General features: G+C 32.2%; 7 protein-coding genes, 1 non-coding gene and 2 pseudogenes across 10 annotated transcripts in view; 8 read left to right on the plus strand and 2 right to left on the minus strand.

The window, feature by feature from the left end:
- The first annotated feature begins 7128 nt into the window (after positions 1 to 7128).
- Positions 7129 to 11545, plus strand: LOC107912513 (serine carboxypeptidase-like 20). Its single transcript, XM_016840722.2, has 14 exons — positions 7129 to 7614; positions 7731 to 7876; positions 8153 to 8229; positions 8342 to 8464; positions 8550 to 8652; positions 8747 to 8784; positions 8873 to 8974; positions 9486 to 9566; positions 9671 to 9913; positions 10189 to 10254; positions 10325 to 10446; positions 10816 to 10929; positions 11116 to 11161; positions 11286 to 11545. Exons 1-14 carry the CDS (start codon positions 7484 to 7486, stop codon positions 11367 to 11369), a joined length of 1476 nt encoding a protein of 491 aa, XP_016696211.1. The 5' UTR covers positions 7129 to 7483; the 3' UTR covers positions 11370 to 11545.
- A 2036-nt stretch (positions 11546 to 13581) lies between these two features.
- Positions 13582 to 17035, plus strand: LOC107912511 (poly(A)-specific ribonuclease PARN-like). The gene is made up of 8 exons (XM_016840720.2): positions 13582 to 13996; positions 14288 to 14418; positions 14620 to 14814; positions 14901 to 15013; positions 15156 to 15272; positions 15355 to 15469; positions 15568 to 15783; positions 15939 to 17035. Exons 1-8 carry the CDS (start codon positions 13668 to 13670, stop codon positions 16577 to 16579), a joined length of 1857 nt encoding a protein of 618 aa, XP_016696209.2. The 5' UTR covers positions 13582 to 13667; the 3' UTR covers positions 16580 to 17035.
- Positions 17036 to 17230: 195 nt separating this feature from the next.
- Positions 17231 to 20750, plus strand: LOC107912512 (glycine oxidase). The gene is made up of 9 exons (XM_016840721.2): positions 17231 to 17701; positions 17787 to 17936; positions 18093 to 18307; positions 18407 to 18477; positions 18586 to 18745; positions 19298 to 19472; positions 19870 to 20028; positions 20161 to 20249; positions 20446 to 20750. The coding sequence occupies exons 1-9, from the start codon at positions 17341 to 17343 to the stop codon at positions 20539 to 20541; spliced, it is 1476 nt and encodes a 491-aa protein (XP_016696210.1). The 5' UTR covers positions 17231 to 17340; the 3' UTR covers positions 20542 to 20750.
- Positions 20751 to 23305: 2555 nt separating this feature from the next.
- Positions 23306 to 24160, plus strand: LOC107910960 (ferredoxin-2, mitochondrial). The gene has a single exon (XM_016838871.2). It carries the CDS (start codon positions 23494 to 23496, stop codon positions 23971 to 23973), a length of 480 nt encoding a protein of 159 aa, XP_016694360.2. The 5' UTR covers positions 23306 to 23493; the 3' UTR covers positions 23974 to 24160.
- A 3390-nt stretch (positions 24161 to 27550) lies between these two features.
- On the plus strand, positions 27551 to 27641 carry LOC121224016 (small nucleolar RNA U30). The gene has a single exon (XR_005921479.1). It is a non-coding gene; the product is annotated as a small nucleolar RNA U30 (small nucleolar RNA).
- A 5288-nt stretch (positions 27642 to 32929) lies between these two features.
- LOC107911442 (calmodulin-like protein 3) lies at positions 32930 to 33761 on the plus strand (annotated as a pseudogene).
- A 5779-nt stretch (positions 33762 to 39540) lies between these two features.
- On the plus strand, positions 39541 to 42887 carry LOC107912510 (uncharacterized CRM domain-containing protein At3g25440, chloroplastic-like; annotated as a pseudogene).
- A 6646-nt stretch (positions 42888 to 49533) lies between these two features.
- Positions 49534 to 50661, minus strand: LOC107912509 (uncharacterized). Its single transcript, XM_016840719.2, has 2 exons — positions 50375 to 50661; positions 49534 to 50273 (listed from the first exon to the last, which is right to left on the minus strand). Exons 1-2 carry the CDS (start codon positions 50380 to 50382, stop codon positions 49688 to 49690), a joined length of 594 nt encoding a protein of 197 aa, XP_016696208.1. The 5' UTR covers positions 50383 to 50661; the 3' UTR covers positions 49534 to 49687.
- A 1430-nt stretch (positions 50662 to 52091) lies between these two features.
- Positions 52092 to 59454, minus strand: LOC107912508 (putative pentatricopeptide repeat-containing protein At5g59200, chloroplastic). 3 transcript variants are annotated; one of them, XM_041106238.1, is made up of 4 exons: positions 58042 to 59454; positions 57764 to 57951; positions 55846 to 55888; positions 52092 to 55738 (listed from the first exon to the last, which is right to left on the minus strand). In XM_041106238.1, exon 4 carries the CDS (start codon positions 54796 to 54798, stop codon positions 52882 to 52884), a length of 1917 nt encoding a protein of 638 aa, XP_040962172.1. In that variant the 5' UTR covers positions 54799 to 55738; positions 55846 to 55888; positions 57764 to 57951; positions 58042 to 59454; the 3' UTR covers positions 52092 to 52881. The 3 variants fall into 3 exon arrangements, with proteins under 3 accessions (XP_040962172.1, XP_016696206.2, XP_016696207.2); XM_016840717.2 differs by having other exon boundaries at positions 55846 to 57951; positions 58042 to 59453; XM_016840718.2 differs by having other exon boundaries at positions 55846 to 57951; positions 59238 to 59452.
- An 8805-nt stretch (positions 59455 to 68259) lies between these two features.
- Positions 68260 to 71635, plus strand: part of LOC107912505 (uncharacterized) — a 6138-nt gene continuing 2762 nt past the window's right edge. Inside the window, exons 1-7 of the mRNA XM_016840714.2 lie at positions 68260 to 68601; positions 69685 to 69807; positions 70107 to 70166; positions 70272 to 70373; positions 71140 to 71220; positions 71345 to 71463; positions 71569 to 71635. The exon at positions 71569 to 71635 is cut by the window's right edge and continues 35 nt beyond it. Coding sequence (XP_016696203.1) covers positions 68578 to 68601; positions 69685 to 69807; positions 70107 to 70166; positions 70272 to 70373; positions 71140 to 71220; positions 71345 to 71463; positions 71569 to 71635 — 576 coding nt within the window. The 5' untranslated portion in view covers positions 68260 to 68577. The remainder of the gene's footprint in view (positions 68602 to 69684; positions 69808 to 70106; positions 70167 to 70271; positions 70374 to 71139; positions 71221 to 71344; positions 71464 to 71568) is intronic.

The following is a 71635-nucleotide window of genomic DNA, read 5'->3' on the forward strand; positions in this document are numbered from 1 at the left end:
TTGGACCAAATTTTAGGCCCATATTTCGGGCTGGGCCCAGTCCTAAGAGGTGGGCCAATTTTTTTTGGGCCCGACCCGAACCCGGCCCGGCCCATGGACAGGTCTACTCAATGGTAAAAAAAATAAATTGTGTGTGAGAAAAAAAAATCCAAAATAAGATAAATAAAGTTAAAATGAGAAATAGAGTCTAAAAAGAAGAAGTAAATGTGACCGTATTTGGGCTTAATGTACCTCCTACTCCACGTAAGTTTATTTTTATTCATTTCGTGAATTTATAATATCTTTTCTTAACAGAAAAGATAATTAACATAATTGAGCCTACATCGAGATGATATTATTGTTGTCGCAATAATAAATAAGATGTGGATTTAAGTGCGTGTGTTTTATCCTTTAATTTATAGATGTGGGGTAAAAAGATTGTCGATTGAACCTTAATTTTATTAAAATTATTGTTATTATAATAATTAGGAGGACATAAGTTTAAACACAATTAAGCATACTTTTTTTTATTTAGTGATTGATTATTAATAAAAGTAACCATTATATAAATATATAAGGAGAATGATATTTAAAAATTATCCACAAAAAATTAATTGTCATTTAACTAAAAACCCTAAAAAAATTTCTATTTTTTTTCTCTTGTTTTTTATTTTTTGTTTTGCTCAGCGGTAGTGTCAGCCTCTAGGCTGGCTATCGCTCGCCTTTTTCCTCTCCCATCAACCCTTTCTTTCTTTCTTTTTCTCATTCACTACACACGTCTTCTCTCTTTTCAGCTTATAGGTCTATTTGTGGGTATCTTTAGTGTCTTCACAAGTTGTGATGGACAGATGACGGTGCCAGTCGTTCGCTAAAACTCCACCAACCACTAGTAGTTTTTTTTGGAAAGTAGGTGGCTCTTCGTCAACTTTTTAATTTTTTCTGGTTTGAGAGTATTTCAGAATAATAAATGATTTCACGTGTCGATTTGGACCCGTGTTGTTTAAGTTTTATATATATTTTTGTTTGTTTTTCTATTTTTTAATAAGTCTTTAGTTTTAGAAGTTTTTGTCTACTCTTATAGCACGTTTTTTAGTTTTACTTATGCATGTAATCTTAGTTTTACAAGTGATTTTATAGATGATTTTGTTGTCATCCTCTCTAATTTGGTGAATGCTCGATTATTTTGTTGATTTTTGCTCGCCGCTTTGGACCATCCGGGCTGATTTCCTTATCGTATTAAGTGCTTGCAATCACTCCAAATATGTCGTGCTTGAATTGTGACAAAGTCAATTGTCAACGTATCATAATGTTCTAATGATGCTGAGGCTAAAGTCTTTTTTATGTTGATGGGCTTGTCCTTCACCATCTACGACAAGTCTTTGCTATTTTTTTCTCTCTGAATTGTATGGTTTCATTCATTGAATGAATTAATCAATTTACCTTTCAAAAAAAATTTATCCATAAAAATTAAAGACAACCACTTATATTTTAAAGTAGATGATAATTATTTCACCCGCAACTCATGCTCTCTCTCCCTCTTTTTTTATTTGGAAAAAATCAAAATGAGAGTTGTTCTGATGTATTCTTTTTATATTTGGTTATCAGTGCTATAGTTATTAGCTTCTATTGTGGTCCGCCCATTTTTTTTTTGAATCCTAAGCTTAAAAAACTCAACGAGTCGCACACTAAGCATAACAATTATATCAAATGATCAATCAAATTTTTATTTAATCTTATAGAATTTTCTATAGAATTTAGAATTGCTCATTTTTTTATGTTCAATCAAAGAATCAAAGAATTTGTTATTTTTTGTTCTATCCCAGAATAGAACGTAAAGACAAGTAAAGTCGTATTTTTATTATTCTTGGTCCATAAATATCCAAATTTTGGTTCCTAATGCCCCATAGATAGTTTGAACTCTGTAAGAGCAATACTCAATTTTCGTTCCAATGGTTTGTAGAGGAACCCTACCTTCTCGGATCCATTCGACATGTGAGATTTCTTTTCCGTCGATACGCCCTGCGATTTGTATTTGAATTCTTTTTGTATCCACTTACTCAGTTAATTCAATAGCCTTTTTCATTGCCTTTCGAAATGAAACTCGATTCTTTAATTGTCCGACTATAAATTCGGCAAAAATATTAAGGTGGCCATAAGGATTTCCAATTCTTATAATATCAATGTTGAATTTTCGGCTTTTTACATATAAATATATTTAGCCATTTAGATACAATCGGGAGACAATTAAACAAAATATAGTTGCTAAGAATCATGATTTCTTTTATTGTTGGTCATAATATAATAGTATAGTAGAGATTCACATATAAGTTTGGCACCAAAATGAAGTTCAATGGTAAAAGATAATAATTTTAATAAATTTTATGAGAGAAAAAAGCCCCCCAAAAAAATAAAATAAATAAAGCTTGAGAGATAAATAGAAGTGATAGTATGTAAACATAAAAATATTAGTATTTTTATAATAACAAAAAAAACTAATATAAATAATATCATCACAAATACATATATATATATATATATTTAAATGTAATCATTTGATATGTTTAAAATACCATATAAAATTGTCGATTGAGTCTTAACTTAATTGACATCGAAATTGTTGTCAGAAGCGCATTTTCCTCCTATCTAAGGGTTGGGAGGGGTTATGAATAGTTGTAGACATTATATAAAAAAAAGTATATATGAAAGAATTTATAATGAGATTAATGTTACAAAATTACACATAAAATACATATATATGGACAAAAGATTATATATAATGAATAATATTTGGAGTATTGTCGAGGCTTGAGATTCATGCTTCATCACAATTGAGTAAAAAAAAAATAGTGGAAGTCATAAATAAACAAAAATAATTTTATTCAAATGTAATTAAATATTAATTATAATTGTTATATTTTTTTAAATTTTAAATTTCGAGTTTAGGGTTTAGAATTTAATGTTTATATCATGTTTTAAATTTATGATTTATGATTTTGAGTCCATATTTAAATAAATTTATTACTATTTATTAATTATTATATTTTTGAGGTTTGAGTATATGGTTTATGATTGAAGGTTAGGACTTATGTCGAATTTGAGCTTTTGAATTTTGGTGTATATTTAAATAAAATTATTAATATTTATTTTTAAGTTTTCTATCATTTTTATATATCACCAATGATAAGGTGTGGTGCTGTTGCTGACAGGCAATGCATGAGAATCTGACAGTACAGCAAATATTTATCCTATATAAAAATACTAATAATTCTTTCCTTATACTTTCAGTTTGATTCTAGCATAATGCCAATAAGTGGTAGCGATTTGAAAAGCAAGTAAAACTTGGTCCCTTCGATGTTTCATTTTCCAACTTTTTAGGGTGAGTTTGGATGGGCGATGCGTTTACCTGCGATTAGTATAAAAACAGTGGTGGCGGTAAGATTAGATACTGTAGCGATACTGTAGCGTGAGACAAAAAGTAAGCTAAACGCACCGCACCGCACCCAATCGCCCATCCAAACTCACTCTTAGACAGGGGCAAATTTAGAACCCCATTTTTAGCGGGGGGCCAAAATTTAATTATAATTTTTCATAGATTAAAATATAAGTTTATTATGTATTAAATTATAATTTCATAATTTTAAAGAGACTAAACAAAAATTATTTCATTTTTATGGAGATTAAAGTGTAATTTTACTATACATATTAATTTATAAAAAGACTGAATTGAAAATTTTTCATTTACTATATATTAATTTATAAATTTTTTATTCATAAAAATACTAAATTGCAAAAAATTCATTTCTACCGCGTCTGAGATTAGAAAGAGGCCAATCAAAGACATTGTGTGGTTACTAATACAAGAAACGAAGTATCCAATGTGCAATTTGTAGTCCTTTTGCCACTTTAAAACAATTATCCCATGTGTACAATTTGGGGAACCGGATCAGACAAAATACACTTGCTAAGAATTGTGATTTCTTATTATCACAAATATGGGGCAAATTACACATAAAAGCCCTATTTTTTTAAAATTTATCGAAATAGGTCCGGTATTTTATTATTTATCAAAATGGGCCATTTTCCCCGAAATCGCGTCCACGTCAGCGCAATGTCAGGGGACGTGTCAGCAAATCGCGTCCTCATAGGCGCGATTTGTGTCCACGTAAGCAAATCGCGCTGACGTGGACGCGATTTGCTGACACGTCCCCTGACATCGCGCTGACGTGGACGCGATTTCGAGAAAAATGGCCCATTTCGGTAAATTTAAAAAAATAGGGCTTTTTTGGTATTTTGCCCAACATCTTAACCAACTAAGCTAAACTAATTAACTGACATATTATAAAAATACTGTTATTATCTTAATTATATTACTTACGTTCTAATAATTTATCGGACCTATTACATACACGTGTCAAATTAGAAAAAATAATACAACAATTCTGTAAAAAAAATCTGGTGTTTACTTCAAATAAATAAGGAAAATAATGATTTGTATGTTTCAAAATTCAATTTTAAACCGAAAAAATTAAAATTTAGAGGCAAAAAAGGATATTTTCGACGAAAACTGTGGCAAACCGCCTTCGGCTGTTTATCAGCGCGTAGATCTCGAAAAGTTATTCGAAATAAAAAAAATCGTCTCAATCGGACAACCGATCTAAAAGTTATGGCCTTTCAAAGTTTTCCAAGCTAAAAAACATAAACTGTTCATGAATTATTGCTTCCACGTCAGCAAATCGCGCTTACGTGGACGCGATTTGTTGCCATGTAAGTAATTGCGCTGATGTGAACGCGATTTGCTGACACATCCCCTGACATCGCGCTGACGTGGACGCGATTTCGGAAAAAATGGCCCATTCCGGTAAATAATAAAATATCGGGCCCATTTCGATAAATTTTAAAAAAATAGGGTTTTTTTTGTGTAATTTACCCACAAATATGACCCGGAAAAAGAAAAAAGAATAAAATGAATGATGAATGTTATAATTTGAGTCAATTAATTATAACAAAATTTTAATCATTACATTTTCATAACTTATTATCCCTTAAACATAGCAGGTTAATTAAAAGGATTTAATTAATTTGGCTAAACTATATTTAAAATATTATTTTGATATTTTTAAAAATTTTCTTAATAATAATTTTACAAAAATAAAAAAGTCAAATCTAAAAATATCATAAAATATTTAAAAAAAATCTTAAAATCCATAAATTATTATTTTTTAAATTATAAAAAATAATTTTGAAAATTTAAAAGAAATCATTAGATTTCAAAAGATAAGAATTGGTCATGTTACATTGTACGAATGAGCACGTGCTTTCTCTTAACACTCGTTGTTGATTGTTTTTAGACGCAGGGATGATTCACACGAGATGTGGGGGTGGTTGCCTCCTTTAGAATTTTCAGATTTTTGAATTTTATATATAAATTAGCATGTATTTTAGATTTGGTCTCCACGTTATATAACATTCGTCTCCTTGACCAAATAATAATAATAATCAAATATTAATGTATGATGGGTCTTGAAAGACTAAACTTCAATGTCCAATATAGACTTTAAAGCCAAATTTCAAAATTAATTGATTTGACCCATACCTATACATAGAAGTCCCCAATTTAAGTGCTTCGTACAAAGCTAGTCGAGGTTGGTCTTGCATCCAGAAAGATAACCTCACAATTGAGCATCACTATCGGTTTGTATGTTTATTGTTGGTATCGATTCATTGCTAACAGAAATGAATTCTCGCTTTAATGATGAGGTAGTAAAGTTACTTGTTCTTAGCTCCACTTTGGATCCACGCGATAATTACAAAGCTTTTCGAGTGGAAGATATTTGCAAGCTTATGAACGTTTTTTATCCGGACGATTTCACAGAGTAAGAAAAACTACACATGAAGATTCAATTGGAGCATTTTCAACTTGATGCTCATTAAAGCATTGAATTGTAAAAAGCTTCTATAGTTGTCGAGTTGTGTCAAGTATTAGTTAAGATAAATTAGTCAAATATTTATCATCTTCTTGATAGAATTATCTGTCTTGTGCTAACTCTTTGCGTGTCTACTGCAGCAATCAAATGATCATTTTTAGCCATGAAAATTGTGAAGACAAGGTTTCGCAACAGAACGGATGATGATTTTCTTTCAACTTACTTGGTGGCACACATTGAAAAATAGATAGCTCGAGAATTTTCAACATACTCTATCATTGATGATTTCAATCTTATAAAAAGCGAAAGATGCAATTTAGATGCCTAGTATTGAGAAATAGGACTACGCCCAAGTTTTTTAATTTAATTTTTAGAATTATAATGATATTTATGAAATTTTCAGTATAATATTAGTTATTCTTTTTTTTTGCATTTTGAAAAAAATATTTTATTTTATATAGTGTGATTTTTAAAAACATTAAATTAATTTGTTTGATAATAAAAAAAACGTACACAAAAAGAATTGACACTTTTTTATATTAAAAAAATATCGTTCGGATTTAAAAGTTTTGCCCCTCTTGGAGTAAAATCTTGGATCCGTCCCTGTTTAGACGATATTGATTTCATTTAAGAGATAAAGTTGGGATATTGTCAGGGACAACACAATTGATGTTAATTGTTTGTCTATTATCTAACAATAAGTCAATTATATTCTTGGAGGTTATCATGTTTTATTTAATATTATTATTTTTAAAAATTATTAAAAATCGTGTCTAAAATAAACTTGAATAAATGCAGATCCAAATTCATCTTAACTTAATCATAATATATTAAGTTTTTTATATTATTATTTTTGAATCTAAATGTAGACATCTATTTACCCTGATTCATTATACACCTGAAATTAAAAAAAATTATTTGTATTTAAAATAACTAATAAAACAATTATTTATCAAAATGATAAGGAATGATTTTTATATTCTTGGTTGGGTTAGTGTTAATAATAATTAAAAAAAAAAGAGTTTTGATGACTCCTTTATAAATATAGGTATTTGACAATGATAGTCATATTTTTATAAATAACAATTTCAAAGTCAATATAATAGAAGTTAATTAAATTGTACCATATTTGAAATAAAAAATTAATCTTAATATAAAATAATTTAATATATTTGATTAATAAATATTAAAAACTAATATATATTGCTTATTTCTCCATCTACAAGGGGGCCTATGATTTTTACCTTCGGTAATCGTACAGCAACCTCTATCTCAGAACTCGAGTGTGATTAGCAAGTGGTTTTCTGTTTCATTGAATCATTTGGATTACTTAAGTCGTCAGATCATTTATTTGTCTTTCCATGCCCTTTCGTCTGTTTTTCTTGCCTTGAAAGCATAAACAGATCAAACTTTTAACCAACTTGCAAAAAGAACAAAACCTCCCATCATTTTGTGTCATTATCTTAAACCAAAATCATAGTTTCTTGGGTACATTTCAGGGACAACAATCTCTTTAAATTCCACAAATATAGCATCAATCAATCCATAGTGAAAAACTTCCACTCCAAAATACTGTAGCTATGGCTGACAATTTCCTATATTTTTGCCTCTTCTGTAGCTTTGTTGTATTAACTCAGTCAGCTCCTGAGGAGGCTCTGGTCACTCAACTCCCTGGCTTTTCTGGCACTTTTCCTTCAAAGCACTACTCTGGGTATTCACTGATTTCAACATTTTCGTTATTAATTTCCATCTTTTTCTTGTTTCCTATAATTTGGGCACCATAAAAGTCTTGGTCAAACTCTTTTCTTTTTTTTTTTGTTCTTGAAGGTATGTGAATGTCGATCAAAATCATGGCAAGAACATGTTTTACTATTTTGTGGAATCTGAAAGGAATCCATCAGAGGATGCACTGGTTCTTTGGCTCAATGGTGGACCTGGATGTTCCAGCTTTGACGGCTTTGTTTACGAGCATGGTATATAGATATATAGTAATATACTGTAGAACATAGACCATAAGTCAATGCAAATACTTCATCTGTTTCACCAGATATTACAACATTTCAGATTTACCTTAGGGTTTACAATAATCTGCTTATTTGGGTTTCTAGACTTTGAAATTATTTACTTGAACAATGAGTGGAGGAAAGGTAAAAGTTCTGCAATTTATTTACTAGGGTATTAGGGATCCCCTGTAGTAACTCAGTTGTTCCTGTTTTGTCAAATTTATAATATTTGCTTTCAATTAACAGGGCCTTTCAATTTTGAAGCAGCAAAGGCAAATGAGAGTTTGCCCCAACTACATCTCAATCCCTATAGTTGGTCCAAGGTTGTAATTTTTCACTTTTGTTTTATAGGACAAAGGGAGATGTTTGATTTGTTTATGTTCGTTTCCCCATTGTGGTAAAGATATCATATTCACAGTTTTCTTTTTCTTTTAGGTCTCTAACATTATATATTTAGATTCTCCGGTCGGTGTTGGGTTTTCGTATTCGAAGAACAAAAGTGATTATGAGACTGGTGATGTACAGACTGCCATTGACACCCATGCATTTTTGCTCAAGGTTATACATCAAATTTATTCATTATTATTGCTCAAGTTCTTTATTAACTGAGATACTTATGCTTTAAGTATCTGTTGTGTATCAGTGGTTTGAACTATACTCTGAGTTCCTTCCAAACCCCTTTTTTATTGCCGGAGAGTCGTATGCTGGTGTATATGTGCCTACTCTATCTTCTGAAGTCGTGAAAGGTACGTACATATATATATTTATATACATCATCTTAGTTTAGACTTTAATAAGTTGAAAGGATAAATCTAAAGTGCAGATATGAATCGTTTACAGGAATTGTTGCTCAGAAAAAGCCTATTCCTAACTTCAAGGTACAAAATTTTCTGGAAACTATTTTGATTGAAGTTTAAGCTTTTAAGCACATGCATTCTAGCTGTAACTTGAATACATCATGCACAGGGATATTTGGTGGGAAATGGAGTTGCAGATGATGAATTCGATGGCAATGCTCTTGTTCCATTTGCCCATGGGATGGGCCTGATCTCAGATGAACTATATGAGGTGCGTGGAGCAGTCCCTGATTTCCATATATCTTATTCTAGTTCCAGTTTCATTTTCCTTCATAACATTATATTTTCCTTTCAATGACCCCTCATGGAAGGTGCCAGTACTAGTTGTAATTACTGGGTCTGAAAATTTGCTAAACTGAAAGTATTTGAACTTCCTGTTCTACTTTTGACCTGAATCTACATTTCCAGATAGTGGCTTTTCTTAGTTTCTGGCATGTTATCCTTTTTCCGGTCCATGGCCCGATATGCTATATACTTTTTACCTCTTTGAACTAGTAGATTTAAGTTTGGTACTAGTAACCAATGCTTGTTACAAATGCATGATGTGATTAAGCAACTGTAGGAACCTAAGTTTTTCATTTTTTTTTCTTTAAAGTTTCCAGATTTGTTATTGGAAGCCTATATATTCTAACTTGTTATAAGTGCTAGGTTGAAAAAAAGGCCATGGTTCTTTTTCCCCAAAAACATAGTTCTGATAGTTCAATCTTATTACATATTTTCAGGAGGTTAACAGTGAGTGCAAGGGTAATTTCTACATTCTACTCAGTGAAACTTGTGAAAGCAAACTGGAAAAGGTTGAGAAGGTAATTGTGCTTTAGTTGCTTATTTACATTGATTAAAGGGAAAGTCCAGATAATCAGCACTTGCATTCTCTTTGGTTTGCTTCTAAACTTTTGACTAATTGCAGAACATAAAGGATTTAAACATATATGACATCCTAGAACCTTGTTACCATGCACCGGAAACGCTTGAGAATACAGATATTAAGATTAGACTACCTTCAAGCTTCCGGAAGCTTGGTGAGACCAACAGGCCTCTTGCTGTAAGGACAAGGATGTTCGGTCGTGCCTGGCCGCTTAGAGCTCCTGTGAGAGATGGAATTGTTCCAACATGGCCACAACTTCTTGATGCCGAAAGTGTTCCATGCACCGTAAGTTCTAACTTATTGTATGTGATGATTGCTTGTTTTTATCTTGTTTCACATCTATTTTGTAGCTTTGCTCTTTTTCTGAGGTCAATAACCTTCAGTTTATAGTTTCGACTTTCATCTGCTTTTTTCTGTCAAGTTCTTAGCTCAGCTATTCCTTTTGTGCATACAACTCGTGTAACTGATTTGTTCTTATTTATTTTGTTATTCGTCTCAAACCATCTTATTGGAATTATATTGATAAATTACATACTCAAAACTTTATATTAATTGTGTAGGATGATACAGTAGCAACACAATGGCTGAATGATCCAGCAGTTAGGAAGGCAATTCATGCTGAAGAGGTAAGCACTCTCGAAGTCATTACTCCATTTTTTAAAATAATATTAATTTTATGATCCTTTGGCACCATAGGAGACTGCAATCGGGAAATGGGAGTTATGCACAGACAAGATCTTGTATGATCACGATGCTGGTAGCATGATCGTGTATCACAAGAATCTTACTTCTGGTGGGTATCGGGCACTCATATACAGGTAAATCTCCTTTTAATGTTGTATAGTATTACAGTTTCTTTCAGAATTTTTTTCTCATCATGGACCCGAAAAGAATTTAAGGACTTTTAGCCTTGGTGCAAGGCATGTTTCACTAATCTTTTCCTAAATGAAAAAAAGATTACCTAAAAGAATGATTCATTGGTCTTGATATGTCGAGTTTGTAACTTGTTATGGATTTGAACTAATCGTCCTGGACATGCTAAGCCAGTGTTAACTTTTTTTATCTGAAGCCGCACTGATCGATTGAATTTCATGATGTTTAATAATGAAATCCGGGTTTTAAGGCAAAATGAGTGCTCTACCAGGTAATGTTTTCTGATAAGTGTATGTATGTAACTTTTGTGGCAGTGGGGATCATGATATGTGTGTTCCATTCACTGGGAGCCAAGCCTGGACGAGATCCATTGGATACGAGATAGTAGATGAATGGAGGCCATGGATGTCCAATGGACAAGTTGCTGGGTAATTTTCAGCCCTTTCTTTCACTTAACATATGCAAAAAGTATTTTACAAACCGATAACCAGAACCGAATCTCATGCTGAATCTGTCACTGCCTAGATTTCCCGTTTTCCTTTCCGAACTAATGCTCGTAATGCTTTATTTTACTTTATAATTGACTTTGTATATATTTTGGAATGCATTTGCAGGTATTTACAAGGTTATGCGAACAACCTGACCTTTTTAACCATAAAGGTATCGACCGCATTGCGGACTTTCTGATAAAATAACAAGGATGAATCTGAATGTAAATGGTCTAAATCGTAAAATTTTCGAATTCCCAGTTTTAATTCAATTTTTTTTTTTGGTATAAATCCAGGGAGCAGGACATACTGTTCCAGAATACAAACCTGAAGAGGCATTAGATTTTTATAGCAGATTCCTTGCCGGGAAAGCTATATGATGCTTGTTTTAGTTCCTCCTAACTGTATGTTGATGATGGCTTATCCAAGGAATTAATTTAATGGAAGAGCAAATTCCTGGATTGCTTGTATCTCTATGAATGAGTTAGTAAGATTTTAATGTTATTTTCTCTTTTATTTAAAAAATAAATAAATTGAATGTTACTTTCTTTGGTCATATTAGGGTCTGTTTGATTGCCAGTAAAATATTTTCCGTAAAATGATTTCTGAAAAATGTTTTACTTTTCTGTAAAATGATTTATTGGAAAATATTTTCTGGTGTTTGATTAAATCTGTGTAAAATATTTTCTGCTGTTTGACAGATTTCCTGAAAATATTTTTCGGAAAAGTTGTTTTTACATATATTAATAAATTTTTATATTTTAAATTATTTTTACATATATTGCAATGATTTATTTATAATAATACTCAATTATTAAGCTACAATATTAATCGTTATAAATTGAAAAAAACTAATATCAAATAAATTATTTATAATTGTGTTAAAAAAACAAGTATTGAATAATTAAAAAATCAAGTTATTGGAAAATCGATGATAGAAGCAGTTTTCTACCGGAAATGAAGGAATGAATGAAGGAGGTGATAGAGAGGAGAACACGGAAAATGTCTTACGGAAATTGAAAGGGTAACACATTTTTCCTAGAATGTAACCCATTTTCCCTTGTTGTGGAGTTCATTTTTCAAATAGAAAATGTTTTCCGCCAATCAAACGCTGGAAAAGTTGGAAATGATTTTCCGGAAAATCAATTCCGTCAATCAAACAGACCCTTATTTTACGTAATATATTTTCTTGCCACTGTCAAAACGTCATCTGCTTCTGTATAAGCATCCTTCCTTGCCACGGGCAGACAAAAAATTCTTTTAAGTTCTAAACAATCCTTATATTATATCTCTTAGTGTAATTTGGTCCTTTTTCTTGAGGATTAAATTTACTATTATGCTTTACACATAAAACACTAAAATAAGTATTTAACAATATAGTTTTACCAGATGAATTATTTAATTCTGACGCGTAGGGATTAATTTATCTATTTTCAATAAAAAAATTAAAATGTGCAAAGTCTATTATAATATTTTTACCCTAGCAAGGCCATGTTGATAATTTGAGGGAATATATCATATTTGCTCATTTTCTTTTGAAAATTTAAATTAAAAAAAAGGTAAAGATATTAATATTTTTAGAAAAATTATTTGATACATCATTGAAAACTTTTAAATTTCACAATTAAATAATTAAATAATTTTTTTTAAAAAAGACATGTAGCAATTTTCTAAAATTACTTGTCGAATAAAAAAAGTATACTACCGAAATAGTAAATATTAACCCATATGTGTAATTTTTGGCCCATGATATTGACGTGTAGTTTCACTTCTATACATTTATTAACGTGCTAAAAAATATGTGTTATATTTTTTTAATTATCAAAGTAGACCATAAAAAGGAGTATAATATCAAAATAAACCTAGATATTAAATTTATGGGTTAAAAATTATATTAACCTTTCTAATAATTTTGCTTAAAATTTATTAAAATATTTTTCCAATTTTCAATTAAGTTAATGTTGAATAAAAAATATTTTAAGTTGATTGAAAGTTAACTTAATTCACATTATTGTATTGTAATAATTAAAACAACACCTGCTTAAATGCGTTTTTATTCTGATTTAGGCATTGGAGATAGAGGTTATCATGGGCCGGGTCGGGCCGGGACCAGACAAAATTTTAGGCCTATTTTCTTGGCCTGGGCCCGAATTCGGCCCAAAATATGAGCTTAAAAAATTGTCTAAGCCCGGCTCAAAAGAAATTTGCTAAGCCCGAGCCTGACCCATATTTGAATAAAAATAAATATATATATTTAATATATAATTTAAATTAAAAGTCTAAAAATATATATTTAATAAAAAACATATTTGATTAAAAATAAAAAATATATATATTTAATATAATTCAGGCCGGGCCCAGGCCAAAAAAGTCTTACTCGAGGCCCGGCCCGTTTTCTAAACTAGTCTCTTTTTCGAACCTATATTTTTAACTAAACTCTCCTATTTTTCGGGCGGGCCATCAGACCCGACTAGATAGCCCAACCCATGATCACCTCTAGGAGAGGAGTTCAATGTAAATACTCACTACTAGTGTCACGTGACACTAGTAGCTAAGCTTTAACCCGTTCCAATATATGGGCTGTGTTGCCGGTTACCCGATCCAACGGAAAGTTTATTTGACAACACCGAAGCTAAAACCACTTCAAAACCCCAGCGGATCAAAGCAAAAGACTGAGAATGGTGATTTTAATAAGGAGACGTTTTTTTGGCACCAAAATATCCCCAAACAGCCATCGGCATAAGCTCCAATGGAGCGTAAAGCAGGTTACCAAATCCAACTTCAGTGATTCACTCCAGGAGTTCAAGTCCCACCTTTCCGCTTCCGAGTTCGTCGCGGTTTCGCTCCAGAACACCGGTTCTTTCTCCGCTCCTTGGAACCGAGTCTCCTCCTTCGACTCGCCGGAAACCGCTTACCTCAAGGTCCGTCGCGCCGCCGAACGCTTCCAGCTCCTCCAGTTCGCCATCTGCCCCTTTACCATATCTGGCTCCAAAGTCACTGCCCACCCGTCAGTTCTCAACCTTTTATTTATATAATGATTCATTTTATCTTTGAAAAAATAATAATATTCAGTTTTAGGATGTAAATTTCTGTTCAAATTTGAAAAACATTCGGTTAATTTGAAATTTTTTCAGGATTATCATTTGTAAATTAAAGGTAATTTGGAAAATTAGAAGTTAAAATTTTAGTTCTGTGGAATTTCAGGATTACATTACGGGGTGAAATTTTAGGTTGAAAGAATTAGCCATTATTTGTAAGAATTAAGTTGCAGCTTTCTTTTTTTTAATTGTCATTGCAGGTATAATTTCCATTTGTTCCCAAGGGATGAATTAAACACTGGGATGCCTTCTTACAGTTTTTCATGCCAAACTTCTTATTTGACAGCTATGGCTCGACAAGGTTTCGATTTTAATGCTTGCATATATGATGGTAAAATCCTATTCTCTTCACTTTTTTAACACTTCCATTACTGATATGATATTTGTGAAACATGATGACAAGTGTCAAAACTTAGTGAAAAGCTTGTGCCTTTTGTGCTTTACTGCATAATTCAAGCGAATTAGAATCAGGATATAAATTCTCTGTGGACTTTTGAGCTAAGCCGAAAGAGTTACTTTGTTCTTTTTATAGGTATATCGTACTTATCGAGAGCACAAGAGTTGGCAGCAAAAGTTCGAATGGCCAATCCAATTAATTTAAATCATGTTGTGGAAGCTTCTTCTTCACCTCCGACTGTTGCTGATACAGTATTTGTAGAAAGGGTTAAATCTCGTATTAAGCATTGGAAAAAGTCCTGCACCGACTCGACAAGCAAAAAGATAGATGGTGAAATATTTTGCATTAGATGTTTGGTTATTTATTATCTTTTCGTTGCTTCCTGTTGTTCAGTGTGTTAACTTTTTTGTTGGCAGATGCTCTTGTAAAATCACTGCAAAAACTTGTCTTAGGGGGTGAACAGTATGGGTCTAGACCATGCATGACAATAGACGTATGCAGTGAACGTCAAGTTCAACTTGCATTAGAGGTAGACTCACCTGATACTAGTTTCAATCCATAATTAAGGGAGTGATGCAAAATTAAATCTCATGTAATGCTGTTATGGAAAGTGGGAATTTTTGGGCTTTTCTTTTGTGAATAATGTCATGAAATTTGTTTATTTGATATAGATGTTGAGAGAGTTCTTTGATGATCTTGTTGCTTTAAAAATCCCAACAAAGGGTGGAGGAACCCAGGCAGTTCGTGTTGTTCTAACAAGTTCAAAAGAAGACAAGAGTCTTCTTGAGGTAGCAAATAAATCTCGATCCTTGATCAGAATTAGTGGTTTGGTTCTTTCTAAACTTTGTAAATGGGGATCTTGATTAACAGAGGGAGCTTCAGAATGCTGAAGAGGAACAAAACAAGAAAATGAGGGGCTTTCGAGAGGTGATCGAATTGGTATCTGCTTCACAGAAACCTGTTGTCTCCCACAATACCCTTAATGGTGTATCTTTATGGCAAAAGTTCCAGTACTTTTAGTCTATATCATTATGTTTATGTTTTTTTATTAATGGTGACCTAAACAATAACTTGTTCCTGCAGATTTCTCTGTTATTCATTCAAAATTCATAGCTCCACTTCCTCTCGATGTGAATGAGTTCCTTAACTCTTTACAATCCATCTTTCCCCATATATTTGATGTTAGCCATATGATGAAGGGAATTGGTCCTCTAGAAAATGTGACCAGCATACCTGCAGCTGTATCTTACCTCAAGAATCGTTTCTTTGCTCCCGTTGAAATGGAACTTTCCCATGGAGGTTAGTAGGTCTCTCTAGTTATGCTATGCAGCTGATTTTCATAAATTTTTACTTTCATTCTTGGCTAACTTGGTAATGTACCAGAACTACCAATCACTAGGTTATTGCTCATGCTTCACATTTATGTCCTTCATACATCATGTTGTGTTTTTCAGCTTTGTTAGATGAAAGCAAGATTCATGGGCGAACTGTTGTAAGAATATGTTATTTATTTGCAAAATTGTGCTCTGTACTGAAGATCACCCCCGGTTCTATCCAGTCTAGTGATGGAAAAGTCCTTGATGGGTATGCAAATGCCTTCAGATCATGTTCTGGAAATTCCGAAGAATCACTTGACGGGGGTATCAGAATTTGGACAAATAGCCCAAGAAAAGTAGATTGCAAGGATTTAGTTTTCTTGTGGGGATTCAGGAACAGGCTGTCTGCTGGAATGCTTAAGAGCCTGCTTCAAGGGTCCCATGATGTTTTCTCTGAAGAATTTGATGTCTGTTTAGTTGATAAGAGCTGTGCCATTCTGGTTTTCTTTCATCCTAATTTATCTCAAGCTTTCCTGGATGTAATGAATAGTGAAGAAATCAGTGGATCATTGAGCGAATTGGTCTCAGAAGGCTTAAGGGCAGCAGATTATGATACATACAAGAGGGCCTGTAGTTTGGGTTTATGGGAGACAGATTTAGCAAGTTCCTTGGACAAAGCCTCTGCAACTCCTGATCGCTTATCTCAAAGTGATCCGGAAACAAAGCCAGCCGAGATTTACTGGTGCAATGACTTAATTATTAACTTGGACGACTTATAAGGTACTGACATTTTCATTTCTCAGGGATATTATCTGTATTTGCAACAGCTGAGCAGTAGGCTTAGAGTTGATATTAGTGTTGGTACTAGTCTGATACCAATCTTTAAGCTGTGATCATTCATCACTCGGAAAATGTTCTTATAGACCAATCACCTGGATTGCTGCAGCATATATCAAGCCGGATTGACCAATATTTGGTTTCATTTAGTATTGTTTTCCTTGTACCTCTGCTAATACTGTGCTAACCTTATGCACATTTGATTTGAGTAATCATCATTTGTCATGTGTTGAACACTTATAAGATTTTGGAAGGCTTTGATAAGAAGGATATATGTAAGAGAGGTCGGAAAAACTTCTTGACAGAAGTTCCCAAGTTCCATGTTGGGAGGAAAGTTTGCTTATACAATGACTATATACGTCATTCATCAATAATTAGTGAGATAATAGTTTCAAATATATATATATTTGGCTCTACTTCGCATTTAACTTTTAAATAATTTCATTTGGATTTTAACGTGATTATTTTTGTTTAATTATCCAAAAGTTTACAAAAGTAATTATCAAAGTTCACATGTAATGTAATACCGTAGCAGATATTAGATTGAAATTAAAAAAAAAAAACCCTAGAAAAAAACCTGACTGGAAAATTGAATGGGCTTCAACCAAAACCAGCCCAGTTTGTACTTTCTTTTTTCCTAATTGTAATTGAAAAATAGTAAGTGTAAAGGAGTTTAAACATCAAAGCAGAACCAGCAAAAACCATGTCTTCAGCTTCAATTGCAGTTAACTCCCCAAGCTCCTCCAACCATTTTATCAAAGATGGCGTCACTTCAGTCAATGTAAATCGATTATGTTCCTTCTCATTCGAATCAGGCTTGTTCGGATCCAAAATCCCAACGAAAAAGCTCTCACTCTCGGTCAACGGAACCAGACCAACCCGACCCGAACGCATCAGTTATTCGGGTTTAGAACCGGGGAAGGCCTCTTCCCGTTCTTTCGACGTCGTGATTGTGGGCGCAGGAGTCATCGGGTTGACAATCGCCCGACAATTTCTAACCGGATCGGATCTATCCGTTGCGGTCGTCGATAAGGCCGTACCTTGCTCCGGCGCCACTGGTGCTGGTAAACCCTCTTATTTTAAACTATTATCTTCTCCCCCAATCCTTCTCTTTATTATTTGCATTTCCTAAACTCTGATTGGGTGTAGGACAGGGCTACATATGGATGGTACATAAGAATCCCGCAAGTGAGACATGGGAACTTACCAAAAGAAGTCACCAACTGTGGAAGATGTTGGCTGAGACGATACGAGACCAAGGCATGGACCCACTTCAAGTATTGGGTTGGAAGAAGACAGGTACTAGTTTAATGTTTACGTAGTTAAAATGATTGCATGTCATTTTTGCAGCTTGCTATCCGGTTTCTTTTCGAATCTTTGTTAACTATTTTAAAAGTTAAAATTTTGAGTTAACTTTTTCGGAAGTCATGTAATATATGGTGTTTTGAGGTGTAGGAAGCTTGTTAGTGGGCAGAACTCCTGAGGATTCAGTCATGTTAAGAAAGAGAGTGAGTCAGCTGTCTGAAGCTGGTGTGAGAGCTGAGTATTTGTCCACTGATGAATTGCATTCCAAGGAACCTGCAATTTATGTCGGGACTGATGGTGGAGCTGCTTTTGCACCTGATGATTGCCAGTTGGATGCTTATCAAGCTGTTTCTTACATCGAAAAGGTATCTTTATAACCATGTTCTTAATTTTTTATGGCATTTGGCATAATTGTTGGTGTCTTAACTTCATTTGTAACTAACGCAGACTCCAATGATCTATAGGTTAACAGATCTTTTGCACCGGAAGGCAGATATGCAGAGTTCTATCATGAGCCAGTTACAGGTTTAGTAAGGTCGGTCGTCATTTTCCTGCAGTAAATTAATGATGATACAAAGAGACAAAAACATATTTGTATATCATTACTCAGGTCTGTGTAACTCTCTTAACTCCTGTAGTTCAGATCTACTAGTAGTGGGGAGTTTGAAGCTGTTCAGACTTCCAATAATACCTTGTATGGTAAGGCCATTGTAGTTGCAGCTGGTTGTTGGAGTCGGTCATTGATGCATGACCTATTCAAAGGTTCACATATTCAATTGGATGCCCTTGTAATGCCTCGTAAGGTGAGAATGGCTCTTTTTACCCCTTGCGGATGCTGTTATAGAATAATAGGATGGTAGATCTTTCTGCTATATCATGACGTTTCAAAAACACTGTAATTGTTGATAAATATTGGAAGCTAAATTAGATATATTTATTATTTATGTTTAAAAGCTCCCCATCATGCTCTGTAATAGTCTTGATTGTTCATCAGAGTGCTCTGTGACAGTTGTAAGCTTGGTAAATTATAGAAAAAATCGCTGATGTGGTTGCTTGGGCTTTATAAATTGTGTTTTTTATATTTTCTGAATTAAATTTAACCTGTTTCCAACGTGCAATGCATGAGCATGCACATATATATAGACTAGAACACGGTTCTATTTCATAATATTGGATGCAAAGCCTTGCCCACTAAAATGCAGTTGAAGAGTGCCATACATATCTTGGAAGGAAAATTCCTGCAAAGTACTAGGATGATATTTATTAATTTTGGTACTGTAATTCTTTGGTGCTTCTTCCATGCTTATTTCTTTAATTCTCTTTTATCTCTGCATTGCCTTTGATATGCGCCTCAGGGTCACCTTCTTGTCTTTGAGAACTTTAATCCCCTTCAACTGAATCACGGTTCGATGGAGGTTGGTTATGTTGATTATCAAAATGCAACTTTTCCTTTAGGGCTCGATGATCAGAGCCAAACCCTTTCTGTTTCAATGACAGCCACAATCGACATGATGGGTAATCTTGTTCTAGGTAAATTTTAACACTATTACTTGCTATTATCAATGCTTGGCTTTTAAATATACATTTGCATATGGTAAAATGATAATTTTGGTGTCCCTGTGGTTTTATTATTCTGATTCTCTTTAGCACTCAAGGAAGTGTAAGAGTGAATGGAACTCCAAAATGTTGTTTGTTTTCCCTGCTCTTAACAAAGTCCTTCAGTTCTAACTTCTAGATCTTATGGTTACATAGTCTGATAGATGATTACCCAGTAGCCTTTATTTCTGCAAAACAAAATGCATAAACATGCTTAATTATGTCTCTCTTTCGTTCCAGTTGTTCACTTGTTCTTTGTGTACATGTCCTTTGTATCATGTTAATTTGTTGTTTTACGTACTTATTTTGTCGTAAATTTAATCCGTCCTAGGAAGCAGCCGTCAGTTTGCTGGGTTCAGCACCGAGGTAGATGACTCTATCGTCCTTCACATATGGAAACGGGCTGGAGAGTTCTTTCCCAAATTAAAAGAGCCGTCTCTTACAGATTTCATCAAGAACCGAAAAGTGAGAGTAGGACTACGCCCTTACAGTAAGTCCACATGCACTTCATCTACTGTATATTTTCGTATCATTAGGATAAACTGCTATTTTGAAATTTAGATATGCAGAACAGTTGAATCAACATAAAATTCCTGAAACAATGTCTTTATTTATATGTCAGTGCCTGACGGGAAGCCAGTCATAGGAAATGTTCCTGGTTTGTCGAACTTGTTCCTTGCAACCGGACATGAAGGAGGAGGTCTCTCTATGGTAACTTTTCTGTCTTCTGTTCCATATTCTGGGAACTTTTATATTGTTCCATTTTGGAATAAACAATATGGGTCTTTCCTCGTTTGTTTGCAATCTGTTGATCAGTCAACCATAGATCTTACAAGGTTTTGTTCTTCAATAACTCCATATCTTGTATGTTGAAGACATTTATTCATCAAGTTTGTTTAATTTTCAGGCTTTGGGAACTGCAGAGATGGTTGTTGATATGGTATTGGGCAATACCACTCATGTTGATAGTTCACCATTTGCTGCTGAAGGTCGATGTTGTTAGTTCAAAGTCTATGAAACAGTAAGGAGAGAAATATTATAGAGGACAGGTCTAGTTTTGGACCAAATCATAAGCTGCTGGTTGGACTTTGAACTTTCATTTTCTGGTCTCAAATGTAATCTCTACTCTCAGAAGTAGCGATTAGAAAATAAACTAAGCTTGTGAACTCTATGGTTTCTGGGGAAATAAAAGGTTTATGAAATTCGAGCTTACTTTAATGGATTTGTGATATTCAGAAATTTGAATTTCTGTATTTTCGATTAAAAAAATAGTTTAGATTTTCTCAGAAAAGTCACTTGAAAGGTGAGTGTGGAGTTTACTGCCCATAATTATAAATATTGGAATTGATGTTAAGATTAGTGGTAGAACTAAGATATTGTAAGTATGAAAATTAATAATAATTAGTAGAGTCGGATTATTAATATTATATATAGATATTTAAATGTATTTATTCGAATCATGGGTTTCAAATTTTGTTCTTATTTTTATAAATATATATTTGATATTTAGTAATTGTATGTATATACATTATTATTATCATTATATTTTTATTGAAAATTTAAATATAAACAATTTAGCTTAATATTTATATTATAATATAAATTATATAATATACAAAATAGAAAACTTTTAACATAATTTTTTTAGGGTAACAAAGAATTAACATATGATGATTTTTTTTAGTATGATCATAAATATTTTCGTCCGTTCCGCGTTTAAGACTAGCTCTATTAGGGTAAGTAATATTTAGGTAAAGTACTCAGCTGATTTACCAATAAAAGCTTAATTTTTTTTATAAATTTACTGAAATGGCCCGTTATTTTATTATTTACCGGAATGGGTCATTTTCTGGCAAATCACGTCCACGTCAGCGCGATGTCAGGGGACGTGCCAGGAAATCGCGGCCACGTCAGCGCGCTTTGCTGACGTGGCCGCTATTTCCTGACTTGTAGGTTTTTGGATTTTAAGGTTTAGAGTTTTAGGGTTTCTAGGATTTTTAAGGTTTGGAGAAAAAAATAAACAGATAAGTCGCGCCCATGTGTACGCGCTTCTTTATGGAAACATCTACCCTTGAATCTACAAATGTTGAGCATGCATTCACTGAAGTACTAACTCAAAATACATCATGTAATCAGTCGAAAAGCACTCGAAGGAGGGAATGATCAAACAACATTGCCCAAGGGACAAACCATCAATGTCGGCTCTCGGGATGATGTTTCAGTTGTGAAGAAAGACGGCTACTATTCTGCATAATTGTTAGATGATTCTGAGTGTCCAAATTTGCTTCCTCATTAAGCACAAGCTCTCCTCACCGTGATCTTTCTCGAGATCTTTCGTTGAAGACGAAGAAATCACAGCATTCCAGGGATTTTCTTATAGTTTGTTCTAGACCTGTCCATGGGCCGGGCGGCCCGGCCCGGCCCGACGGCCTGCCCGAAATATGGGAGGGTTTGGGTAAAAATATAGGCCCGAAATATGGGCTTGGGCAAAATTTTAGGCCCGTTTAAAAAATGCGCCGGGCCTCGGGTAAGATTTTTTTGGCCCGGGCCCGGCCTGGCCCGAAAAATATTAAATATATATTTTTTATTTTTAAAATATAATAGTTTTTTATTTTAAGTTTATTTACTTTCATTTCCTTGACTAGTGTTACAAAATAATAATAATAATAAAATATCAAGTTTGTTTTACTAATCAAATGTTAGATTTTGTTACAACAATTAATACAATTAATACAATTAATAATTTGATAAATTTACTAATCAAATGTTAGATTTTATTACAACAATTAATACAATTAATAATTTGATAAATTTACTAATCAAATGTTAGATTTTATTACAACAATTAATACAATTAACAATTAATAATTTGATAATTTTACTAACAATTAATTTTAATAACAATTAGTTTTAATTTTATTAAAAAAATAATTTTAATTTTAATTTTAATTAAAAACGGGCCGGGACCGGGCTCGGGCCCCATTTTTTCTTTGGGCCGGGCCTGGGCAAAATCTCAGGCCCATATTTCGGGCCGAGCCTAGTAAATGGGCTGAATTTTTTTTTGTGTTTGTTCAGACAGATCTAGTTTTAGTATTTTAAATGATTTTCATTAGTTGTGGAGAATAAATTTTAAATTAGCTATCATAATGTTTTGTATTTTCAAAGGAGTATTTTATGTAATATAACAAATAAATAGGGATAATTTAGGTATTATAAATAATTTAGTGCAACTATATACATTAAATTTCATTAGTCGCACTGTTCACACGTTGGGCAAGTCGTGGCCACGTTAGCGCGCTTTGCTGACGTGGCAACAAATTGCCCCCTCGTGGACGCGATTTGTTGCCACGTCAGCAAAGCGCGCTGACGTGGCCACGATTTCCTGGCACGTCCCCTGACATCGCGCTGACGTGGACGCGATTTGCCGAAAAAGGCCCATTCCGGTAAATAATAAAATATCGAGCCCATTTCGGTAATTTAAAAAAAATAAGCTTTTTTTAGTAAATTGCCCAAAGTAGTCTTAATAATAATAACTTTAAGATTCGTAATATAGTATAATTTTAAAAACGAATCATTTCAAACTAAAACATCGACCATTAGAGCTTTAATTTTACTCATATTTTAAATATAAATTTCATTTTTAAACTCATAAATTTTTTTTCTCAAAAATTAAGCTTCAAATTTTTGTTTACAGCTAATCAATATCGGATCTAACCTTCGAATATTAGCAATAAAACCATTCTTGTATATTAATTTTCTTTTATTTTGGCAAGGAAGGAAAACGTAAGGTTAGGTTGGCACCGCAGGCTTGCGAACCGTAGGGAGCCCACTTTGCAAAAGTCAAGCTCCTAATAACCGAACCAAATCGCTGAAAAGAAATACAACACTGAACGGCCCACCGAACTGAACCTCCTCTCCAATCTTTCTCTACCTTTTCCACACCCCCCCCCCCAATATGGCGATTTCGGCGCTCCAAAAACTCACCTCCCAAATCCACCGTCTCCCATATCTCTCCTCCCAAATCCTCACCCGATCCTCCGCCACCTTAACCTCCTCCCCCTCCTCTTCCAAAAAAGTTGCTGATCGGCTCGTCAAGCTCTTCGCCATCGACCCTGAAGGCCAGAAGCGTGAGGTTGTCGGCCTCGCTGGCCAGACCTTACTTCGTGCCTTGACTAACAGCGGCCTGATCGACCCCGACTCTCACCGCCTCGAGGAGATCGACGCTTGCTCCGCCGAATGCGAGGTCAACATTGCCCAGGAGTGGCTCGAGAAGCTTCCGCCGCGTACCTATGATGAGGAGTATGTGTTGGTGAGGAATTCGAGGGGTCGCATCTTGAACAAGCATTCCAGGCTTGGATGTCAGGTCGTGCTTACGCCTCAGCTCCAAGGTATGGTCGTCGCCGTCCCCGAGGCTAAGCCGTGGGATATTCCATAAATATTTGTAGGGGAAAAAGAGATGAATGTGGGAACATTTAGTGCATTTCTGTTGTTTTCCTGGAAGTAATAATAATTTTGTTACTTTGAATGAAACGGATTTTATTTATGATTTTTATGCATTGCTGCCCCATGTGATTTGGGTGCTTGGAATTTAAATGCAAGATATTCTACAGTTTTTTATGCTATTTTGCGATTTCTTCATTGTCATGCTTTATTAAATTTCTAGAAAGTTATATTGCTTCTTTGGAGAGAAATTACAGGGACCTGTGATTGAATTGACTGAGATTTTCTTTTTCAAATATTGAATATTATGTCAGTCGATTGATTTTCTAGAGCTGTAGCAAATAAAGAAAATCAGATGTTTCTTTGGAAGGTGTCTGATTTGTTAATGTGAGGTATCAAAATTGTTTATTGGAGGTACATTTTTTTTCCTTCATCACTCCTGTAGGGCTGTATGCTTAAGTGGTGATATTTAATTCCCTAGCAAACCTAGTTTATGTATAACTGATTGTAGGCAACGTTATTCTACAGATTCTAATGATTTATGAGCAAAGGGAGTGTTTTTGTGTAGTGACTTAACAGACCAGATCAGTACAGCATCAGACTTTTTTAGCTATAGTACAAAGATCACACGACTGTAATTGCAAACTTGGTTGAGTATCGGATTGCTTAGGAACATAGGGATGAGTGGATGACATACTCTGCAGAACAGTGTACTTGATATTCAATTTCAATTAAGCCGTCCATTATTAGTTTAAGCCACATAAGTACAGGAAAGAGCTGGATTATATTCCGATGGGTTTAAAATAATATAACTTGCAAACAAAAGAAGATCCTACATAAGTTGATTTTCTTGAGAACTCCAAGTTAAGGTCCTCGATTTCAATACACTTTAATTCCAGTTCAGGCTTTATACTTGTACTCCTAATATGAATTTCTATTCCCAGTAAAAGGGGGTTATCTTTTATGAGTTACAATAGGTTAAATTTCTGTAGTTCATTTAGTGGAAGTCATTCTTTTCCCCTCTAAAATGTTATAATAACTTTGTCCCCAAATCAGACTTGGGATTTTGTGTATACCTTTCTTCTGAACTAGACCTAACCATGCCTTTCAATTTGTGATGTTAAAGTTATAATCTTCAATGTTGTCTCAATTTTAGTGTGTTAGCTTTGACTACAGGGTATGGTTTAATCTTATGCATACTGGTTTGGAATTAGGATGTCTCTCATTCAATAACTGGATTGATGCATTGTATAGGCAGTAAAGAGTTTGAAATGATGGAGGATATACTTCAGATGCTCAACATACTTCGGTTTTAGAAAGCTTAGTTTACAATATTGAAATTGCTGAAATCCACTCACAGTACACAAGAGAACCTCATCTTATCATCTCTTATATTCAGTAACTATATTAGTCATTTAGTGGGCATTTGGTTCACAGAATCTCATGTTCTTGGGTTGCGGAATGACATTTTCTGTTTTCGAGCCAGTAAATCTTTCCTTCTCAATAGTGCCAAGATTCCGAAATATAGAGGGTAACCTCAATACATCTTTCTTAGGTAATGTAATGACATCTCGTAAGAAAATTTGGTGCTACTTTGGTTTTAGTAGTGTCAGTTTTTTGCTGTTTCGTGATGTGAAGCAGTGGAGCATAAAAATTGGTTGAATTCAACCTTGAGTTGTTGAACTTGTTTTCACCCAATTATAATAGTGTGGCATCTTGATATTGTTACAACTACTGACGTTTTTCTTGAGAGCAGGCAGTGTGGATTCTTGCGTTTAAAGTTGAAGCTTGTAAAATATGTGTTTGGTTCTCGTTTTTGATTTCATATCTTGTTATTGTGTTGGAGCTCAAATTTCAGTACTAATTAAAATCAAATTTGACTTATTTAATAGCTTGAATGACAATTTAGTCTAACTCAAATTAACTATCAATACGTGTGTTTATAAATATTTAGATTCATTTGGTTTTTAATTTTTTAAGAAATTCAGACTAAAATTTTGTTTTTAATATTAGTACCTATTTTCTTAATATATGAGAAATACAATTTTAAATTTCTTTGTATTTAAACATTATTGAATAAAGCATTTTTTGCCTTTATATAATTTGAACTCTTGTTAATTCATTTAAAATTAAAAACCTTTGGTTTTAACTCTCTTTTTTCATTTTACAAAGGCTTTTAGGTGTTTTGATAAATTGAAAAATTAATTAGTGAATTTAAGCTATAAAATTCGTTTGATATATTTATTAAAATTAAGTATGAAATATAATTAGATCCTTTAATAAATAAAATTTTAAAGGTAAAATATTTAAAGGATCATGTTAAAATAAAATAAGTCATTTTTGTTTTCATTTTCTTGAAAATTGGAAAACATTGAAAAAAAATATTTGGTTGAAAGTTTTTAAGATGATATTTGAAAAATGAAAATGAAAATATGTAAAATTAAGAAATAATAAAAAGTTATTTTCATTATTGTTCACTAACAAAAGCTTTATAAAAGTGAAAATATTTGAAAATAAAATGTTTTTTTTTTATTTTCTTCGTGTCCATTCTTTTTTTTTTTGGTAAAAGTAAGGGGTTTTTAACTTTAAATAAATTAAATCTGGTTTTAACTTAACTAGACACAAAAATATTAACTTTCTTTTAAGTTTTGGAAAATAGAAAATTAAAATTATCATCTGAAAATAAAAATAAAAATAAAACATATTTTAAAAACCAAAGGGAATTTACTTTAATTTATTTCAATGGATTATCAGATGAGTGAAAATACTGAAAACAAACTTTTAGCATTCCTAATTTTTATTTTTCAAAAATAAAAGTTTTAATTTTAATTAACCATATTATTTTAAAGGATTTTCATTATTAAGAAAAACGAAAACAAAAATAATTTGATTTAAGTATCTAGCTCGTAACTTGGACTGACTGTTTTTGAGTTTCGACCCTTGGAACCTTTTTTAAAGAAAAATTATTAGATTTTTTTATGATGGAAAACATTTCAATTTTGAGTGACTATGCAGTGCACCATCACTTAAATCATATTACAAATATACTGGGCCTTTGGGGGGCAGGCCTGATTAGCTACAAAACCCTAACTTCCTTTTTCTATATAAATAGTATCCCATTCTCGCCTCTTCTTCTCCGCAGCTTGTGTTATGTTAAGAGCAGAATCATTTTCTTTTTCCTTGGATTTTCGTATGTTTCTAAATTTTTTTCATGCTTTTTGTGAGTAAAAATTTGCATGATTTTAAAGCAAGTCAGCTTATTGGTTGGGTTGCAGATAGAATCGACCCAGTCAATCAAATAATGGAAAAATACTTGCGATATGTAAACTCAGCCAGTATCACTCACCTGAATCTCATCTTTTTCCTTCTGGTTTTTCAGGCCCTTTTCTTACTGGCATATTCCTTTTCTTTTCCTTCTTATTTTTTAAATTTTCTTCTTAAAAGAAAAATGGTTGCAAACGCACTCTGCGAAAGATGAATTTGTTTTGAGGCAGTTTCTTCGTTTGCTATATATCATTCGTCTATATGAAATCTGATGTCTATGTTTATGTATGATTGAAGAAGGAGGAGATGGCGATGTTGATTATAGAAATTTTAATCTCGTTAATCTGATTCTATATATGAGGATGAAACTTTCCATCCATTCTTAAACATTTTCTGAGCCTCTTCTCTCTCTTTGCAAAATCAAATTTTTTTGTCAGATCAGCAACAAAAAAAATGTAAAGCAAAATGTTTTGGGAACTTGAACATTTGTTTTACCATCACAAAAGCATTTCATGTAGATTATTTTGGCAAGTAAGACTAACTAGTGAGAAAAAACTGGCTGCCTTTGACATGTAATCCAGTTTTAGGTGTTACAATACTTAATATCAGTAAGTTCAAAAACTTAAATATGAAAAAGAATCTTTAACCATATTTGGTAGTTTTTAATTTTAGGAATAATTTATTTATCAAATGTTATCATTTAACGTCAAAGGTTAAATATTTTCTTGAATTTGAAAAATTATTTTAACTCGAGAGCTTGGTAAAATACATCAATTTGATCCACTCTGGTTGAAATGTTCTTTCATTGTTAAGGTTTAGTAGGAGGTTAAATTTTATATAATATGCTTGTAGCAACAATGAATTCAACTTTTGAGCTTGATAATGTAACAATTGATTGCTTCTTAGATGATCATGAAATACATTGTGTCAAGCATAAAAGTATAGCTTGAAGTGCTCATTTTGTTATCTTAATCTCTTGCATAATCATTGTTGGTGAAGTCAATTATGTTTGACATTTCACTTTTCTTGCATAAAATCTTAAAAGTTCTTTGTTCCTTATAAGTAACGAAGGATTCTCTCTTGACAGCTGATAAATGCTTTTTGGTTGGACATTTCATTTACTTGCTAATAAGACTCATAATGTTTGGCCTCACAGTAGTTAGATTCCTCGAACTGCCTACAATTTGCTTGTAAAGTGTGCTATCCACCTTCGGCCCATTTCCTTCTTTAATTGACTTTAAGCGAGTTTTGTTAGAGTGTTGATAGAGTTGCAATTTATCATCTTGAATTTATTTAAAAATATTTTCACATATTTTTTTTAGGAGAAATTGCATCATAATATTGCATTTAGGTCAAGAAAATAGTGCATCTTCCAAAGATCAAACATTTGAAACTAATCTATCATAGATCTTTTAAAATAATCAAACCTTACCCTATCATTAGTAAAAATAAGATTGTTAACATTTAACCACATAATCAACTTTTTCCCATTATCTTCAATTTGAACAAAAAGTGTGTTCATATGGGAACTTTTGAAACCGCACTTTTAAAAAATAACCCTTAATGCGACCATACCAATAACGTGGAGCTTGTTTTAGTCCAGAAAGAGCTTTCTTTAATAGATAAATCTTATGCTTATTTCCAACCTTAATATAATCATGGGGTTGTTTAACAAATACCATTTCTTCCAAGTATCTATAAGAATGTTGATTTTACATCTAACTAGAAGATAGGCCAAGAGTTCCACATTGCTAAAGCAATCACTGATTTGATAGTGTCATGTCTTACAATTGGGGCAAAAACTTTTGTATAGTCTAAATTATAATCTTGTTTGTACCTTTTAGCTTGTCAGCCTCTCCATTCTCCTTTAGCTTTGTCAACTCCCAAGTATCATTTTTTTCAATTGTTTCGATCTCAGCATTCATTGTCTTTTTTCCATTTTGTCTCCTTGACAACACTTTCAAAACTTGTTAAGTCTCAATATGCAAATAATGCAAAATGAGTAATTGCATCATTATTTTCTCCAATTTCGACTACTTCATAATCTTGCAACCATATTGGGCCTTCTTCGAACACAATGAAGTGCTTCAGTTACTGCACTAGTTTCTTCTCTATGTGTAGGCAATACTTTAATGGCTGGTGGAGAAGTATTATTCGGCATTTCTTCAACTTCATTATCACAAAGGAATTAAGTAGGTTGTGCTTCATCCTAATTTCATGTGTTCTCTTCATCAAACATAACATCTCGGCTAATCATGACCTTATTTGTCACAAGATTGAACAATTTGTATGCTTTTGATATTTTGCTAATACCAAGAAAGACGCACTTATCACCTCTATCATCAAGGTTATTTCTTTTCTCCTTTGGGACATGTGCATAGGCAATGCACTCAAAAATTTTGAAGTGATCTACTGTTGATCTCATTTCACTCCAAGCCTCCTTCAAAGTCACATCTCGAAGAGCATGAGCGAGACTCCTATTCAAGATGTAGATGCTCCAAATTATAGCTTCTGGCCAAAAAACCTTTGGAATTCTCCCTCTTGCTAGTAGGCTTTAAACCATGTTGGGAATGATTCTATTTTTCCTTTCCGATACACCATTTTGTTATAGTGCATAAGCAGTTGTGAGTTCTCTTCGGATGTCATGAACGCCACTAAAAAATTCAAACGCCTTAGAGAAATATTCACCACCACAATCAATTTGGAGAACCTGAATGATTTTTCCATTCTCATTTTCTATATGAGCTTTGAAGTTTTTAAATGCATTAAAAGCCTTTAATTTTTCTTGTAGAAGGTAAACCCAAGTTTTACGAGAATAATCATCAATACAGGTAATAAAATACATTTTACTTCTATCAGAAATTGGATTTATTACCCCACAAATGTCTGAGTGCACCAACTTTAATACATCTTTTGCTCTCTATGTTTTGTCATTGAAAAATTGAGATCAATGTTGTTTGCCAACAACACATTCTTCACAAATTAGGGAGAGAGATAATTGGAGGAAGATAAGTCACCACATTTTTTCAAGTATCTTCAAACCACCAAAGTTTAAATGGTCATAGCAAAAATGTCACAGCCATGAAGAATATTTAACTTCTGTCATCAACCAAGATTGAACAACCTCAATCTTCAATGGAAACAACCTATTTTGACTCATTTTCACAATAGTAACAAATCTTCTAAATGGATTAGAAATCTCGAAGCACCTTTTCTAAGAGTGACAACATACCTCTTTTTCAACAATTAACCAACACTCAAAAAATGTTTTTTAAAGCAAGAGCATATAACACATTAGACTTAGTTTCCACAAAACCATTATTAGTTCTAATATTGATGTTACATTTTCTCATGACATCTATAATAGAACAATCACCAAAGGTGATTGTAGAACAAAAATAATCATTTAAATACGAAAAATATGATTTACTTCCACACATATGGTTACTACAATTTATATCCACATACCAAACATCTCGCTCTAGCTCGGGTTCCTTTTTAACTTGAACCACCATCAATAATGTCTCTCTTTGTTCTTAACAAAATGTGATAGTTCATCATTGTCACTTGGTAGCCTAGCAAAACATTCAAAATGATAATGACCAAACTTTTGACATCTAAAGCATTTTATCTTGGATTTATCAAAATCTCGTCTTTTTCTTTTACTTTGGTCATCATTGATTTTGTAATTCTTATTTTCATTTCTGTTATCACCATCTCTACTACCTCGATCTCCTCTTCCTCTACTTAGACCTCTACCTTTACCCCTTCCTCTAAAATTGCAAGAAGAAATAAAAGTAGAAGCCTTTAAAGCTTGTTCCTTAGAGGCTGAATTACGATTCATTTTTTGCTCATGCACCAACAAAGAGCTTTGCAATTCATCTATATCTTTTGACTCTTCAAAGGCGCAAATGACATAGTTAAACTTCAGTGTCATGAAGTGCAAAATCTTCTCCACTATGGTGACATCCTCCATCTTCCCACCATGAAACCACATCCTGTTACAAATCTCCTTGGTTTTAGCATAATAGTTAGTGACGGATTCTCTTTCCTTCATTTGTAGAGTCTCGAAATCCTTCCTCAAGACTTGAAGTTGTGCTCACTTCACTCTAACAGAGCCTTGATACTTTTTCTTCACGAAATGCTATATATCCTTAGAAGTATTTTTTTTTGCAAAGAATAGTTTCTAAGATGGGACGATCAATAGCTTGAAAGAGATAATTTTTCGCCTTCAAATCTTTCAGCTTCCATGCTTCGAACTCTGCTTTCTAAGCATATGAAATTCTCCTTCCGTAGGCTCTTCAATACTTGCCTCAACAATTAACCAATACTCCTTTGATCATAGGAATTTCTCCATCAACATACTCCAATGGTCATAGTGACCATCAAAACAGGGAATGACTGCTTGAACAAAACCACTTTCTGAGGCCATAGGTGAAACCTTTTCTAAGCTAACAAGAACAAACCTGGCTCGGATACCACTGTTGCACTAACAAGTAGGGAAAGAGAGAAAAAAGAGCTTTTAACTTAAATGAGAGAAGATGATTTTTTATTAAGTTGATGTATAACTCCAAATGGTTCTAGTCTTTTATAGGCTTTACAATAACTAAAATTAGGAAGCTCAAAGCTAAAAATAACAAAACTGAATGCGAAAATAAGGGCAAATAAAGACATAATTCGATTCGAAAGATAAGAAATAGAATTGAATTAGACAAAAGACCAAGCTGATTAACTGTGTATTAGGTTCAAGACAATAAGCTGGTTGTTGATTGGGGTTTAGGGCTTAAGAGTGATTTCTAAATTTGAAAATTCAAGAAAAATAGATTAGATTAAGTGAAATTGCCATTTATTAAAAATTATATTAAATTATTTTATATAAAGGAATAATATTTTCAAATTAACCTCAAATCTATTAATAATAGGAAAGAAAATTGCAACTCTTAAGTGTGGGCATCATGAACAATTGTAATTTGATTGGTTTTTGCATTTGGAAAAAAATCAATTTAATGAATTAAAAATTTTAATTAATAAACAAATTTAATTTAGAATATTTTGAGTTTATCGAATCAAGCGATAACTTAACCCTTTGAAATATATATAGCGGTGATAGTGTTAAAATTTCAAATTTTGATTTATTGTGTTAAATTTTTTTTTCAAAGTTTGATTTATTAGGTGTTGTAATTTCATTAAAAAAGTGATATTTTATAAAATAATACCTATATTTTACTTGTTAAATACCATAATCAAACAAAGTAAAATATTTGTGTAAGATGATTTTAAATTTATCTACGGTTATTTATTAACCTAAATTATTTTTTCTTCGTATTATAAGCATTTTCTTAAATTATTGTACGAGTAACCAAATAAGATAGTAAAATTTTAAAGATGACTTATATAACGATATTTTAACTCTACTTGTAAAATTAAAATATTTTATGAACATATGATATAAGATTTACATTCTTATAAATATATTTTTATATTTCTCCATAAATTTTATTTAAAATTATCTTATAAAAATGTGATAAAAATAGCCTAAATATACCAAAACACCAAACTGACTCCTAATTACTCTCTAATTTTAGATCTAAATTGATAACCATTGATTTTCATTAAACCATATTTTTTACTTTTTTAGTGTGGAATTAGGATGGTTAAAATCCCATTTTTTTCCTCCACTCCCGCCTTATTCTTATTTTTCTTCATCTCATTCACTTAGTCCCTTTGAATTTTCCTTGTTAATAATTACATTCTCTCATTATTTAATTTTTTCCCTTTGAGCTTCCAACATTGTTTTCTTGTGAAAATTTACATTTTACTTGTTTTTTGGATGGATCCTACAGAACTTCATCGAATGTTCGATAGACACGGAGACGGTAACATCACAAAACAAAAGTTTAGCTATTCGTTAGAAAATCTAGGCATCTTCATCGCTGACAATGATTAAGCCAAATGATTGAAAAGATCGACGTGAATGGAGACAATTACGTCGATATCGACAAATTCGGAGCGTTGTATCAAACGATAATGGATGATAGAGATGAGGAAGAGGACATAAAAGAAGCGTTCAAAGTATTTGACCAAAACGGAGACAGATTCAGTACAAATGAGGAGTTGAGAACGATTTTGGCATTATTGGGGTTGAAGCAAGGAAGAACGATAGAGGATTGCAAGAGGATGATAAAGAAAGTGGATGTGGACGGAGATGGAATGCTTAATTTCAAGGAGTTCAAGCAGATGATGAAAGGAGGTGGATTTGCCGTATTGAGTTCAAGTTGATATGTGGAGGGGAAAAAATTGTTCAAATATATAAATATCTTCTAAACTAACCTTAAATATGGTTTATGATTAATTTCAAAGATATTTGTGTATTTCAACGAGGCTTAAACATTTTTGAAAGATCATGTTTGAAATTTAACCGCTGACTTCAATTAAAGTTCAATTGGAAGGTGATAAGGTTTAATCTGTTATTTGTAATTTAAAAATTATGTATTTTTTATTTGTTAGTTGTAACACCCCTTACCCGTATCCAACACCGGAATAGGGTATGAGGCATTACCAAAACACATACACTTGTAAACGTATTTAACCAAATTATAAAATTTCATCTAAATTAAAACTTTCAAAATAATTAACATGCTTCTATAACTTTTCACAATATATCCTCAAAATATTATAATCATAATAATTAGGGCCTACGAGACCTGATACATACTCATGTAATTCAATGTTTCATTTCCATTTCATTCAATTCGCAACTTCTCATGCTCACAATTTAAATCAATTCACTAGCAATTTCCATTTAATTCACGTACAATTCAATGACATTAAGTTCAACACTAATACGTATTTACCATTTAACTCAACGTTTATCGATTATACCGTTCAATAACACATTTATGAAATTCTCAATTTTGCAATGAAAATATCACTTTAGCTTAAATAACAACATCATCCTAATATAAATACACTACCACTTATCCATTTACTTTAATTCGTTTGGGCCCATTTGTCACTTACCATCCTTAATCAAATTAGGGAACGGTTACGGAAAATTGAGTACTTCACTTTGACTTTGCCATAGTATAACTATGGTCTTACGTATGATCACTTATTACTTATCCCTGATCAGATAAGTGTAGCTAAGGCTACCACTTATCACTTTGTCACTTGATCAGATAAGTGTAGCTAAGGCTACCACTTATCATTTTGTCACTTGATCTAATAAGTGTAGCTAAAGCTAACACTTATCATTTTGTCATTGATCAGAAGTACTCAAATCCGGCGTTCCACTCAATTTGATCATTTATTCGGTTTTCGCATTTTTGTTTTATTCTCATTTCAACAATAAATATATTTCACCACACATTATATTATTTGTGAAATTAACATTTAATCATTAAATTTTAGTCATATGAACTTACTATTTCATTATCTTTCCACATTTGTTTCTATGCACATCACACAAGATATAAGCATATCATTCAACCATAGTAGCAAGCTAGTGTATTTAAACATAACTCTTTTTGGAACTAACCACACGATAAACCATTTCAATGCATAACTTATAAATTTAACGTGGCATAATCTAGCCACTACTTGGCCAAAGCCTAAGCATATACACCAAATATGTTAGCCAAATGCACATATAGCATAAGCATTATAAGCATGGATGAGCACAACATTTATTCATGTATTAGGCTTACCAACATGTGTTAATTCATAAACCATTCATGACATTATTTCATGCCAAATCAGATACCAAATATACCATACACACATACTATGAAACTTTATTTTCACACATGAGCTTAAACTATGACCAATAATGCACAAATATAAGCATCATTTCTATTTCATCGTTTATCAATTAAAATCAAGCATATGACCAATTATACACAAACCATTCATGTATTTCCCAATTTTCCTCCTCTTCCTCTCCATTCCCCATCCTTAATGTGTATAACACACTTAAACAACATTAGCTATAATTTCACTATTCACTCACATGTATATTCAAAATTGTTTATCCGAGTCAGAGTCACTAAATCATTTTTATCTGGAGATATAGAGCTCCAAATTAAGATCCGTTAATTTTTCCTGAAACTAGACTCACATACCTTCTTACCATAAAATTTTCATAATTTTTGGTTCAGCCAAATAGTACAGTTTATTCTTTAAAGTTTCCCCTGTTACGCTGTCTGACAGTTCCGACCACTCTTCACTAAAAATAAATTATCTAATTTTACAGAATTTGGATGATGTTTCCGTTTATTTCCTTTGAAACTAGACTCATTAAGGATTCTAAGAATATAAATTATAACTCATAATTAATTTTCTTCAATTTTTTATGATTTTCCAAAGTCAGAACAGGGGAACCCGAAATCATTCTGACATTGTCTCACAAAAATTATTATATCTCATTATTTACAATTTCATTGCTTACACCGTTTCTTCTATGAGAAACTAGACTCAATAAGCTTTAATTTTATATTCTATTCACCCTATAATTCAATTCTCACAATTTTTGGTGATTTTTCAAAGTTATACTACTGCTGCTGTCCAAAACTGCTTTAGTGCAAAATGTTGATTTTCATTTTACCCCAAATTTCACAGTTTATACAATTCGGTACTTTCTCAATTAACCCCTCAATTAATCTAATTTTCTCAATTAATACTTTACCTAGACATTATAAGTTTTTTCACAACTATTGAAATTCAGAATTTCCACATATAACTCTAACTTCAAACTCTTTTACTATTAGGTCCCAAACATTCACTTTCTATTCAATTCTTTCAATAAAATCAGCATATGAACAATTTAAAACTATAATTCCATGCTAAATCATCATATATTTCCAACATGTATTCATAGCAACTTTCAACTTCTTTCATAGAATCAAAAACTAATGAATACAACAAGTGGGCCCAGTTGTAAAAGTCACAAAACACCAAAATTTCAAGAAATAATCAAGAATTGAACTTACCTGCAGTAAAAATAGGAAGAACCAGCTAGAGGAAACCCTTCTATGGTGTTTTTGCTGATGAGAATGCAGAAAAATAAAGAAAAATCTAGATAATTCCACTTTGGTCCTAACTTTATTAAGTAAATTTTGCAATATTCCAATTTTGCCCTTATTTCTCCTTTGTTGCTGATTTCATGCCTTCGCCGTCCAGCCCAAATAGACCTTGGGTCTATTTGCCTTTGAATCCCTCTTCCTTTTATCATTTAAGCTATTTAATCATTTTCCATAATTTTGCATTTGTTACAATTTAGTCCTTTTTGTTCAATTAATTATCGGAACTTTAAAATTTCTTAACGAAACTTTAATACTAACTTTTTAACACTCCATAAATATTTATAAAAATATTTATGGCTCGATTTAAAATCTCTGAGGTCTTGATACCCTGTTTTTTATTCTAATTATTTTAATATTTATTTCTAGTGAACTATTCACTATTTCAAAAATTTTCCTAACTTTACATTTAACTTATACTCACTAAATTAATAATATTTTCTACTCATTTTTCGAATTTAGTGATCTCGAATCACCGTTCCGACACCTCTGAAAATTCAGGCCATTACATTTTTTTTCTCGTCGGATTTGTGGTCCAAAAACCACTGTTCCGTCTAGACCCAAAATCGGGCTGTTACATTAGTAATTTTTTCTAATGTTGAATGGTTCTTGAGTCTCACGTTGATCTTCATCTTGAGGCAATGAACTTAAACCTACTTTAAACACTAGTAGGAGAAAAATAAGTTCATCACTTAAGGGGGCTACTTTATACAATGGATGGATGAGATAAGGTGCATGTACTTACTAACATCTCTAAAAAATTGAGTCGAATACGAGAAATAACTTGCATAGGCATCCTCATTGGGGACTTGGGTTTGAATGGTTAGTGACATTTGTCAAATTGTTATGAAGACACACTCAGGTAGTGCGCAAGTTAGATAGGTTTGATATGCACTTGTTGATGTCTCTATTGACAACTCAATTGTATGCATTGTTGCCTAAACCCAGGATGTTGTCCTTATTGAATAAGAAACGACAAACCATGTATCTTAAACCAATCGTAATAAATCACTGATGGTGCAAAATTATCATCCATGATCCATGTGCCTTCAACAATAATGCTAAAGACAAACATCCCAAAGGTTGAGCCACTCTCAATGTGTATTGAGCCAATGCCACTCGTTCTCCCCACACAAATCAATCTTATGTGGTTGTTTTTTTGTTACAGTGTGACGTCAAATCTGTTGAGGCCAATTTGAAATTTTATGCCCTCATGGATTTTGAGCCTCTTGGGGTATATGAAGGGGTATATGAAGGGATCACATAAATGGTCTCGACACATATGGATTTTACTGCTGTTTAGGATGGTCCAAGACATTTAGAGGGGGCCAAGGAACCTCAATACACTTTATTAGTTTGATTTGTGTGGAAGGAATGAGCAATATTGGCTCAGTACTCACCAAAAGCTGCTCGACCATTTGAATAGTAGTCTTCAACATATTATTGAGGGTGCATGGATCCTAATAATAATTTTGCTCCATCAGTGGATTACTACAATTGGTATATGATCCATGGACTACTATATCTTATTCAACAATGACAATATTCTCAATTTAGGCAATGACATATATAATCGAATCGTTGACAAAGACATTACCAAACACATGTTGAACTTATCAAACCTAATACCTAACCCACGTACATACCATTCAAGTGTAACCTCATATCTATTTGGCAATGAAGTTGATCCTTCAAATTTAGATTTTTTCCTAGTAAGGACAAATACGCCAAATGTTTCAAGTATTTAGCTCGATTTTGCTCAAATGCTAATGAGCATGGAGAGTTGGTACACACCTTATCTCATTCATCCATTATATTGTTACTCACCAATGGACCCATTGTGTATTTCTTATTCTCTCACCTACTTTGAAACAACTATAAGTTTATTGCCCTAAAATAAAGATTGAAGTGAGACTCAAGATCTAGTCTAACTCTTATGGTAATGGAATCAATTATGTAACTGTGGATAATTGTGTTGTGGAACTCATTTTCCCTTCTGCAACAAATGATTGTATATATTTTTCTTAGATTAAATGTAAATAATTTGTTTTTAATTAAATTTTATACAACTTATTTATTTATTTCAACTAACTTGTATTTATTCAACGTGTTATAACAAACATTAGAAAGAATTATCAATAAATTCAAAAAAGTTTATTATCATAACATTAAAAAAACATAACATAACATCAAACTAACCTTTTGTTTTATTTCAATAACGTTTAAATTACATCACATTTTGTTTTTGAAACAACAAATCTTCAATTAAACCCTAAAACCTTTCAGTTAAACTTTAATCGAAGTTGACCCTAAACTATTTTGTGAGAATAAAGCAAAGGTGCAAATAGTAGATGGTTAAATTCATAGTGAAGAATGATGGTTATGTAATTCTTAAAGGATAAGATTGTATTAATTTTGGTTAAAGTTAAAATTGAAAGATTATAGGATTTAATCTAAAGGTTAGGCCTTAAGAGGTTTGGGGTGTGTTTTTAATATTAGGGGAAAGAGAAAATCAGATTTAGAGATCAGGATTCAATATTCAATAATGATTAAAGATGTTCATGTGTTAGGCTGAGATTAAGTTTAGGTCGAGTTTAAGTATGATATTAGCACACTTTATATTTATCTAAATTCGGCTTGAACTTAAAATATGAGCCTAAAATGTTGATAAAATCCACTCATATTTATAAATGATTATTTAAGTTACTTTTAAACCTGCCCATATTTTTGTTTAATTTTTTTAAAAATACTTATATTATTTTTAATTTAATATTTAATGATTTTATATACTTTTATAAGCATGTTAATATATATATACATTATAGTATTATATATTATTATTACAAGGAAGGATCTTTTACATTACTTTGTATCTTTTTGTACGATTAATATTTTATAATGATCAAACTATCATTTTTTATATTTCATTCATATAAATTATTTATGTCAAATTTGATCTGAATTAGAAATTTCTATCGTTCAATAAATATTAATATATATATAGTATTTTAGATTAATATGGTAAAGATGATATATTGGACCGTTTTGAAAATTTACATATATAATAAATATAATTATATTGATAAATTCAATTATTAAATTATTAAAATATTAATGGTAGAAAGAAATATTAATTCACTTATTATATATTATAAATTTAAAAATGATTGAATATTTGAGCTAAATCCCAACTTATATTTTAGATCAACTTAATTTTTTCCCAACCTATTTTCGGGTTCTTTTACTCGAACTGTCCAAAATTTCGACTGGAATTTCAAGGGTCGGCGCAACCCTTTACTAACCGTGCGTGCGGGCCGGTATTAAACCGGTTCAGAGCTTATAATTACAAAGCCGAATGCAGAAACTGAGCAGAGACCCGGACGGAGTGAAGAGGAGAGACATAGAAATGGCGGGTAGGGTTTTATTTTCAGCTTCAGTGGGTCTCCGAAAATCTCATAGCCTCATGATTCTTTTCTCTAATTCATTCATTTCCATCCCAAATGAGCCCCTTCCCAAAGCCAGGTACCTCTCTTTGTATTTGTTCTTTTATGTCTTTTAGTGGAGTTGAATCTGTTTTTTCTTTTTCTTTTTTTTTCCTTTGGCTATGGATTTATTCTTTTATAGTTTCTCAGCAGCCACCAGTTTCCCAACCCCGTAATAGGGTTCTTTTCTTTGTTCCAATGCCATTCTGTTTGAAAAGAAATGTGTTAATTCACTGAAGCAAACCCACTTCTGTTTTTCTGTTCATACAAAAAAGAGCTTGGCCGTCTTTGGCAATTTGGGATGATTTTCAACATGAAATGGGTAATCTTTGGGGCTCGTATTGGATGGGTTGCTTTCATCTCCATTGGAGTTACAGTTTATGTTCACAAAACTTAATGCAACATTGATTTTTTGATTGTTGTAAATATATGATATCTTAGAAGGTTTAGTGGGAATTTGATGTCCCTTATATTATATTCTTTAACAAATTTAATTGGATCCAACTAAGAACCCTTTGGCTTTGGTTTCATTGTAAAGCCTTGTTAGCTTTTACTCCTTTGCTTTCATAGAATGGAGAATGGCTTCATGATGTCCGTTTTTCAAATGATCTTATTGCCTTTAATGTATGGATCCTGTTGTTTTTTTTTTATATGCTTTTTCCCCCTAGTTTTCAAAAGCCCATTGTCTGTTTTCTGGGAAACATACTGATAAAAACTTATCAGATAACCAGTTAGATGGAAGCCTTCCAGGCTTTAGCCCTGTTGAAGAATGTGTTTAATATATCATTTGCGCGTGTGTCTATTTGTGTGTGTGCGTCTGAAAATTTCACTAGAAAAGAAAGAAATCCTGAAAAAATTCGAATGTGCTAACTATGAAGTAGTTTGGTTGATGATATGTGCAAGGCTTTTGGTCCACAGCAACCTTTTTCCCCAACCTATGACAGAAAGAGGTTTCTGCTTGAGAGGCATGTCTGGATTCATTCAGCTCCATCTCTGAATGCTTCTGAAAACGTTGTTGGGACAGTCAACCATTCTGAGGGAGTTTCTAGCATCAAGGATGCTTATAGTGGTAATCTTAAGGCAAAGAGGAAGAAATTAAAGGGTAAACGAGCTGTAGTAAGGTGGTTGAAATTCTTCAGGTGGAAGAAGAAGAAAGATTATGAAAGAATGACAGCTGAAGAAAAAATTCTTTACAAACTTAGAAAGGTATTCCCAGTTTTTCTTCTAAAATGCTTGCATGTTCATTTGGTTGGGTAATTTCAAGCCATTACTCTCTCTCTCTCTTGTGAGAGATCGAGTGATTTTGAAGTTGGGTTTGCTTAGATAGTCTTATATCAGCTAGTACCTAAAGATTCTTCTGTTTTAAACTTTTTTCACGTGCATTTTCTCCAATTGTTCTTCAGGGTCGGAAGAAAGAAGAAAGACTTGCTACAGCATTAAATAAGATTGAGCCCGCAGAATCATCGGAAACAACCCATGATCCAGAAATATTGACTCCAGAAGAGCACTTTTTCTTTTTGAAGATGGGCCTCAAGTGCAAAAATTATGTGCCAGTAGGAAGACGGGGAATTTACCAGGGTGTAATTTTGAACATGCACTCCACTGGAAGAAACATCAGACTTTGAAGGTGGTGGTTAAAACATTCTCACCGGAGGAAGTCAAGGAGATTGCTGCTGAGCTTGCAAGATTGACAGGTGGGATTGTGCTCGACATTCATGAATATAATACAATAATTATGTACAGAGGGAAGAATTATTCTCAGCCACCAACAGAGATTATGTCACCCCGGGTCACTCTTTCTAGAAAGAAGGTTTTCTTCTCTCCTTATCTTTGCTTCGTTCTGTTTTTCACCCTAGTATTTAGAATCTAAAGAATCCTGGATCATTAGCATACAATTTACAAACAGTTCCTTAATATGAGAGACTCTTCTAATTTCTCCCGTCAAGAAAACATGTGATGGTTGTCACCCTAGTCACTTTGTACTAATTTCCGTATCTTAGAAAAGTGTTCTCTTCTTTGAGATTATTTTTGTATCTCCACTATATGATTCTAACCCAAGCTTTGAGAATGTTCTCTTAATACAAGATCAAGCATGTTACTATTTAAGCTCCCATTTGGTTAATTGCCAGCAGAGAGGTTGCGATGTCTTTGATTTCCATAGTTGATTGCTTAAATTTGCTTCTGTTCATTCCTGCTGTACAGGCTCTTGATAAATCCAAATATAGGGATGGCCTTAGAGCTGTTAGGAAGTACATCCCAAAGCTTGAGCAGGACCTCGAGTTGCTACGTGCTCAAGCTGCAAACAACTTCAATCCTGTGCAACATGTGCCAAACGCTGATGATCAGAATGTGGGTTCTGGGAAGAGTTCAAGCACGCCACTGGAGGGTTCAAATAAATTGAAAGAATTTTTGGATGAGAGCAAGGAACTTACAGAAAATGAATCCAAAACAGATTTGCTTTTGGCTTCTGATTCTGAGGACTTGTCAGATATTTTTGAGACTGAGTCTGACACAGAGACAGAGGAGAGGGAAGAACAACCGCTTTTTCTGGATGAATTTGAGAAATTTCCAGTAGAAAGTGATGGAGAACCCGAAGATTTTGAGGAGCACTTACGCCAAATAACAATGGGCTCTAAAGTCCCAGTGGCATCTGAGGAAGATGTTAACTCTCCAAACTTTGATGAGGTAGATCGGATGTTTTTACGTGCTGCTTCACTCCTAAAGAAAAAGAGGAGTTAGGAAGATTCGTGATTAGTGTAATTCTCATAATAGATGTTGTAGATGTACATTTACTCTTGCTTCCCCTTTGAGGCTTGACTGCATAGACAGTACTTAATGCATGGAAAAGTTGCAGTGCGGCATTCTTCGGTAGAAAGAGGTGCATGTGCGACATTTTTCTAGCAGGCAGAATCTGTAAAAGCATGTCAAATTGCTCGACCTCAAGTTTCTCGTTGCTATTGTATACCCGTCTCTTCAAATTGCCATGTATTGATATTATCTAGGTTCAGAGAAAGCAACTTAACATTTTCCTTCATAATTGTACAAACACTTGGTTCTGATATAATTTCGTTCAGAGGTTTTATGAATTTACAATTTCCTTCATAATTGTACAAACACTTGGTTCTGATATAATTTCGTTCAGAGGTTCAGAGAAAACATTAAGGACCATTTACTTCGTCTCCGTACTTGAGCATGCCTACAGTTCTATTCCTACTTGATTAGGTACGAAACCTGAAAAAGTGATGGCTCGCCAATCTCGATCCTTACTTTTCGATTATCTCATTTATACCGATGTGATATCATGAACCAGTAAAAGCTAATCTCATATGCACCTTGATTTGCAATTAGAAGGCTGGTCAAATTATTCTGCAGACTGATATCAGTGAGTGATTATGCTCCTTTGCAAATTTGGTAACAACCCCTTTAACCCCATCCCTTGAAGCCAGTGATAGGTGGGGGAGGAAGAACCTTGTGTTTTCTATACATTGTATCTTTACAAATTTGGTAACAACCCCTTTAACCCCATCCCTTGAACGTCAATTATGATGGATTCGCACTTTAAAACCAATGCGCCTGCTATGAACAACGTAAAATTCCTTTGCATCATCTCTTGACTTGAGCTCTATGCCTATATACGGTTCCACAGCATTGCCTAACAAAGGCAAACTCCCGCTAGACTCTTCTATGATCTTGCCAACTTCTCCCAAGCATATATCAATGTTGTCTGAAAGCTCGTGACCAGCCAGTTCCTGCTCATCGAAGTTTATCAGAATCTATCCCTTTGATTAGATTTGCTCTGCGTTATGCTCTTTCTTCTACAAAATAGTTTATCTTATAAGAAAGCTGCCGGCAAGCGAAACTGAAATAACTTTATTCTTCCTATTTGTACAGAAATTTTGAATCTGACTGAAACTGAAAAGAAAAATAAAAAGATAAATGAGATATAAGAAGAAAAAGAAGAAGAATGATGGAATGTTTAGCGACTATAAATACACTCAAATAATAAGCAACTCCATAACCGACATCATGAACCCTTACTTTAAACTCTTACCGGATGATCACTGTATACAAAATAGTGGATGGACTAGCAAGGGTCTCTAATCACCTCAAGAACAAAGCAATTATGTGAAAATTTAACTCCTTTCACTCATAACAATATTAATTTTACTCGTTTTAAATATTTTAATAACTATTAACGATTTGGGTTTTGATCAAGTTTCGTGTTGCTCCTCAACCCCGTACTTGAGGGTGGCATACTAATGATATCAACTTGACCAAATCTTCCTTGATTAGTTTTAGTCTATATTTTTATCTCATTTTTAAAATTTGAATTTATTTTGTTCTTTAAATAGTTTTTGTTATCTTTTTGTTGTTATTTGAATAAATTACATATCTTATTTAGTTTTTTTTATTTGTATAAATTCAGTTTGTAATTTACTTTTTCATCCTTTCCAAAACCTTATAAATAATTAATGGTCAAATCAACTCGCAAAGCCTACCTCAACATTGAGGTTCTACTACTTATTCCATTGTACTAAGAAAAATGATCTAATTAGTCCTTTCCAAAAAGAAACATGTTAAGTAAGAGCTTTCTCAAGTCTAGCAAAATACATACTTAGAAAAGTCATTAATTTGAACTACTTAATGATACGGTTCACCATCATTCAGTCATTTAATCAATTCAATTTTTCATCTTAGATCAAGATTTTCACACTTTAGGGGGCCCAATTTAGTCACTTGATTCGCTAGGTTCAGAGAACAAGGTTAGAAGAGCTTGTCAGGTTCACATGGAGGAGGCACCTTAAAGGTGCAAGAGACAAATCGTCCAAAAAAGACTCTAGAAGACTCTAAGAGGCTCTCTGTCGCCTTACTGCAACTAAATTGTCTTAGTGTAGATATTTCAAACTAGAATCGATCTTGATCGTCCTTTAGATAAATATGGGCTATTGGGTGTAAGGGGTAGCAACTATAAATAGGGATCACCTCACCCCTCTTGTACATAGTAGGGCACTATATCTTTGTTCTTTTTCTATCTCACAAAATTTAATTTGACAATATTTTAACTCTCATTTAGGCTGAATTTAGCCACACTGATTGCTAGTCGTTTAAATCTAACGATGTATCTAGCTAAACTATAGCTTCCGACACATGAAATTAACTTACCCTTAATTGATTCATGCAATTACTTTTTAAAGTTAGCACTTAGAGATTTTTCAAAATTTAAAACTTAAGCTCGTAAGTTGAATAATCGGTTATAATTCGAGTATGCAAAAGTACACAAATAATCTTTAAACCTACTAATTCTTATACCAAATAAATTAAATCCTACCTATTGCCATAAAAGGTTTTCATTATTAATGTTTCCCTACCCTACATCTTTTTCAAAAAAATAAGTTGAGAGATACTAATAACTACCTGCAAATAAATTATGAGTAAATCATTAAATTTAATAAAATAAAATATTATTATAAAATAATTTTAAATTAATTCATAAATTAATTATTTTCAATAGCTGCATAAATTGATTTCAAAATTATTTTTAAAATTTTATTTTAAACTTAGATTCAATTAAATTAATTAAATACATTTCATTGCACTAACCGAGATAGTATTTACTCGTCTGTAACCATATTATATTTGTGATATAATATTTTTTCAAAAAAAAAATTGGCAATATAATAGAATAATTAAAGTCGAAAGTTTTATTTCGTATTGTACAATCACTTATATAAATAGATTTTATATTTATTATATAGATAGATATCATAAATAGAAATTAAATTATATTAATAATAAAAAGTTATCGAAAATTATGCATTTATATGTTTTTTTTTCTAAAAATTGGATTTGGTAGAGGGAAAATATTTTCCTCACATGTTTTATTATTTTTTCCCTAAAAACAGTAAATGTATTGATGAAGCCAAATAAATTATTTTGCCATATTTTAATAAATCAATTAAATTTGTCTTTAAAACAATTCGCATTGATACTTATCAAAAACCTTATTATTTTTTATAATTTAGAGTTGTCGTTACAAAAAGTTTTGAAAGGAACTTATTGTTGGTATCTACAGTTAATCAAATCAGATAAATGGTTTTTGTCATATTTTGATAAGCCAATTGTGATTGGCTCTGAAACAATTTATTGCGTTGATATTTATCACATCCAATATCAAAAGCTTCATTTTATCCTCTAGAATTTAGAGTTCGAATTTCAACCAGCACCTATTGGTGGTACTTGCTAATTGGCTTTGAAACAAATCACTGCATTGATATTTATCACATCCAACATCAAAAATCTCATTTTACCCTCTATAACTTAGAGTTCTCGTTACTAAGATTTTCAAATGGCACCTATTGGTGGTACATACAAGATTCGAGACAATTATCATATTTAGCATTTTTATCAAATCCAATATCAAAAACTTCACCCTCTATAACTTAGAACTCTCGTTGCTGAGAGTTTCAAACGACACGTGTTGGTTGTACCTGTAAGACTCAGGACAAATATTAGCATAGGGCATTTGAATAATTATGAAGGCAGTTGAGTGTGGGGTGACTCAAACCACTAAACAAGGCTACAACCATGGTATCACGTAAGCTAAGTGGTACCATGCTTGCAAGTAAATTATTTTTAGGCGTTGGTTGGTGGTTCGAATCCCTTCGCATGTACTCTTCATAATAATTATCAGCCCCTTCTTCTCACTCTCAGGCAAAAGGCTTGCCAAAGCCTCAAACCCCAACATTTACACAGTGTTCATGTATTTACATTTTAAGGCAAACAATAACAATATACATATTTTTGTTTTAGTTATATTTATTGTAATCACTAACGTTATTGAAATTTAATACTCCTTCGTTTTGTTTTAGTAATTTTTATTGTAATCACTAACATTGTTTAAATTTAATACTCCTTCATTAAATCATTAACGGTGTTAGTTTTTTATTGACATAATAATAAATTTAACTTTTCAATGTTTACAGATTCTCAATTTAGTCTAAATCTAAAAAATTCAATAAATTTAGCCCTCAACTTTATACGTTCTGTCAATTTAGTATTGATTCTTAAAAAAAAACTTTTAAAAAGATTAAAAATTTATTTTTTGAGAATAATACATGAAATTTTATAAAAATAATTACAAAATTACAAAAAATATATTTATAAATAAATGAATATTTATTTTTCTTATTTTCTAACATGAAATTTATTTATTAGATACTAATCTTATAAATAAAACAATTTAAGTGGGGAACCATGAAGAAGATTTACACTGATTCAATTATTCTCTTGTCTAACATTAACGACCATTATGTTTAGGTTGGATTGAAAATTGCAACTTGAGGTCGAAAAGAGTGAGAATCGATGTCTTTAAGTTTTTGCCCAAAATGAGTTTATTACGTTTGAGGTTGTGCTTGAAGGCGGACATGCTCGGGGATATATAAGTGAGGATGAGGTCTTTGAGACTAGTAGGTAAAGGTTCTACTAGCAACTGCACAACCAATTCCTAGTTCAATGGAATAATGATGGAGGATGTGGAAATTTGAGGAGTCTAGAGTTAGGGTTATTGATGCGGGCAATTGTAGATGAAGGTGATGCCTAGTGCTTGGAAAATTTGATGAGGATTAAGGAGCAACACCAAATGTATAATAAAATTTATTATTTATAAAATAAACTAAAAAAAGGAAAAGTTTGCATATTATTTAAGTCTTGTTTGTGGTTTTTTTTAAATATATTATTTATTAAAACATTATTTTAATAAATAAATTTCATGTCAAAAAAAGTACTCATTTATTTATAATTTTGTATATATTTTTTATTAAGTCCTATGCATTTAATCAAAAAATAAACATTTAAATAATTATTTTTATTTTTAAATATTTTTGTATTTTTAAAAAGTAAAACTAAATTGACAAAATGTATATATTTGAGGACTAAATTTGTTGAATTCTCTAGAATTGAGAATAAATTGATAAAATCCGTAAACATTGGAGGGCTAAATTTGTTATTATGTCAATAAAAAAGGTCATCGCTAGTGATTTGACGGAGGAGTGACCAAAATATTAAATTTCGATAATGTTAGTAACTAAAATAGAAATTTTTAAACACGAGCGACCAAAATAAAAAAAACATACTAATAATTGGTTGACTATTTTTACAGTTTACCCTACCTTTTATCGATAGTTATAGATTTTCTTTTTGCGTATGTTTACGAATTAACTTTACAAGGAAAGTTATTACATTATTAAAAAAGTTAATATATTTTAGCATATCAAACATAATCACTCTCCCATCAATGAAATTTTGAGGAAAGTAATTACTTTCCATAACATCAAATATCCTCTTATAAAAACTTAAAACATTATACTACCTTTTAAAAATTTCACGTTTAAAATTTGACTTTTGTTTAGGGTAGGATGAAATATTTAAAAATTAATGATAAAATATAGAATATATATTTTTTATAATTTAAAATCTATATTTATCAAACAATCTAATTATATTTCATAATTAATTTTAAGTAATAATCAAACAAATATTATCACATAAGTTTCAATATTTAATCTCACCACACTTATTTTTTCACCATTTTACTTTTCAATTTATCAACCTAATATTCCATAAAATAAAATAAAAAAACCAGCGCACCTAATATGTTCTTCTTCTAAGCCTATAACTGTATAATTCTAATTTCCTACTTTCTGGTCACATCTATCCAAATTTTAGGTCAGTTGAACAACCAAACAAGTCACCATATAGATATGAACAAAGATGATGAACAATATATACAAGCAAAAATCAAAATTTGTTATTAGTTCTTATATTATGTATGAGTTTTAAATTTAATTTGGTTATTTTTTTATTTTTATATTTTTTAAATTTTAAAATTTTAATTCTAATCAAACAATTGCAATTAAATTCCTATGTGACAACCATATTATCACATGTGTTATTCCATAATACTCTAAAAGACCATGCCATTTTGATTACTTAATTTAATGGCTATTATTTGGGTCAATGTCAAAATTTTAAAATTTGAAAAGTACAATGACTAAAAATGATCAAATTGAAAAACATGGACTAAATCATCGACTTACACATAGTACAAGACTAGCAACAAAATTTGACCTAACATATTTAACTTGTACCGTTTTGGTCGAAATTGAAATTTCAAAATTTAACTGATTCGAAAAAACATCAATTAAAATAGAAAAATCACAAAATATAGGGAGTAATGGCGAAATTTGACAAAAACAAGGTGCTAGAACAAGCAAATCGTGAAAACCCAAGTTTTTGATAAGAAAAGCATCCTGGGGTGAAAATAGATGTACATAAATCAACATAAGAAGCATATCTGACCCTTTCTTTTATATTCATCACAATGATGTTGATGTATGACTTGAACACTACTGTAGCAACCCTCAAAAACCACATGAAATTTGGGATTAAAATGTCCATATCCCGACCATCACCACAAAATATTATATACAGAAAGAAATTGGATGAAGTAATGGCAAAGTTAGGAAGCCTCGTACATTGCAATTTGCAGCTACTCTAAGTTGTCAAGGCAAGATAATCATTTCTGACAAGATATATAAAACACAAAATCATAAGTTACCAAGCAGCTAAGTTTAGGGTTCTTCATCAACCATGAATTTCAACTTCTATGGCTATCTATTCATTCAAATCCAATATGAGAGTGGTGAAATTAGCCCAACCATTGAGAAACAGAAGTAAAACTAATCATTGGATACTTGAATTCTCAATTTAACTCAACCGAAAATAAAACGAAAACAAAAGCAAGCAACCCACGATTTTTAATTTACAATATTTGTTTACCAAGGCTAACAATGGTGAAGTTTACAGAAACCGATTTGTTTTAAATGATTCAATGCAAGAAAGCATAAACAGCAGTGGAAATGTAAACCAAGAGAGCAGAAGAAACCAGAATGACTAAAGCCGCCGTGGCATGAATGGAGGACTGACTGCCGCAAGACAACAACCCCAGCCGGATCTCGATCACGTTCACCATCGAAAGCATCAGAAACAAGCACCCCATGACGGACCCGACGGCGGAGCCCATCATCCCAAACCTCAATACTTTAAGGTTAATGTGTGCCCTGAAAGCTTCATCCACATCTTTGCTGTTCAACAAATTGATGGCGAGCTTTAGACCCTGAGCCACCAGGGAGGAGAAAAGGAAGAAGCTGAAGGAGACGACCTCGAAGACCAAGAGCTTTTTAGCTACGTCAATGCCGGCGTCGCAGGGGGCTCGGTTCTCGAGACTGTGTTGGCCCGGAGTGGCCAAAGAAAGGCCCACAAAGACGGCGATGGTGAAGAGGGAGTTGACGTTGACGAGGCCATCCAAGGCGGTAACGTGAACGCTCGTCGTTGACGAAGAAGATGAGGATGTTGAAGTCAGTCTCCTGGGGTTGCCGTTGCTGGTGTAGTACTCCTTTGGGTACTCCCCAGATCTGAGAAACAAATGAAAATTTTCAATGTGAGAGATGTTAAAAAGAAGAAAAAACCCAAAGTGTCTTAATCAAAAAAAGAAAAGAAAAGAAAGAAACTTTACTCATCCATTATTGAAACTTGCAAGCTTTGATGGTGTTTCTTGAAGGGCTATGCTTCCAGGAACAGAAGAGGAAAGTTAAGAGTAGCTACTTTTTCTATTATTATTTGATTGGGGATTTTATATAGGATTTTTGGAGTGGGTAAGGGAATTAGTTGAAATAAAGTAAGAAACTTTGACATGGGAAACAACTGTGAGTTTGTTTCAACTTTTGATTAAAACAAAACATCATCAAATCAAATCATTGTCTTTGAGGATAAAGCGGAATGACAGTAAGGCCCCTCTTGCTAATGCTTTTGCTTGCTGGGTCAATTTATGCTAGTAATTTTGATGTTTGTATTTTTTTAATTTTCAATATTGAAAATAAATAATTAAATAAATTTTGTTATTTTTAAAGTTTTATGTACAAAACAATATTCGTAATGTCATATTTGTTTGTTATTTTTTCATAATATTAAAAAAATAGTAATATTTAAATCGGATCAAACCAATTAAATTGAGAATTTATTGGTATACCAGTTTGGATATAGGGATTGATCTGACATCTAAGCAAATTGCTCGAAGCCTATAAAAAAAAATCAAAAATTGAGAAAAGAATCAACGGGTTGAACCAATTTTATAATTTTTTTAAATATCTTTATTATTTTTTGAATTGTATGTTTATTTATTGTTGAAACAATGGTTGAACTGGGAATCGATGGTTTAATTATTGAAATACTGTAAAAAAAAAGTCACATTATTTTAGTTAATAGATTTAGTCAATATCGTTTAAGTTTAAACTGAAAATTTAAAATTTAAAAAGTATAGATATTAATCAAATTGAAAAATATATACTAAACCCATAACTTATGAGTGGTACGAAATTAAAAACAGGATTTGACCTATCATATTTAATTGATAAAGTTGAATTAAGACTGAAGCTTCAAATTTTAAAATTATAAGAATTAAAATTGATTAAATTAAAATACATGAATTAACTCATGTATAGTATAGAACTAACTGCTAAATTTGACCTAACCTAAAGGGTCAAATTCAGGTTTGTTAGGGCCTAATTTTGGGTACTCAAAAATCTTGTGGTCTAGGAAATTGCATAAATTTCATGGCTGCTTTAGGCAAATTGGAGATATGCAGCAATGCGTGAAGTCACCTTCCAACTGATAAACCAAAGAGCTGGCCATGATTGTTGTTGAGTCATGCAGATAAGTTATTTTATAACTAGAAAATCTAAAACTGTTGGCAACTTTTTTCAGGAATATGGCTGATTATTATCATTAGTATCTTTTTTATCATCATTATTATTGAAAAAGAAAAAAAAAAGGTTTCGATCAGGTAAAGCTTTCATCAAGCAAGAAAACTTTTTGAGGGTTAGAAATAAATTACAATTATTTAGAGGGGTCAATATAATTTTCCTCATTATATTTACTTACAACTTTATAATTTATGGAAGGACTAAACTTAAATTTCATTATTTTTTTAATTAAATTATAAAACTTTTGAGAGTTCACAAATTTACATATGTACTTTAAAATTTCATCCTTTCGGTGCGGTCCATCTAATCAAAGGATGTTTGTTTAATTATAAGTTCAAAATTCCACAAAGAGGAAAGATTGCCCAAAACGGATGCAAATGCATGTCCAAGTCAAGTTATAATTTATAATAATTATATGTATTATGCGTTTCTGAGGGAAAATATTATATGTATTGGCATTTCACAAGCCACTGATCAACAAGTTGAGCTTGAATTTGGAAAATCGAACATGAAAACTACATCAAATTGGCAGTGTAAAAGAGATGGAATACGCTTATAGTTATTAGCTCACAGAAGAATGTCTTGGTGACTTTAAATCGGACTGGTGAACGAATATTTCACAGTTTCGTTATACACAAAAAAGAAACTTTTGTAGAAGGGTTTTATCATTGCATCCATGGATGAAAATAGAAGAGAGTTGTCAGCTTCACATGGCTTTATGACTAATCTGCTTTTGGGCCTGAATTGAACCCTGACGATGCTTCCCGCAAGACATTCCTTCAAGCCTTTTGTCTTCTTACTAGCTACTTCTACTTCATCTTTGTTACAAAAGCAATCTATGACTGATTACTGACAGATCAAGACCTGAACGATGGAAATTACCGCTTAGATTAATGAATCCCACATGCTTGGCAAATGCATTGTTGTAAATCACGGCAACCTCCTCGGATTAGAATTCCATACCAATATAAGGTTTGAAATTGTCATATACTTTATGTTCCATAAATTGTCCTCCATCGTAGAAGTGAAGCGTTTCTCCGGTCTCCACCTTCACCTAAGCACCCATCCTTTTCGAACAGAACTTTCTATAACCTTTCTATCTGACACCAAATCAGACATGTTATTTACAGATTACTTGTATATGTCATAAGCTTCCTCTGTTCAAAAGAGTTCCTACAGAGGAATAACAATGAAATGTTACAAGCAATGCTGGCGGAACTGTAGCTTTACTCAACCTTCATGCTTGGATCTTCATTCTTAATCACCAGTAATCTCCACAAGAGCAATTCCCATTCTCAAAATGGTGGAATCTTTTGCGATCCCTTACCACAATTTTCCTTCCAGTAATCTTAGCAATGAGCTTGATCATTGAGTGACAATCATCACAAACCCTCAAGTTTTTTACAACCCTTATTGTAGTACCTGGTTTAGTAGAAATTAGACCATAGCATATGGCAAGCCTCTCGCTGTGTATTGCTAAAGCCTGCTCTTTCTCCCAGTCTTCAATATCATGCAAAACAGCATCTGTTGCTGGAATATGTCCTGCTTCTTTTAATACTTGGTTCAACTCCTCTAACTTGTTATATATTTTTTCCTTCTGAGGGTGCCTTAGGTCTCCCAGAAGAAACTCGTGTATCTCATTGTTCACTTCAATGGAGCTACAACCTGGTTCTTTTTGGATTCCACCCTCCTTCATCTTTGCCCTTATTTGAGCTGCTTCTTTCCATTTCCCTGATGAAGCATAGACATTTGCCAGCAGAACGTAAGTACCCGAATCTACCACTCCATGATTCATTAAAATTCTCGCAACTTGTTCGCCTAATTCAAAGTTTCCATGAATCTTACAAGCACTCAGCAAGGACCCCAACATGACATGATCAGGTGCTATTTCCATATTATGAATGAAATTATAAGCTTCTTTTAGATGACCTACACGACCGAGAAGGTCAACAATACATCCATAGTGCTCTATCTGTGGCGGAATCCCATAATCTCTACTCATAGAATGGAACATCTCAAGCCCCAAATTCACCAAACCTCCATGGCTACAGGCATTCAAAATAGCAACAAAAGTAACACTAGTTGGCAAAAGCCCCAGCTTAATCATTCCTCGAAAAATCTCAATTGCTTGAATACTCTTCCCATGCATAGCAAGCCCTGAAATCATTAAATTGTACGTAATCACATTTCTCTCTTTCATCATTGCAAAAATACGTTCAGCCTCATCGATATCACCACACCTTGAATACATGCTGATCAGTGCACCGCCAACAAAATGATTAAGCTCAATCCTATGGTGTTTTCCAATGTACGAATGAACCCATCTTCCAAGCTCTAAAGCTCCCAATTGCGAGCACGCTGACAAAACGCAAACAATAGTAACTTCATTAGGCCTCATATTCCCCTTTTGCATTTCCCTAAACATCTCCAAAGCCATGTTCATCTCCCCATTCCTCACCAACCCATCAATCATCGCGGTCCAGCAAACAGTATCCTTAACCCTTACCCGATCAAAAACCTCAATAGCCTGCTCTACCAATCCATGGTCAAGAAAACAATTGATCACGATCGTTGAGGCAACAACATCTCTTTCCGTCATTTTATCAAACAATTTCCTTGCATCATCAAATTCCCCACACTTCCCATAAAACTCCATCAGCTTCATGGTTATCGATCTATTCGAGCTTAACCCAAGTTTCGAAGCTTGGCAATGAACCTCTTTTCCTTCTCGCAAAGTAAAACGAGACCCGCAAGCTTTCAAAACCGCGGTGATCACATACTTATCCGGCACAATAAATCGATTAATCATTTGAAAATAAAGGCTAATCCCATCAGAGTAGGAACCAGCCGAAACAAACCCATCAATGAGAGCAGTGTAGAGAAACACATTTGGGTTATGGACCAGTTGAAAGATGGTGGAGGCATAATTAACGGAGGATAAAGTGGAGCTAAGACGAAGAAGCTCGAAGAGGATGAAAGGATCTTGGTCATGGCCTGTTCTAATGATTTTGGCATGTATTGGTAGGATTTGGTTGGCGTCTTTGCAATTCTTTAAGAGAGAAACGAATTCTTTTCTGCGTTGGGTGGAGTTGGAGATGGAGACTTTTGGGTTCGGATTTGAAGTTGAAGTCGATGGGTAAGTGAAGTTCCCGACTACGGCTAACGTACAGTAACTCATTGGCTGCCGTTTTCTAACTTCAAATGCTTAGAAGCAGAAGGGATATTTATAGCATAGCTTGCTCTATCTTCTAGCTTTCACTCAGCTCTCTATTTGACCAATAAACTTTTTTTTTTTTTTGCATATATAGCTAATTTAAGCTTTATGGAGAGTCAATTTAGTTCATGTACTGTTATTTAATTAAAAAAAATCATGTATATTATTTGCTTAAATTTCTGCCTTCGCTTTTCAAATATATGATAAACTACCACGTTCACATCGTTCCTATTTTTGTCAATAAAAAAATTTATTGTGTAACCACCTTTAAAAATATTGAGCAAACTAATCACTCTCCCATTAAATAATAAGGAATGCTGACTGTACAGGTTCCCGTATTCTTTTCCATTTCCACGTAATTAAATAACAATAGCGATCGAATAAGAGATAATGACTGCTTGAATAAAAAACTTCACGACGAAGATGGCAATGCATAAACATAGGTCTCAAGTCACCATGGCCACTGGCCACGCATCAACCAAAAGGGTTAAAACGGAGTCCATCAGTCACTGCTCAGAAGCTGTCAGATTTGGCTAAAATGATATTATTATATTAGGGTCCACAACAAAATGTAAATCAGGCAGTTCTTTGCCCTCGGGCAAGAAAAGAAAACCCTGCCCTGCTCTTGTAATGATGCATACTCTTTTCGTACTGGTTTAACAATCCATGACAAAACTAACATCAAGGTTTAGGAAATGCTGTTTTTGGTACTATATATGCTATGAATTTAATAAATTAGGGTTAGGGTTGAAACCAGATGGTTTCTTCCAAGTGGGATTGGTTAGAAATTGGTAGATGAAAAATCTAAATAAACCATAACTGCTCAAAACCCATACACTTGTTCTCTATTTGCAACTACGTAACTCGGGACTCTTAATTTTTCTTCGAGCATCCCTGCCAATACCTGCCACCAACACATTTGAACACGACTTTCAACTATGATCATCTAAATATATATATATATGCTTAAAAGAACTTTGAGAATCAAGTATATCCATATCAGATACATACCGGTCACTCGCTAGGCCCTGGTACACAGTAACTGCTATCATTCCTACTCCATAAAGGATAACAAAGAGGTAAGTCTCAGCAATAGGAAATTATCAAATTCCACCCAGAAGAACTCCTAAACAATTAGAAAATGTAAATAACACAAGTTTAACATTAAACTATAATCAGCAGATCAACCAAGCCTTAAATTCATACTATACTCAAGATGTACAGATATTCTAAACAAATTTATTGAAATTTTTTCCAAATTAAATTCAACAAAATCAAGAAACTACAGTAAATTTATTTTCTTTGCATTATCTTCAATAAATTTAATTCCCAGCATGCTTGCAATCTTTAAGTCAGACAGGACAGTTATTCACTAATCCATGCTACTAATAGATTCTATTGCAGTAAGGTAAAAAAAAATTTAGGGAAAACTTACCTTGTTAGGGCTTTATTATGGCCGGCTAAGGGCAGTAATTAAAGAGTTTGAACCAACTGAAATCAAAACAGTATAGCAAATATAGCAGACTTTGAATGTAGCAGTTTCAAGCTATGCTAGGGGAACGAGTGTTAGAAACAACTATGTAACCAGTATAGGTATGTTCAATTTTTTCTGTTTTTTTTTTTTCAAATTGGAGGATTCTCGGAGGTTCATATCCCCGTATTATGTAAGAAATATTAAGAGCCAGATCAACTTGAGTTGAAAGGCTATTTTATGCTATAAACACTAACTGAGAATGTTGTAGCAAATAAAGAGAAATGGACAAGGAAGAGGGCAATGAGCACAAAACACATTTTACTAAGCATACATACCTAAATAAAACAAAGCAATCACAATTATTCATGTTTAAATATTTTTTGTTTCATTTAGTTAATTTTCTTTAAAATATTAATTATATCATTATATTCATATTTAAATGCAATTCTTTTTGACATCAACCTAAACCACATCGATTTTCCATCTTCTTCTCTAATTACTATAGCTCAACAATCTAGAGGATTATTGTGTACTGTTCAAGTGAAGACAGGTTTTCAGAATATAGATATCAAAAGAGTACACTGAGAAGGGCTACGTTAGATGTATCGTCAGTCAAACCAGAGAGAACCGCCGGATTGCACTTCTTCTTCTTCCTACTCCAATTGCAAGAATCACAAGGGTAGTATTCCCTTTTATGATGTATTAATGTCAAACTCACATAACGCTTCCTATTGATGAAGCATCAAACATGAGCATATTAAAGAATTCGTGCAATAGAGATGCTACATGTTGTTCCTCAATGTATTGATGCACTTATGCTCATGGTAAAGATGGTAGCGAATCAAGAATTGTTGGCCATGCAACAATGGTGCATTTATGATGGTAGTTGCTTTGTTTGCATCACAATTAGATAATTTAATGTGGAACAAGTGCCAGCTTTGCACCTATGATACAGAAGCATTCCATAACTTGGTTCAAATAAGTTTGAAATTTGGTTTTAGTTTTAATAATGTTACCATATACTGATAAGATTTATCTTCACATTTTTATCATAAGTTGTGTCCCAATCTTAGAAGTGTGTGACGGAAACCATGCAATCATAAACAAAGAGAAACCACCTCTCTTTGTGATAAATTCAATACACTTTGGAAATGGACTTCATATACCTGTGCCTAGGTTAAATAACCAACTAAACAAAAATTTGAAGGCATGAACCTGAAACACTAAACCTAGTTCATGTAGACACGCTTTATAAGTGACATCATCAGGTCTAGGGTTCAAATCTCGACATTTGGAACTCCTCCCCTATCTACGATCTCCTTTGTACCAAAAAATAATTTCATGGTCCGTCTTTTATTTAATTTTGAATGAAATGAAAGCAAAGATTTTATTTTTGTCTATTATTAAATTTTCAATGCAATGAAAGCAAAAATATTTCTGGAACAAGTTACTTACCAGTGCCCTAAATCACCTGCTAGCTATGGCAGCAACAGAGATAGATAACCAAGAAATGACAGCTTTGAACAAATCATATGACAACGACAGAGAGCACGCTTGTATACATCCATGCCCTTGCATGAATGGCAACAAGCGTGCTCTCTCTCATTGTCAATTGACAATGCGTGTCAATCTCAAAATGAAAACTGCAAAACAAAACTCAGATATATTAGGAAATGCTGCAGGGAGGTATTATTTACTTATGCTCTAAAATGATGGCTTGCTTGCTTACTTACTTAGAAATGCATCTACAACTCATGATTCTGACAATCCCAAGAAATATAACATAAATGTCACCGTTATGACATCCATGAACATTTCTTAAAGTTGCCAATATCTTACACTCCATAAACATCATCAACAATGACACTCCGAGCAACCAACAAGTGTTGAGTGCAATGGCAAGGCACAAAGGATTGGTCCCCATGGACAGTAAAATGGACATTGAAGATACCTTGATTCCACCAAAAACCAATAAAACTCCGAACAAAACAATCTTCAAACCCTCATAAATAGTACCGAAGACACAAAGGAATGATCTAAAGTTTTGCAGAAAAATGTATTGCCTTCTAACATGAATGAATTGAAGATGGAAGTTCCTTTCAAAAGACATGAATCTGTACTTTGGTTAAAACATATATAAAGAATTAAAAGTTAAAACATCAAGTCAACAGCCTAGAATTTGTGACAAGTTACATAGCAAACGACCATAAAACATAATTTTGGGAAAGTGAAAAGAAGTTTAATATCATAACACAAAGAATGATAAAAGAATTTTCTTGGAAACTCTTCGTCCTTTACAATCATATCTATCTTTTTCATTATTAATGCAGCTGGTTATAAACCCAGATTCTGGCGTCTTCCAAGACAAGCTTGAAAAGGGGGAACTTTTTCATATATATAATCATATTATAAAGGCTTGGAGTAAGCTATAAACAAGTTTAAAGACTAAGAAGAAGTGTTTAAAAGACTTATCAAACATCCAAGATTGCCATTTTTTGAATAAAAAAGAAATAGGCATCAAAAATATTTCATTGGATTTCAAAACCACAATAAAACAGCTGAATTTGCTAAATTAAGAAGCTTAGAGGAAAACAAACGAAAGGTAAACAAATCAAGGTTGCATCAACTACTACTATTGTTAAAACTCAAACAACATGCAACATAAACCAAAGTTTACTATTCTTTATGTTGTTGTTTTTTTCCATATTTCTTCACCAAAATCCTAGCCCGAACTAAAACACTATTAAAATTTCTAAGCCAAAAAACAAAGTCTTGGTTTTAACAGTTCAAAGCAAAAGGGCTTAAAATATGCTAAAACTTTTAAAGCATGAACAAACCCTAGCCTTAAGTTCAAAAAGTAACATTTATGAATAACATCGTTGCTTGAACCTGAAATCCTAGATCCAGACCCAAATTAGAAAACACACACACAAATGAAGCAGGAAGCAACTACTTGGCCACTTGCACTAGCTGCACAGTCAAAAACAACTTTTGGTGAAATGAAGAGAGTGGAAAGTATAGGAGAATTTCTAAAAAAAATAATACGGAAGATCTAAATTAAAGAATAATTTATATAATTCCAAAGGCATATTTTGAAACGATAATACGGAAGATTAACCAAATGATGATTAATAAAGAGGATAAGAAGAGGTTTAGCGTAGGTGATCAAGGTACCGTTTCGAAATCTGCCTCTTTGTCTGGTAAAATCAAGATTCGCATTGATTTGATCCAACGGTGTTACTGCTTGACACGTTAATGAAACATAAACACAAAAGTACAAAGCCAAAATTAGAACCTTTACACAGTGCACTACCGTACCAGATTCTTCCCCTGGGTGGCCTTTTTACTCAAATGACCCAAAATAATTAATTATTTATGAAAATGACACAAGTCAAAACTTATATACAAAAATACTCGTTATCAAAATACCTGCTAATGACGCCTAACATACCCGTAGTACCAGTTTTCATTTTTCAAAATCCCCATTAAAAATACGAGGTATTCAGGAAGGGAAAAAGAAAAGAAAAAAAAAATGTTTTTAATGGATGTTGGCAGTCTATCAAAGGCAACGAAGAAATTTCTTTTAAAAAGAATTGGGTGTCACTAGTATGTCAAGTGGCATCGGTAAATATTTTTAAAAAATATTTTTTTTTGTCGCTAATATGTCAGGCGACACTAGTTAAAATTTTTAAAATATATATTCTTTTAAGTGTTACTGTCGTGTCAGTTGTCACCGGTGATATTTTTTAAAAAATTATTGTAGAAAGAGTAGTTTGAAGTTTTGATCATTGTTTTAGAATATTTGGAGTTTGATACCATGGGATCTGAACCGTAGAAGTAAACGAAAAGGAGGAAATCTCTTCTTTGGTGTTAAAACCGGCACAAAAGGCCACCGTAAACGGCGACATTGGTGGCTACTGAATACGGTGACTATAATTTTCAATTGAGAAGAGGAAGGGAAAGAAAAATAAATAAATAAATAAAAACAACTGAGTACGACAGCTAGGGTTTTCAATTGAGAAGAATAAAGGGAAATTCAAATAGAAAAGGAAAAAAGAGTATATTAAAAATAGAGAATCAAATATGAGGAAAAACAAAAATAATAACATATATGTAAAATAGAGATATGAAAGAAAATTTAATATTTTACGAAAAATAGAGAATCAAATAAAGAAAAGAAAAAGGAATAAAATATTAAATTATCTTTCATATCTCTATTTTACATATATGTTATTCTCTTTCCTTTCTTATATTTAACTTTTACTCTTTCATCTCTCTATCTTTTTCTCTCGTCCCTCATCTCTCTATCTTTTTCTCTCGTCCCTCTATCTTTCATCTATTGATAGTGACATTGATAAGACAAAAATAACATATGAAGCAAGTATCAGTCATGAGCTTCCTCCTTTATTTAGTTTTCATTTTTTTTATATTATCTGTTAGGAAACTATAGAAAACAAATGTTTTCGTACATAAATTTTGATTAAAATTATTATAATTAATTAATTATTTTGTACCAGTTGAATAAAAAATCCCCCATGGATTTAATGGAAGTGAGCGTGGGGCTGAGAAGATGTGTAACGGCCATATTCCTTTGTTTCGCAGGGAAATTTACAAAAAACCTTTTTTAACTAAAAAAGCAATTAAAAATAATTTATACATAAGCTTAATTTATTAACAAACACAAAGGAAATTAAAATACTCAAAAATGTCAATTTTAAAAAAGATTTACATAAACAGGCCAATTTTTGAAAAAATTACAGGAATAAGACAATTTTACAAAAACAAATTTAATTGGAAGCATCTTCAATTTAAATGTAGAAAAACACTTCAGCTAAAGTTGAAAGTACTTTTTGCCACATCAGCACTAAAAATGGCAACACCAATATTTTTTTCTTATTTCTTAATCTCACCTATTAGTCTGGAAATAAAAATTAAAAACAAGTCTTTATATAGACCCAAAATCTCATTTATTTTGTTTTCTTAAACGATGTGGGATTTGGAATATGGATATGTATAGACTTATAACTCATTTGCAATTATTCCTAAACAATGTGGGATTGCTAACTCGTTTAACTAACAACATAAGATTAGATGTGTTACACTATATTTTATATTTTTTTATGTTCTTTCATTTTCTTATCATGGAAATTTTATACATTTGTACCGAATTGTGTTATTTTTCGTTTTAACCATGTATTAATTTATAATTAAAAATATTATTTACACTTGTATTTTTTTTTGCATTTTTGTTGCAAACAACAATATAAGATTAAAAGCTATGCAAATATGTTTTCTCTTTAGAAATATAGAGAGTATTTTAGAATATATATTAAAATTAGAATAAAAAGATAAGAATGTAAAGTGTTGTATTTTTGTTTTTATATTGAAATTTTATTTATTTTTAATTATTTTTGTTGGGTTCATTTAACTTAATTCATGACCAACTTTGGAGTTTTAGTATGTGTGTAAACACTAATGAAAAAGTATCATATGATCTCGTAATTATCACTATAGCCATGTTTGTTTGGTTTCTTTTATTATTATCTTTTGAATTATATTTTTATACTAATGTTTTTTAAAATAGAAGTTAGAATAAGTAATCTTCAAATTATATTTTTTTGTTAGATATTTAAATTTATTTTTTTGTCAAAAAACGATCTAAACTATAATTTCATAACTATTATGGCCTATATTTTGCTAGAAAAATTCTTTCAACTAATTAAGAGCTGATACATGACATTTTTAATAATATTGAAAAATTAAATTAAATTATTATTTAATAATATCTCTCACACACATCTTCGCTTCTCTCTCCCTTTGTTCTCAACACCAAACATGGGAAAAGATGTTGGTACAAGAGTAAGTAATCCTACATTGTCTAGGAATAAGTTACAAATGGATTATGAGTCTATATATACTCATATATCATATCGCTTAATAAAAAAGATAAATGAGACTTTGGGTTTATTTAAAGACCTGTTTTATAAATTTTATTTTCACATTAATAGGTGGCACCATGAAATAAGAAAAATATATTAGCACTGTCACTTTAAATGTTGATATGGCAGAAAGCAGTTTCAGTTGGTAGTGTTTTTTTGTTAATATGCTAAAAATTTTACCTGAAAATACTTCCAGTTGAACACGTTTTTTATAAAATTAACCTAGAATAGATACCATTAGGATCAAGAGCCAAGCTTCATTCAAAGAAAAGTTTTTTTTTCTCTCTAATTAATGGTTAATTGGCTTGAAAAAGTATTAATAAACTAAAAAAATACAATAATTATATCTTAATTATATATAAAAAAAATAGTCCACCGTACCGCCTTAAATTTAACCTCCTAAAAATATTTACGTTTCCTTGATGTATAATTATATATTGATAAAAATTATGTAAGTATTTAATATATACTAAATAATTTCATATAATTAATTTATATTTGTGATAAATTATAGTTTCTTGATTAATGATAAAAATATTTACGGTAAAAAATTATTAGTTATAATATTTAAAACAAAAGAGATTAAATATTAGAAAATATAAAACCAACTGTGATAATCTAACTAAAACAGATAAAGTAATTTGTTTTCAATTTATAAATTCAGACTTGTTGGAGCAGAAAACATCCATACAAGAGTGAGGCAATGTAGATTAAGCAATCCTCGCACTTGCTTTCCCCATCGCCATCTCGTATGTCGAAATTTTACGTCATCATTGCATGAATCATAATACATAATAATTATATTCTATAAATTTTTACACAACAACAAATATTTGAGGGTATATTTATTTTTTATTTTATATAAAATCTAGGAAAAAAATCAATTATATGATAAAATTTGATCTCAAAATGCCATAATTTTTATTTTTCTTTTACCATTTTAACAAAAATCACAGCTATATTTTTATATTAATTTTAAATTTTATTAAATTATTATTATTTTCCGGTAAATTATTAAATTATTATTTTTATCCACGTGTGTGCTATTATCTAGTTTTTCAAATAAGGGTTATCAAATATAAATTGGGTAAACTACAATAGTAGTCACCCAACTATCAGTAATTTTTTTTTGTCATTCAACTATGAAAAGTTGCAAAATGATCACCTAACCATGAAAAGTTACAAGACAGTCACCCAACTGTTCAATTTTGTCATTTTTGGTCACCAACTAGCTAATGGTGGCAGCTTTTAAAATTTGCATGATAGCAACTTTAACCCTAAATATTTATACATTATGTCAATTTAGTCTTGATTCTAAAAAATCTAAACCTTAACATTTACACATTGTGTAATTTAGTCATTTTTGCAAGTTTATTTTTCTTTGTGATCACTTTTTACCTAAAAAGCTAAGAAAATAAAATTATTGGTTAGCTTTGATTGAAAATATACACAAAAATGAAAACACCCAAAAAGTCAAGATAATAATTTGCATCTTTTCTCATTCTTTTAAAATTAACTCTCAATATCACAAAGAAACAATAAAACTTCAAAAAAGAGACCAAATTGCACAATGTGTAAATGTTGAGGGTTCATTTTTTTAGAATCAACACTAAATTGACATAATTTATAAGCTTTGAGGGTTAAAGTTGTTATTATGCCAATTTTAAAATATGCATTGTTAGTCGGTGGTGACCAGAAAAGATAAAATTAAGTAGTTAGATGACTATTTTGTAACTTATCATAATTGGATAACTATAAAAAGAGCTTACAAATAGTTGAGTAAGTGCTAGTGTAATTTACCCATATAAATTAGACGAAATTCAAATGTAAAAATTGCTGTCCAACTTTCAGTCCGAATGGACCTAACAGACAAGGTTTTTACTGTGTTACTTTTAGGCGTAATGATTTATTTCACTCTTTAATTTTTTGTCTTTTTAGCTCTTAAATCTGTATTATTTATGAAATTATGTAAAATTGATAAAAAGTTAATATTTGTTAATTTTATTGACGTGATATATGGATTGTCACATAGATAATACGTTAGCATTTAATTAATTTTTTAAAATTTAAAATTTTATTTTTAAAAATTAAAAATCATTAAAATTATTAAAAATATAAAAATATTTTTAAATTTTAATAAATTAATTAAATACTGACGTGTAATCCATATGACAATCCACATGTATGCCACATCAGAAAAGTTAGTAAATTTAATAAATATTAAAATTTCCATCTATTTTGAGGTAATTTAACAAATAATACAAATTTAAGGATTAAAATAAATAAAGAACTAAAATAAAGAACTAAAATAATTTTTTTTATAAAATTGAAGTATGGGTGCTGAAAATTCTGAGCCACACTTTTTTCGACCATGACTAATATATTGTTTTCGAAAAGCAAAATAGTGGAGTATATAATTGTTTAGCCCTACAATACTATTTTGCTTTTTCAAGGGGAATGTATTTAACTTATTATATTAATTTATCTAATCATATAAGAGTGAAAAGCTTCCTTTTGAAGTAATAGAAAAATAAAAAATAAAAACTTGAGACACTTCCACAATAATTAGTTAGAGGGGAAAATTACATGTCTAAGTGTAATAGTTGAGCTAAATAAGGCAAATGGGCCAATTTTTTTTCTAATTGGGCCTTTAGGCCGTTTTTTAATTTAATTAATGAAATAGGCCGTTTTTAGGAGAGAGAAGGGGAAAGCATGTCCAGATGGGCGCACTTTCTGCACAAATGGCAACAGGGCGCACTTTCCCTTTCTCTCTCTATGGTTAGGGTTGCTTATTTTTTAGGGCTAGTGTTTATGTTTTTTTAGGGTATTTTGAAAATGTTTAGGGTTTTCGATTGAAACAACAGAAGTTCTTAGGTAGTTTTTATGGGTTGGGGATGTGATAATGCGCCTCAGCACACATACATTTCATATGTCATGGCGGGATAGGACCATCACCTTAAAAACTCATTGCAGGGAAATCTGATTTCGGGGTAATAATGCTTGATACAATTAGGGGTTGAAGTCTAGGTAGAGATTCCGGTCGGCGGCCATGATGCGGTCACTTGTTCGAATATAATCGGGGGCTAGGTGACAGTCATTATGCAGTTAGGAGTTCAAGCTTTTTGGATACCCGCAAACAATGTCCTATATATACAATACATAAGATTGATGCCATAACCGTACGGAAAAACCCTGGGAACTTCTGGTGTAATTAATGTAAATTTTTTCTCTATTTCCAAGCAACCGATATCTTTAACCTTTCATTATTGTCTGAAAGCTGACACCGAGGTGGACACAAGAAGACTCTTAGGTGGATGTTCCGGCACAGTAGAGGTCAAACTCTGGTTGGCGCGACAGTGATTGTAGTTTTTAATGGGTTGTGTAATAACGACAACCATCGTCGCCTCAAAAGGAGCATCATATTTATTGCATTGCAACAGTCGCTCCCCGCCTGAGAGTGCTATTGTATCTACGACAGCGCCGACCTTCGAAAAAGAAGGAAGGTTAAAGGTACCGGTTGCCTGGAAATAGAGAAAAAAATTAGACCGATTATAGCGGGAAGCCCTAGAGTTTTTCCATATGAATATGTTGCCACCTCAACTGAAAACACATTTTAACTTTCTCTCCATTGCCATAGTCACTCTCCCTGAAAGTCCTCTTGCTCCCAACTCTGTCACAACTTTCGAAAAATTACGTTAATGATACTGCTTCAGTGAAGATGGAGAAAAAAAAATAAATTGATTATACTGGAAAACCCCTTTGTTTTTCCCTATAATTATGGTCTCAAACTTATGTTTGTGGTTTATAAATCATCCTCTATTGGTATCATGAAACTCGAACTCGTGACCGCAAAGTCACTGTCAACTAGGGTCCCGAGTTATACTTCAACTTGTGACCGCAAAATCGCCGTCAACTGGGAGCCCTAGTTATACTTCAACTTGTGACCGTATAACCACCGTGAACTGGGAGCCTGAGTTGAAATGTGATGAGCTTCTAAGGTGATGGTTTCATCCCCACACGATAGATGAAATGTATAGGTCTCCGAGTGTCATCGCATCACCATTAACTCAAACATACATTAAAACTATCAGAATGTCTACCTCAAATACAAGCACAAACACAAATAAATCTTTCTCCCCAAATTTTCAATACCAACACAATTTTTTTTAGAAACAAAAAATGTATATTGTAGGAAGTGTTTCAATATCAGCAGAAAACGCTTCTTATAAGATGCCTTTTTTGTTTCTCTTTTTAAAATCAACTTATTTTTTTAAATATTGAAAAATAGATCTAAAACCTTAAATATTTTTCTAAAACCGATATTTCCTTCAAATTTACCATCTAAATATGATATTATTGTGAAATAAAACAAAATCAATAAGATATCACGCAACACAAAAAAGAAAATATAAAAAATATATGACATCTGTTGTGCGTTTACAGTAAAAAACAATGTTAAGATAATATAATTATTTATGAAATCTGTCAAGAAGTATGTTACATATAGATTAGATCTATGGATTCCAATACATTACCCATGTGTCACCAATAAATAGATTTGGCGGAACAGATTTGGCGGCACATTCTACGTTTCATACGTTACCCACGTGTCAGCAATAAATTATTAGCAGATCATTATAAACTTTCCATTAGTTAATTCGTTACAATTAATTTCCCTCGACAATGGTAATTTATGGCAATAAAATAATTTTAAGGATGATTTTTTTCTCTTTAATTCTAAATAAAATAAATTATTTTAGCTTACCATTTAATTTTCGTCTCTTTTAATTATTAAACTTGTATTATTTATAAAATTTCTTAAAAATGATAAAAAATTAACATTTGTTAATATATTAAAAGATTAATTAATTACAGACATGACGTTCACATTATGCCATGTCAACAAAATTAACAAATATTAAATTTTTTATCAATTTTGGAGTGATTTGATAAATAATGTAAGTTGAAGGACTAAAAAAATAATTAAATAAAGGACTAAAATGACTTTTTTTAATAAGTTAGAGGGACAAATAAGTTATTACGCTTAATTTTAATAGGAAACAATATTACAACTTATTATCATATCTATTCTTTTTGATACAATGTCTAAAATTACACATCATCCTCCCCAACCCTTAAATAGGAGGTGATGCACTCAACGCACTCAAACCCGCATATTTCTGCACTGAAAATAATGTCAATATCAATCGAATTAAAACTCAATCGGCATAATATTTCATCATTTCATTAAAACATAAATATTCTAGAAATTAATTATTACAAGTTTGCATATAATATAAGAATAATTTTAAACGGAAACAATATAGCTTTGCATTTTACATTTTCAGAATATCACAGCAATATGAGACGGTATTAAATGTGAAGAAAACATTAAACTATTTTATTTACAGCCTCACGCCACATAATAATAATAATAATAATAATAATAATAATAACAAAATTAACACTACTACTAATAATACATTACCTAAGAACAAAGTAATTAAATAACGAGGACTAAAATGTAAATAACTAAAGATAAAAAGGCTGAAATAAAATTATACCTTTAACTTCACAAGATTTTGGGCATTTAAAATGGGTCCACCCATTGTTTTTAGAAAAAAAAAAGTCAACCCATTCCAATTTCTAACTCTAATTTTTTTTCCTTTTTCCTAGATTCTTCTTTCCCTATTTGAATATTTTTTTTCTACTTTCTCTTTTTATTTCTTATCTTCTTTCAACACCTTTCCATTTTTATTCTAAAACGTAAAGCATTTAAATTTTATTCCTTCAAGCCCTTGCCATGTTACCTCCGTTTTTGCCGTTTGCTACGCCAATAACCACAATTTTAGGAGTCTGGAATTTATTAAATAACCACAAACGGAAATGATTGTATTAGAATTTTAATTAAAAAAATAGCTTTTAAAATATAGGGATTAAATTTCTAAATTTGAAGAAGTACAGGGACTAATAGAAGATTTTAACTATTTTGTTATTATAATTTTACTTTAGGCCGGATTGAATGGCGAAATGCCGAAAGGTACGAATCTATGGTTAAGAATTTCTTTCCCTTCCAAAGAAAGCATGGAAAAGAATCGTCGGCGTGAGAAATGGCGGGTGTGTGTGTGTTTCTAACTCAAAGAGCACGTTTTTGCGACTTTGTTAGTTTAAAATAATAAAACGTAAAACCATAGTAAAATTAAAAAAAATAAAATAAAGTAACGCTTTTTGTAGTCCTAAGTAACTTTTAAAGCTAATATTCAGCTTAGCGCTGCTCGTTTTTCGCCCACAAATATACCATAGCCCGATCCCATTGAATGGAAAATCAAGATGAAGAGGAGGATGTCAACTTCTGTAAGCTTCTCTCTTGCTCGCTTTGTTTTTCTGCCTCATGTTTGTGCTATGAAAGGTTATTATCTTGTTTGTTGGGATTCTCAGTTTTGAATTTTTTTTTTAAAAGAACATTATTTTTAGAGAAATCATGGAAAATTGTCCTGGGGTTTTGCTCATTGGCTTTGGAAATGATGTTGGGAGTATGGTTTTGTGGGTTTGGTTCTGTTTTCTGTTCTCTTTTAATGGAAGCGTTGAGTAGGGGTTGTTAGCCTACTGTTTATTTTATGATTGATCACAAGTTGCATATTATTGATCGAGTTAATTTCGTCCTAGCTCCTCAGTTTAAAGAAAGAAAAAAGGGTTTACTGATTTGGAAATGAAGGTGAACCTTTCATGCTTTGGTTGGTTTAAGGATAGGATTGGATCCTGTGAATGACTGGAATAAGAGTATGCCAAGTAATTAACTTATTGTTGCTGTGTTCTTAAAGTTGATGAATAGGGGTTTGCCTGTTTTGGTTTGTAGTGATATCATATGGTCAAAAAATCCCTCGTTACACTGTTTGTAACATATTGTTACTCCGTGTAATTCATGTTAAGAGCACGGTTTACTCTAGAATTGCAGGGAGGAAGATGATTTTGCTTTTTGTGGAATTCCACTCTTGTATTTTTCAGAAAAGCATTGTGCTTTATGAGTTTTAAGTTATACTATGCATTAGAGTTAGAGCTGAATGATCCAGTCAGTCAAAAGTTTGATCTGATAAGTGGATACACCAAACAGTCTGAAAGCCTGTTGAGGAATTTAACAACGCATCACACTAGCTACCTGCATTGACAAACTTTTCCATTCCCTTAGATTGTGGTTGGATTAATTGTTACCCTAGTGTTAGTTTAGGAGTTGGACTTCTTAGTGTTGGCATGCAAAAGTTGTGTTGCTTTTTTTAGCTGTACTTTGTAAGCCTGCGTTACTGTCAAGAAGGCAAATATATACATACATATATATATCTCATTTCAGATTGCTGCTTTCAATAGTAAATATATTTTCTGGATTGAAAGTTCTTTGGTACATTATCCTGTCTTATCCTTTTTGTTTCCTTTTGCTCTCAGATATCTACAAAGACAGAACCTAAAAGGCAGAGATTATTTACTCACTGCTTCCTCCCCATGATTCTTTTGCTATCTGCTGCCTTCTTCATTGGAAGTGCATTTATAATCACAGACTATAAAGAGGTATTCACGTCAAAGCTGATTGAGTAAAGTTGAAAACAATCTTAAACCTGAAATATAAAACTCGTGTTTATATTTCTTTTTATAACAAAGTGGGGACTGGGGATTTCTTCTTTTTGTCTTTTGTGTTTATATAATTTTCTTTTTGTAATTCGTGCATGCTAATGTACCTAGGATAGTTTTCAATCCAATTCATTAACATAAGGAATATAAAAACTCCAAGACTCTTCCATGCAAATGAACTGTATTATATTTCCCGAAGTGAAGTACATAATGTGTGATTTGGGGCCTTGTCTGTGCAGAAAATTCTAGGATGGGGGTCAGTTATGGTTTTGCAGTACTCAAGATCTAAGATGTGCGAGGTTTGTTTGGTATATGTTACATTATGTATGTTCCACACTGCATGAAAACACATATTCTCCTAACTATTCCTTTTCTGTCCTTTTCTCTGTGTTACTTGTGCTTAGACTCAGTGCAGGGCTTATGGAAGTGAAGCATTACCTAGAGGAATCATTTCTGAAACATCTGACTTGGAAATGCGGCCATTATGGGGTGCACAGAATAAGAAGGTAAGCAATTTTGTTGCTAATATTCAACGGCATTTTTTATCCTTTGGAAGTTTCGCATTCCTGAATTACTGCTAAGTGGACTACCATTTTTCCTGCTTTTCAGTTTGTTGTCTAAATCATTATAGCTGCATAAAGTGCTAACACTTTTTCGAGATTGTATTAACTGATAATCATATTATCTTTTGTGTTTCATATTTGACTATATAGTTTATTCTGGTTAGTGGCATTTAGATTTGCATTTTTTTCTTTTATAATTGATATAACGACATAACATTATGTACACTGCTCAGTTTTTATGACTATGTTGCCACAATTAAACTACTTTGTCTTACTAAAGTCTGACCTCCATTTTGCTACTTCGATGTGCGGCTTCAACCTTCATCATTTCTTTTTGTCTGGAATCTCTCAGGCATTTTAATTTTACAAGAGGCGGCAGTTGCCAACTGCTATCACTACCAAGGGTAAAACCTTGAGAATATGGATCAGGCTTGGTTTTCTGGTCAATATGTGATAAACTCTTAGATTCTTTAGTGCTATGTGGCTGACTTATGCTCTTTAACGGTTGGGGCTAAGCTTATGTTTGCAATTAGTTATCCTTTTCAAATTTATATTGACCATTGTTAAATCATAAATGTGACTATAAGTGCAGTTCCTATAGTAGTAATTTGTATTTTTATAGTTTCGAGTTTTAATATGTTGAGTTGATTTTAATGGACATTTGGCATATAGCTATTTCATTAATCTGTTCTCTTTTACTTTTGTTTAGAAGCCAAAGTTGTCAATGAACTTGTTAGCCATCGCAGTCGGAATAAAGCAAAAAGAAAATGTCAACAAGATGGTCAAGAAGGTGAAAGGACTAACTTTATTTTTATGTAATCATTTAGATTAATGTTAAATTCCATTCTTTTGCTTCATTTATGTTAATTATTTTTATTTATTTCTTTTTTTGCTCCTTTTATTCTATGTCACAGTTTCTAGAGAGTGATTTCGTTGTGATGCTTTTCCATTACGATGGCATTGTGGATCAGTGGAAGGACTTAGAGTGGAATGACCGTGCTATACACGTGTCTGCTGTCAATCAAACCAAGTGGTAACTGATCATTAGCTATTTGATAATAATAATAAAAAACCCTTTTATACATGTGTATTCAGTTCAAAGTAACTTGGTATTGTATGACCTACTCTCACTAATTAGGTGGTTTGCAAAGCGCTTCTTACATCCGGATATTGTTTCGGAGTATGGCTACATCTTCCTTTGGGAT

Source organism: Gossypium hirsutum, chromosome D11 (assembly GCF_007990345.1).
Source record: "Gossypium hirsutum isolate 1008001.06 chromosome D11, Gossypium_hirsutum_v2.1, whole genome shotgun sequence".
NCBI classification, from domain to species: domain Eukaryota; kingdom Viridiplantae; phylum Streptophyta; class Magnoliopsida; order Malvales; family Malvaceae; genus Gossypium; species Gossypium hirsutum.

Coding starts and splice junctions, on each gene's coding strand:
- LOC107912513 (XM_016840722.2), top strand. CDS start 7,484: ATGGCTGACAATTTCCTATATTTTTGCCTCTTCTGTAGCTTTGTTGTA. Junction 8,785..8,872: donor AGCCTATTCCTAACTTCAAG/GTACAAAATTTT, acceptor CATCATGCACAG/GGATATTTGGTGGGAAATGG. Junction 9,914..10,188: donor CCGAAAGTGTTCCATGCACC/GTAAGTTCTAAC, acceptor TTAATTGTGTAG/GATGATACAGTAGCAACACA.
- LOC107912511 (XM_016840720.2), top strand. CDS start 13,668: ATGGTGATTTTAATAAGGAGACGTTTTTTTGGCACCAAAATATCCCCA. Junction 13,997..14,287: donor TCCAAAGTCACTGCCCACCC/GTCAGTTCTCAA, acceptor TTGTCATTGCAG/GTATAATTTCCATTTGTTCC. Junction 15,273..15,354: donor AAGACAAGAGTCTTCTTGAG/GTAGCAAATAAA, acceptor CTTGATTAACAG/AGGGAGCTTCAGAATGCTGA.
- LOC107912512 (XM_016840721.2), top strand. CDS start 17,341: ATGTCTTCAGCTTCAATTGCAGTTAACTCCCCAAGCTCCTCCAACCAT. Junction 18,478..18,585: donor CCAGTTACAGGTTTAGTAAG/GTCGGTCGTCAT, acceptor CCTGTAGTTCAG/ATCTACTAGTAGTGGGGAGT. Junction 20,029..20,160: donor AGTAGGACTACGCCCTTACA/GTAAGTCCACAT, acceptor TTTATATGTCAG/TGCCTGACGGGAAGCCAGTC.
- LOC107910960 (XM_016838871.2), top strand. CDS start 23,494: ATGGCGATTTCGGCGCTCCAAAAACTCACCTCCCAAATCCACCGTCTC.
- LOC107912508 (XM_041106238.1), bottom strand. CDS start 54,798: ATGAGTTACTGTACGTTAGCCGTAGTCGGGAACTTCACTTACCCATCG.